Below are 72,089 nucleotides of genomic sequence, written 5' to 3' on the forward strand. Positions count from 1 at the left end.
GGGATCGCATGAAAACAACCTCGTTGTTCCCAATCCTACCTTCGTACCTAGCAAAGACATGGACGATAGTCATCCCTGTGCCGATTTTGCCGTGAAGGACTCTCCATCGACTTCGTTCGGTGCATACATAGACCTGAGCGATTCGGCATATACCTTCTTTAACGAGAGCCCGGAAAAGGGTTGGACTTGTCCACCTAAAATAAAAATAGGAATCACCCTCACCGACAACCTCTTGCGTTCTCATCTTAGTCTAGTGCAATTAAGGTATCTTAGGCACTTTGGGGTTGTTCCATCCAGTAAGGAACCGCCCGATCCGAATAGACTCCTTAGAAATAGACGAACTTAATAATCAGCCCCTCGAAACGGGGCCGTGTCCAGCCAACACGCCCCATGTCCACCAAAAGATTCCCTTCTGACTTTTACGTCAGAATACGGACAAACTGTGTCAGAATCCTATCTGCACACGGGGCCGTGTCCAGCAAACAAGGGGCCGTGTCCAGCGCGCTGTCGTTTTCTATAAATGAAGCCAAGAATTCTGCACATTTGGACCATCTAGGGACAGAGATTTGAAGGAATCTTCTCTCAACTATCCTAGGTATGTTCTAAAAGAAGTTTCCAACAACCCTCTTGTCCTTTCCTCTTTTATCCATTTCCTCTTCTTCATCTTTCTCAGAAAACCTCCATTAAAGTTTGAGAATTCAAGCTTTATGGCAAGAAATATTGAGTTTTGTTCAAGGAATCTTGTTAAAAACAAGTTGTATAACATTCTTTTAAGTTACTATTGATCAAAAGGCTTCACAAGTTAGAGAAAATGACTTAAAACTTCAAGATTCCTTGTTTAAAAATTCTGCAGAAAGGTGAACACGGGGCCGTGCTCAGTGAGCACGGGGCCGTGTCGAAGATACTGTTTCATTAAATAAGCTATTTTCGGTTTATTTTCACAGAATGTCAAGTGAAAATAGTGAAACATCGTCAGTGCATTCAAGAAACAGTAGAAATGGAAGAAGGCCTTCCATTAAAGCTACCCTTGTACACTACGTCATGGCACTACGGGAAACAATCGATGAAATGACTTCGGTAGAGGAGGTCCTAATAGACCGTATAAATTATCTTACGGTGGGGCTGGAAAATAGTTTTCAAGAAATTAACCTCTTGCACCAGAGGTTAAATATTCTTGTAACTCCTCCCATGGAACCCGTCCTCCCTCAAGAGGATTGGAACCTAGCGCTCGGAGTCAATAACCCTACCGGATGGGATGATATTCCAGCAGAACCTCCCCTTGGAAATCCGCAAGAGGTCCCGATGGAAGTCACACCTCCTCAAACCAATGCCAATGAGCCATCCTTTCTCCTCCCAAGGGAGATAGAGGAATGGCTCGCCGACATATGAGGAGTCCATAACCGGAGGAAGGAGTTCTATGAAGCCACATTCAACCGAGACTACTATCTTCTCGGAAATTTTGCTAATTAAAATAACTTGTAGGCTAGGGGCTCCTTGGGTTAAAACTTCTTGTGTTTACTTAACTACTAATATTTTAGGACTATGTAATTCTCTATGGATTTAATGAAATGATGGTTTTAAGGTTTGATGGTGTCGTAATAAATAAAACACACTCATGGTGGTCAAGGATGACAAGGGAAACGAGAAACATAACCCCATGCACGAAAACAGGGCACCCGACAACAATTTCTCCATTACAGTAAGTTCAGCACGGGCCGTGCCCAACCAACACGGCCCAGTGCTGAACGTCCTGCAGACAAATGCCCAGTTCAGGTAACTGGACACGGGCCGTGTTCACGGAACACACCCCCGTGTACAGGCTTCTGTTTCTTTTCTATAATTATTGTTACTGGCACCTGAACACGGGGCCGTGCCCGTTAACCACGGGGCCGTGTCCAGAATGCCAGTAACATAAAAGTTTTGCTTTTAACACCATTTTGCACATTCAATCAACCTAAAAATTTATTTTTGGGACACATTGAGGACAATGTGTAATTTAAGTGTGGGGGGGGGGGATGCTAAAACCTTGAATTTTGCAAGTCCTAATAACAAGCCTTACACAAAACTCTATTGGAACCGCTAATCACCCCAAAAAATTTTCAAAAAAAATTCATTTTTTTGACTTGTCTAAGTTTAAGTTGGGAATTCTAAGACTAACAAGGTCATATTTTTATAAGTTTACAACTGATAGCGTCGTGATAAAAAGAACCAACATAAGAAAATTATGAAACGGCATGACAAGCTTAGTTAAAATTCGATTATATATACTCGATCACATAAAAAACCCATTCCCACAAAAGTGATTTTTGAGCCTTTATTGAGCGTATAAATATACATCTTTACGCTAAATGCTCATTTTTCGTTTCTTGTGTGAATAGCCGCTTGGTTCTTACGACTCTAGAACTTGCCACGACAATTCATTCCCGGTCCTTACCAACTTAAACCCAAGTAAGTAAATGATGGAGACATTAGGACTAACCCTTTTTCTTTCAACACCATTATTTTTATTTTTCTTTTCACCTACCCAAAAATTCCCCCTAGTTAGCCCTTTCAGCCTAAACCTTTTCAATTCTTAACCCAAAACCCTTTTAACCCACCAAAAAAAAAAAAAAACAAAACAAAAACAAAAAAACAAAAAAAAAACCCCTTTTTATTTTTACCTTTTATTTTAGTAACAAGCTCGGTCTTCGTGTGACCAAAATATATATATATATATATATATATAATTTTTACAATGAAGTTAGAAATAAACAAACAAAGCTCCTCAAACAAAAGCTTGTTTGAATAAATACTTCATTGAAAATAAAAAATCACAAAAACAAAATGTTTTACGAAAACCGACGCTTTTTACGACTTTCGCCCTTTTCTACTAACCACTAACCCAACCACCCACCTTTAGCCCAAGCCTAACCCTTCACCCGAAAAGTCCTCTTGATATTTACAAAGGTATAAAGTTAAAAAGGAGGATGATTGATTGCTTGGCAAGCCTATGGTAGGAATAAGTTCCATGCCGTTCTCGAGTGATTCACTAAAAATACACATTCGGCCGAGTGTAAGTGATTTCTCCCGTGAGGTATGTGAACTTGTATATAAATGGAATTTTAGAAAGGTATGTTATGCCTTAATAAATAATTTACCTATTGAAAAATTTTCAATAAATCATGACGAATAGGATTGTAAATAAGTAAAAATAAAACCTAAACAATCTTGGAAAATCCCGACACTCTATGACAAGCCCAAAACCTTCTCTTCTACCCATTCTATTTGGGAGTGTAAGCCACATATTAAAGAGTTTTGCTTGAGGACAAGCAAAAATTTAAGTGTGGGGGTATTTGATGTGTGTAAAATGCAACATATAAATTACATCAAATGAGGCATAAAACTAACCTTTTTAAGTACTAATGTTGGAAAAAGTGTGTTTTTGTCTTCCTTTTGTATTTTCAGGATTAAATGAGCTCAAATTAACAAAATAAGCAAAAAGACAGCTAAATCTAACATAAATACAAGAAAAGGAACAAAAGTGGACTGCCCAACCCCTCGACAACATCCTCCCGAGCAAAACAAGGAAGACAGAAGGCTGAACACGCCCCTTGCTCAGCGAGCACGGGGCCGTGCCCAAGAAGCAGCAGAAAAGATAAACCTATAGAAGCTTCTATTGCTCACCACTGGCCCGTGCCCAGTGAACACGGGGGCGTGCCCAAAGTACTGCAGGCGCATTAATTGTAATTGCGAATTACAATTAATGAGGAGAGATAGTGTCAGACGGGCACGGGGCCGTGCCCAGGCCTCTGTTCAGCCTATAAATAGGAGTGCTTGGATTCATTGCAACTCATCCCTTGGCACACCACCTCTCTCACACTTCATCCACCACCCACCACTATCACAACACCATCATCCACCACCATCATCCACCACCATCATCCATTGTCCATCATAGAGTGTGTGAGTCGTCTCGGGATCCAAGATTGATCGTAAGAGTTCTTGACAATCAAGGCCATCTATGCCTAAGTCTCTTACATCACTTGGTGAAGACAAGTGCTTAGTATAATACTTTTTATTTTTAATCTTTTGCACTTCTTAGTTGGTTTTGTATTAATGACTTTAATAACTAGTTGCTTATGTTGAAGATGATTCTTCCTTACCGTTTGTCCGTGGTGTCTTGGCATTATTTTACTGTCTATATAAAATAAAAGATTTTCACCATTCATATCTCCACGGTCTATATGGAGGTATGTTGGCTACCTGGTCGGGGGTTAAGGGAACGGTTTGGTAAGGGTCTTGCCCTTGTTCAGCGTTTATAGGTCCTGCTAGGGACCTGGGTCAAATTTAGTAGGACCTCCTTCAATACCCACAGGTATTGGATGGCGGGGGTCCAAACTCTTTGATCCCCTCATAAGTTAACTACTATTAATACTATAACCCGGCTATTTAGGACTGTATTCCTGCTGACTCAGACTACTTAGTCGAGGGTAACGTCACCTCCAAAAGAGGGGCCTACCATAATTTGCATTAATAACTTAATTAATTATCTTTCAATAATCCGACCCTTTAGGATTGTATCCTTGCTGACTCAAACTACTGGGTTAAGGGTAACGTCGCCTTCAAAAAAGGGGCCTACTACAATAACTAAGATAATCTCTTAAATAAGTGCAAAAGTGCGAAAATAATCAAAGGTTATACTAACACACGAGTCGGATCCAAGTGATTCATCTTGTCTATCTGTTTTATTTTTATTTTATTTTTCAGCATTTAGTTAGTTTTATTTTCTTAGTTTAAAAATCTTTTTCTAACATTTTGATTTGATTAGACGTTGAGGATAAACCGGTACTAAAAGCTCTTGTGTCCTTGGACGACCTCGGTATCTTACCAACACTATACTACGTCCACGATGGGTGCACTTGCCCATATGTGTGTTTAGTGTTAGTAAATATCGTGTTTTATAAATTTAAAACTTGGCTAAAAAGTGTAAAAAGGGCTTAAAATATATATCTAAAATATATTACACTACACACGCATCATCAATTGTGCCGTCGGGTATGCGTTTGATTCGGAATACCCATTTGCAACCAATAGGAGTTTGGGTTGTGTGAGGTACAAGTTCCCATGTGTTGTTATGGATGAGAGCATTGTACTCCAGATCCATGGCGTGGCGCCAATCCGGATCTTTCAAGGCTTGAGTATAAGTTGATGGTTCAAGAGATACGAGTAGAGGATGAATGGTGGTGGAGTTAACGAAACTTGAGTTGTAGTATTTTGAATTGGGTTTGGGTTGTCTGTGAGTTCGTGGAGGATGGTTGTGGGGAGAGTCCGTATGGGAACTGGGTTGGTTTGTTTGGGATTCAGGTGAGATGGGCGTAGTAGATGGGTTGGAGCCGGTTGGTGGACTGGTCGGTTCATCGGGCTGAGGTAGTGGGCTGTTGTGTGGATCAATGGCGTCAGTGGGTAATGAGCCGTTTGGAGATACAAGTGGAGGGGAGGATGGTGTAGGTGGTTGTGTAGTTGGGCTTGGAGTATTGGAGTTGGGAGTTGGGCCATTGCTATGTAAAGAAGGGTGGGCTGGGCCGTGTATCGGAGGGGTGGCAGCGATTTGGGTTTCGGGTGTGGTGGGCGGTTGGGTAGAGTGTGGATGGTGTGTGGTTGGTTGAATGTTGGGAGGTTGTGGTTGAGAAGGGTGAGTGGTGTTAGGAGAGGGAGGCGTTGGTGAGGAAATTGGAGCCGAGGGTTGTGGTGGTAAGAAAGTGTCGAATGACACATGTTTAGGATTGGAATTGGTGGCTTGAGATGGAAAGATGTGCGGAACAAATTGGACATGGCGAGAGTGGTAGAGTTTGTGATTAAGGGGGTCATAGCATTTGAATGCCGACTTGGAGGATGAGTACCCTAGGAAGATGCACGCCATTGAACGTGAATGTAGTTCGGAAGTGGCGTATGCTCGTAACCATGGGTAGCAAAGGCAACCAAACGGTTTGAGTTTGGAATAACTGGGAGTGGTTTTGAACAACATATCATAGGGTGATTTGTTGTGAAGGGTGGGTGTAGGTAAGCGATTGATGAGATGAGTAGCGGTTTGAAAAACATGAGACCAAAAATGTTGTGGTAAGTGGGAGTAGTGGAGTAATGCGAGGTCGGTTTCAACAACGTGTCGGTGACGTCGTTCGGCAATACCGTTTTGTTCCGGTGTGTGAGGTGGTGTCGTGTAATGGGAGATACCCTGAGAGGCAAGATATGGTGAGAGACCCACATATTCACCCCCATTATTAGTGAATAACGCAACAATGTTGGTTTTTAAAAAATTTTCAACAAGAGATTTAAATTGTGGAAAAAGAATTTTGACATCAGATTTTCGTTTGATTGGGTATAACCAAATGTATTTGGAAAAATAGTCAACAAAAATGACATGGTATGCGCTAGACATATCATTAATTAGCTCTTGGGAGTCGGGATGAATGACATCTACGACTTAGACAAATGATTTAAGTAGGGGCAGAATCGGGTAAAAATCTTGCAAATTAATAATAATATGTGGAAATGAAGTCTTTGCAAGTATGCAAGAATGGAAGGGAAAGTTATGAACGAATACTCTAATACGTCTATGATTAGTAAGAAGTACCGGGTTGACTTTAAAGAGTCTAACTGCAAAAGTTGACTAATAAGTTAGAGATCTGAGAAAGAATGGTTATGTATTGAACCGTCATGAGTGGGTCAACCAACAGAAGAGACATGTTAGGTAATGGTCATGTATTGACCTGTTTAAACAGGTTGAACGTACTAATGTTTTGAAAAAGGAATCGAGAAAGAATATATATATAAATAAGGAGATACAATGAACATTATCTCTGAATAAAGTTGAATGTAACAGTGGAAATTATGATAGATTATACAAGATAGTAAGTATCGTTGGAAATACTAACTTGATGCTAGGCTTGTTGGCCATGTTCATTTGAACAAGACATTGTTGAAAGAACGCATTTAAGTGGAAGCTTAACAAAGGAACAAATACAATCAACCCAGGTATCGCATGACTCACAATGAGTATTGGGTTGGTTTGGGTCGGGTCGTAGGCAGTTGGATTATGCAATGGAAATGAGGTTAGTGAAACGTTTAGCTTGTGATTATAAGTAAGAATTGGTATATCGAATGTTTATGGTATGCGTATAATGATACGTCGACCTTTTTATGAATGTGAATGTAAATAGAAGGAACGTTAGTAATGGGATGATAGGGTTTGCTCGTGGTGAACAGAATAAAGTAATGTATGTGATATAATGATAAAATGAAATAAATCATAAAAAGTGAAAATGACACTAATAAGAGCTCTGGATAAGTTTCTGACCATTCATGTGTTTATGAAGGTAAAGTTTGCTTAATAGAACGATAAGAGTAAGAACGAGAAAGGTTTCGGGGACGAAACCTTCTTTAAGGGAGGTAGACTTGTAACACCCCAAAATCCGAATGTTTATAATCGTTAAACGTTCTCGTATGGTACATCAAGAAATGAATGACTATGTTATTTAACCAAGTTAACAAAATTGGCAAAAACAATTAAAGGAATGAAAGTTATGCCCATTTATAATTAATGACAACTTGAGGGGCTAAAGTGGGTTAAATTGAAAGTTGAATTAATAAAAAAATGTCACTCACAAACACACACACACGATCGTGTGTTCTAGAGAGAGCAGGAGCTCTCATGAAGCCAAACCCTAACTCCTTCTAATCCATCAAATTGGAAGGGTAAACGAAGCTCAAATTCAGAACCGAACACGAATTTGTGATCACCTATTCGAGGGGATCATAAGGTATGTCTTAAATTCTAGTTTGGTGATTATCCACGAAGTGGGTTATGTTGTAAATCGGGAATTGGAATGAAATTAAGCATGAGGATATGTTAGAATCATAATATAGAACATGGGTTATGCATTATTTAGGTTAATTTGATGTTTAAAGGTGAAACCCATTAGTTATGGTGAGAATGATGAGTTGAATCATCATCTATGTCTACTTCTTGTTGCATGTTGATTGTACTATGTGGGTATGATGAATTCTTGTTAAATGAATTGAAAGAAATATGGTGTTGATATCCTTGATGTTATGTATGAATGATAAATACTAATTAGTAAGAGGATTGGATGAACTATGTATGAGATTAGAAGAATATGCATAAATTAGTTGTACATTGTGCATTAAAAAGTGTACGCACACCAAGTGTTTGATGAAATGCCTAGTATAAGCTAGCATGTGAAATTAAACGTTAAATAATGGATGAACATGTGTAGAGTTTGATAATAACATGATTGATGATAATTAAACATGAGAAGATACATTGAAGAAGGATTTAGTAAGATGGGATAGTTGATGGTATGATTTGGGTTGAATTATGCATTAGGAGTTGCATTCTATGCTTGAATGATGAGGTGCATATCATGTGTTGGACTAGTGACTAAATGGTGATTTTGGATATGGATATGCACTAAATGGTTAGTTTGTGGACTTACTAGTAAAGAACAATGTCGAGATTATGTCAAATTCTAGCTTTAAATATGGTTATCAACTATAGAATCATGAATATGTTAGTATGTGTTGAATTGACGATACGTGTGCATATATGTAATTTGTTGATCATGTATTTATGTATGTGTGTGTGTCCTACACCATGATTATGAAATGTAAATGGTATCATTGGTATGGTCGACTAGGTTTAGATGAGTATATGATCATATGATAAAAGTATGTAAGTAAGATGGTTGACTTTCTGAAAGTCAACAATGTATGAATAGCACGACTAGGTCTTTGGATGCACTTACAAGGGTAGAGAGATCACGGGATACAAGTTAGATTATTTAATGTGCTATACATGATGGTGAATGAAATTAGCATGGATTAGAATAAGTAAAATTGCTAATGCGAGTCTTATGCATGCTAATAGTTATTTAACGAAAGTCAAGCAACCGTTTGGGTTGTAATTGAGTGCTAGTGTTGATGAATATATGTAATAACAATGTTTTGAATATGATGGCATGAATGGGTAGGAGTTTTCACTAGCATGGACCAAAGAATAGAAGACTAACGGGTCAAGCGGAGGCGAGGAAGCAATCATGAACACTAACGCTTAAGGTAAGTGACTCCCGACTCACTTCGTAGTATACATAAGAATTTTATTGTTTTTGAAGGAGGGGAAATTATGTATGATATACAATAAATGAAGGTATTACGATAAGTAATGATCTAGATAGTCGAAGATAGTTTGTGGGACCAAACGGGTCGAATAAATAAGTATGAGTGAGGAATTGGTAATAAAATGTGTAATGATTAAGGACCCGGGCAAGGGTTCTTAGGCTAATACGTAAGGAATTGTTTTACGGATGTTTAGGAACAAGTTTCAAGTGAAACGGATGCAAAACGAGCAAGTTATGCGAATTTTAGTGTGAATATGGGGTGCTGATCTGGGCACCACCGTAGCTTACGGTGCCACCGTAAGCTACAGTGGGAGCTGGAACCTTATTTCTGCCGTAAGGCAGTTTAAAGCTGCCGTAGGGTTTTGGGGGCCACCGTAAGCTACGGTAGCCACCGTATCTTACGGTGGAGGGCTGATGCAAATGTGTAGTTTATGCAGTTCCTTGTTTCTCCTTTGATTTCGGACTCCGTGAACTCATTCCAAGCCTCGTTAAGCATTTATAATGTTCCTCAACCCTACCAAACGGTTATGTAAGTTACGGGTGAGTATGGAACTCCTTCTTAAGACCCGAAACATACCCAAATGACACTTAAATTGCGTTTATGATGGGAGAGTAAGGTAGGGATGTGGGAGCGAGTATGCAGGGTAATGAACTAAGTATTGGATATGCATGTAAAGATTTAACTTTATTCCAATACGTTTAACAAATAAATAAGCAGGAATAAGAGTGAGTATGAATACGAAGGTTTGTATTTATGATACGGCAGTAATTCATGGGGAATTAGGTAAGAGGTATGTACGAGTTAAAAGGTATGGATGAATGTATTTATGTATTTATGTAAGCATATGTACGTGTGAGCATGGTTGCAAAAGTCGCTAGGCGCTCCCTAGTCGGTTGACCGGGGAGTTGAGAGTACTCGGTGTAGGCGGAGAGTACTCGGGGAGTACTCAGACATGTTAAATTACAAAGAAAATACTTTTTGAAGATTAAATATATGTCAAATAACATAAATTTATTAATATTTATAACAAAATATGTGAAAATGATATTCATTCCTTAATATGATAGGCATAGAAATTATGTTTTATTATTATTTAAGTCAAACTAGGCCCGAGTTGACCTAGTAGATCAAATTCTGGCCAAGGTTGACCGCGTTTGACCGACTCCGAGTAATTAGGCGGAGTCGAAGAAAGTCGCCTCGGCAGCCTACCTTGTAGCGACTACTCGGGGAGTACTCGGCCTTGGAAACCTTGTTTTACAACCATGCGTGTGAGTGAGGGTATACACATGAGTAGTTATGATTCATTTTATGTATGCATGCAAGTGTGTATGTACATCTGTACGCCAGTAGGTAAGTTCGCATGCTCGTATGTCTTCAATACGATTGAGTATTGACGCTAATGACAGTGTATCTTGAGAATGTAGAATAATGCAGGTAGAATGTTGAAGTCTCACAAGGGAGTGGATACTCAGATGGAAATGCCTAAATGGAAAGGATTACGGAGTGGAAAGTGAAAGTGTATGAATATTGTTATATTCATAATGTGTACTAACGTTTGAAATTGTATGGTAAGTGTAGGTTGTACGAGTCCCGAAGGATTACCGAGGCGTGGAAATCGAAGACCGAGTCACAAGTTAGATTGTACGGGAATGCTTGGATAGCTAATTTAGTAAACATAGTTTATGTTTTTATTTTGTAAATGGGTTCGATTGTTGTATTCATTGTAAATGTGTCACCTTAAGAATGAACTTCAAGTATGTTAAGACATTCATAATGAAAGAAATTTTATGGTACATATTTTCCGCTGTGTCTTTTCAGTTAAAGCGCGTTAGGGTGTTTCATCCAAGATGGGGCTGTAGCCGTTGGGTGAGGGGTGGTGTAGTTAACCACCGGGGTGTTGTTATTTTGAGGCGAGACATTGTGTTCTCGTAGGAAGTGAGTAAGTTTGCGACAATCTTTGGTGTCATGTCCGGGAATGTTACAATAGTAACAATAGGTGTTGTTGTTGCGAGACAGGCGAGTGTTGGTATTGGTAGTTCTAGATGGCCATTGGTTTCGGGTTGTGGGTGGATTTGGGTTGCGTGTTGGGCGATTGGCACAAGTAGTGGGTTGACGGTTGTGGATGATTGGTTTGGCCATGGTGAATCGAAAGAAAAAAAAGGAAGCGGACAGAAGGTGTCTGTCGAGTTTTGGATCGGAGATGGTTCAAGGGAGCTTTTAGGCTCTTGATACCATATAAACAATAAAAGTTTGTATTGAATCAAGATGTTATTCTCATTATTTACAAATCAATATATAGTGGTACAAGAATGAATACAATAATTACAAGAGCTTGATTCTAGGGAAAAAAATTATGCAATTGTTACAAATCTTCTAGGGAGAGAATTATGCAATGGTTACATATCTTCTAGGGAGAGAATTATGCAATGGTTACAAATCTTGTTGACTAAGAATAATTTGCAATTAATGGTGACTTAATTTGTGGTGTTGATACTAACATGTCACTATAGGTCCGGTTATTGGGTTTTTTTCGGGCCTAACCTACATTCTGCTCACCCCTGCTCTCAATCCCTCGAGCTTTTCATTAGAATTGTATGATTCTATGTCTTTTAGAAGTCGTAGATAAAAAAAATGTGTATCATATATTAGAATTAGCATTTACAATGGATTTTTTTTTATATTTATATGAGTTAGTTATATTATAAGAAATGATTGTAAGTGATTTTTGATGATTGTAACTTGTAAGTGAAGAAGAGAGAATATATAATAATTAAGATATAAAAAATATTATTTAATTAAAAACAAATGAGAGAAAAAGTACTTACTTTTTACGTAAATATATAGAAATAAATAAAGAAACGAAAACACTATCCTTTTTTTGTTTTTCCGTAAAGAGTCACATTCAATTCTAGAGCCCAAAAAGGTTGATCTAGCCACAATATCACTCTTTAGAACGTGGGTTATGGTGGGACGTGAGTTGGGGGAATAGTGTGACACGTGGAGTATGGGACACCTAAGACTAAAAGTCAATTTCAAAGGGGTAAGGTGGGGCGTGGCTGGGGTGGCGTGGAAAAAAAGCCAATTTCAAAGGGCTAGTGCTCTTGGCCAATGAGGTTCTGCAATGTTATGTGGGTAGCCCCGCCCAACGCTCGGGCTGAAACCCCCGCCCAAGGGGCCACGCCGAAACCAAAGCCCACCCAGAGTGATGACGTGAGCGTTTATACCTAACCCACGCCTCAACCCCTGCCCCATACCCCATAGTGTTAAGAATCTAATCTATAAACAATTGCTCTAACAAAATTACTTTTACAATCACTTTCTTCAACGTGTTTATATATTTTTCGACATAGTTCTTTTAACATTTTCACAAATGGGTAATAGTAATTTTTTGTTTTGTTTTTCAATTTTTTTTAATATACTACATATATACATTATATGAAAAAAAAAAAACAAAATAAATGTACTATTACACATGTATAATATATCATGTATTAGTATATTACACATGTGTAATACATCATTTTGGCCTTGCAAACTGCAAGCAATTTTCCTTACGGTCCGCAACGTGTTTTTTCATGCAGTTTTCTCATGATCTCTTACTATATATATGTGTGTGTAGGCCAATTATAGGAAGAAATCTCATATTAGTTAAAAAACTATGAAACCCAAATAAATGGACCTCTTTTTGCCACGTGTTACACTTTTTGCAGACGTGTTACGTGTAACCCACAGAGACTGGCACGTGTTACAGCTTTTGTGGACTTTCAACTTTTTAACTAAGTTAGTGATTTGAATGGAAATGACAACAAAAATGAAATCTTAGGAACCCGTATACAAAAATTTCATTTTTTGAACTGAAGTAGCAAAAGTGATCAAAATTCAGGGACAATTTTGGCATTTTACTCTAAGTTTTAATTTCCTTTCTTTATACTTGATATATACAACTTTAACCAACTTGATATTTTTACTAATTTGATTTTTCTCTGATTGTACATTCATTATTTATATTATGAGGACATGGTAAAAAAAATGAGTTGGAAAAGACGTGTAATTAAGGTTAAGGACTTTTTGATCGTTGATATTGATTTATATTGTTTCTTACCATAGGAGCTTTGTATCTAGATGTGTCATCTATCTTTTTTATACGTTTTCCCCAATTTCCCGATTTTGTTTTTTACAGTAGCTATGTATGTTTTAATTGGATTTTTTTTATGTGCGCCTTCGACTTTGAAATTGGGGATCTTAGCAGAAGCAATCACTCGATCCCATAGGATAGAGGTAAGGTTTCCTTATATTCCACCTTCTCAGATCCCACCCCACAAAGACATGAATTATTTGATTATGTGTGAGATTCTACTAGATATGATTGTTGTTGTTGATTATATATTGAGCGCTGACATTGTAACGAATTGAACTGATACCAACTAAGTTACTTGTCCGAAAATCCCACTAGTTGAATATTTCAATTTTGAGTAGAAGGCATGCCCTTGTGAGTCGATTGTGGTGCCACCCAGGGTTCGCAATTGGCTATATTGTGGAGCGTGGGTGCTATTGCTTCCCACTGTCCCCACACAGTCACATGGTTCGACGCAATACTTCATTTCTCGCTTGCTTAACAATTTTTCCATAGTTATTATTATTTTATTTATTGAAAAAAGAAACTTTACACTCATTATTGTGATTTCAATTAACAGTAAACAAACTAGCATGCTTAATTTGAAAGTTTTAAGGATAATTACGAAAATATTCTAACGGTTTCTTTTTGACCAATATATTTCTGTATATCTTTGTGAAGTTTACTGATACATGCACTTACTTTCTACCTAATCTTAATTTGTGACTATGCGGAAACACAAAGATAAATAGATAAATAATTTCATAAAAAATGATTAACTAAATCAGTAGCAAACTCAAGATTTTTTCTACTGGGTTTACTTTTTTAAGCACTTGAACTGTTATGAAGATGACGTTAGAACTTTCAGGTCAGGTCAGGTAAGGTCGGGTCAGGCCGAGTCAAGTTCTAATAATGAAAGTTCCAAATAAAAACGCTAAAAATCTAGAAAGCTTCACAAACTAATTTGAATCATGTTTCGTGTTTCAACAAGAATAAAATTTCCAGAAAATTTCAATATTAATGTGCTAATCCAACTTATGTAAACATCGTACGTTAAGGAATATTGTACGTTAACTCTCTCTCCTACACACACACACACACACACACACACACACACACATATATATATATATATATAGTGAAAGTGTAAAATACAATATCCCTTAACATACAATACGTACGATATTGTGAAATCGCATGTTGGTATTTTTGATGAAATCGCATGTTGGTTTTTTTTGTAGCAATTTCGCATGTTGGTTTTTCAGCACAAATCGCATGTTCAAAAGTAAATTCGCACCATATCGGACGGCTGATATGATTACGTACATATTGTACGATAAGGGCCATTGTACGTTAACCTAACCCTATATATATATATATATATATATATATATATATATATATATATATATATATATATATATGAGTGTTTAAACGAGAAAGCTAAATATCGCGAGAACCGTGAGAACGAATCAAAAAACCGCAAGAACTTTGTCAAAAACAATTCAAATTCAAAATTTCTTTTTACACTTATCATTATTATTCGAATACAATGTTATAAATTTCGTTTATACGTTTACATTTACGTGAATTCGTGAATAAAGAAAATTTACACATGTGTAAGTTTGCCATTTACACATGCGTAAATTTGTTATATTTACACATGCGTAAAAAATCTAATAAAAGTGATTTTGAGAGGAGAAATGAATTATTTGATGTTGTAAATTCTTTTTTTTTGATGTTGTATTTTTATTACAATGAGTGTTGTACATATATATATATATATATATATATATATATATATATATATATATATATATATATATATATATATATATATATATATATAGGTAGAGGATCCTGTAAAAAGTGCTCAAAGTGTAAGAAGTGTGAGAAGTGTATTATAACACTATATATAATACTATATAACACCATATAAACACCGTATAACAATATATAACACTATATAATACCATATAACACTATGTAACACTATATATCATTATATAACAAATATAACACTATAGGTTGTCTGATAGCATGTCTATGATAGATGTATAGTGTTATATTTGTTATATAATGATATATAGTGTTACATAGTGTTATATGGTATTATATGGTGTTACATATTGTTATACGGTGTTTATATGGTGTTATATAGTATTATATATAGTGTTATAATACACTTCTCACACTTCTTACACTTTGAGCACTTTTTACAGGATCCTTACCCTATATATATATATATATATATATATATATATATATATATATATATATAGCGGAGGGTTATCTTGAGAACGCTAAACATTGCAAGAACCTTGAAAACGAATAAAAAACCAATCAAAACCAATTTTTTTAATAAAACACTCATTGTAATAAAAATACAACATCAAAAAAAGAAGTTACAACATCAAATAATTCATTTCTCCTCTCAAAATCACTCTTATTAGATTTTTTACACATGTGTAAATATAATAAATTTACGCATGTGTAAATGGCAAACTTACACATGTGTAAAATTTCTTTTTTTACGAATTCACGTAAATTTGAACGTGTGAATTAAATTTCTAACATTATAATCGAATAATAATAATAAGTGTAAAAAAAATTTGAATTTGAATTGTTTTTGACCAAGTTCTCATAGTTTTTTCATTCGTTCTCACGGTTCTCACAATAGTTAGCGTTCTCATTTAAACCCTCCCCGATATATATATATATATATATATATATATATATATATATATATATATATATATATATATATATATATATATATATATATATATATATATATATATATATATATATATATATATATATATATATATATATATATATAGGACAAAGATCCGTTAGGAACCACCCCTTATTGCGAGAACCGCGAGAACCAGTGTGAACACTTGGCAAAATTGTAATTATGTGGTACTTATTATAAAACACGCGCCCCTCTGTTTCATAACTCTGTTCACGATCAGTAGTTAGGGTTTCATTCAACAGATCAGAACTTTGTATACATCGACGACGGTGGCCGACGACGTTCACATAACTCACCGGAGTTCACGACGGTGGCATCCGGTCACGGTGTTTCCAGCGGCATTCACAACGACAACCCACCATTTACACCCTCTACATGGCAGCCTCTGATTCATCAAGTGTCAATTATCACACATCTGATGTTCCTCCTCATACATTTTATGATAATCCTCCTCATATCTTCATGGCATCATCTGATTCATCAAGTGTCGATTCTCACACATATGATGTTCCTCCTCATACATTCTCTGGTAATCCTCCTCATATACATCTGATGCTGTTCTAAATTGTGATCTGGTTTGTGTCCTAGGGTTAAATTTGAGTTCTACTTTTCGTGTGTATGCGTTAGGAACAAGCTATGAATTGGTCATGATCTAAGTTGTTCTTATGAGTTTCCATGAGTGTAAGGTAGGTAAAAGTAAAGTAGAATGAAATAGGAGCCAGTTGAAGCTTGCTTGGGTAGCCGATTTCGTATGGTGATCTGCCAGTATTTGTGTTAACCGAGGTTTTTAAGAACGTACTGATAGTTAGGTATGGAGAAGACTGTTATATAATCTTTTAGTTCTACATCTGCAAGTAGTCTTGTGGTATTCTAGCAGAGACGATGAGTTCATGGACTTAATAAGATTGTTGTCGATATATTTTTTCGTTTTGTAGCTTTTAGCTAATTGCATATGGTGATCTTCCTGGATTTGTGTTTACCACGGTTTTAAACTTTTAAGTATCTACTGAAAAATAACTATTGAAAAGACTATTCTATAATCTTTTAGTTCTTCATCTGTAAGTAATTTTGTGGTATTCTGGCGTATAAGATGAGATCATGTACTGGTTAAGATCTTTGTCGATATATCTTTTTAATTTGCATGTTGTAGATACTCTGTAAATATTATATTAAATGATATGCACATATGCATTATATTTACTGTAAATGATCTTGTATTAAATTATATGCACATGTGCATTATATTGATTGTAAATGATATTGTATTAAATTATATGCACATGTGCATTATGTTGAAAATTAGAATATATCATTGATGTATGTATTCTGAACAAGTGCCTTATAGATAACTATCCAATTATGTACAGAATGGCAGCAAACAAAGGGTCTTGGGTGGCGGATAACTACAAAAAAATAGGGGAGTTGACTATGTGGGATTGCAAATGGAATAACTAGTCGACAACCGGGGATTCATGGGTGGAGTTTATGCAGCTTTTGGCACTGCTGAGAGACACCAGAATGAAGACGGGTCAATATGGGTGGGGTTGGCACTCGGAAAAATAAGTCGACTTTTACAGATAAACCTATACTACTGGACTTGGGTTTGGTTAAGTTGAATTTGTCCAAGAATATGTATTCTAGTCCACTTGATTTTGCCTCCGATGTTCGGTTGGTGTTTGAGAATGCGATGCTTTATAACCCCAAGACGGATGAGGTTCATGGAATGGCTCATCAGCTGCTGTCCTATTTCGAGATGCTTTTTAGACCGATTCAGGCGAAATTGCCTACTAATCAGCGTGTGAATTGGTTTCTGCTGTAGATGAATTCGATGGAAGTTCGTGTGACGATATACAGACGCCTGATAGATCCAAGAAGCCGAAATTTAGTGACCCGGTTGCTCCTGTTTTAAACAAGCAAAATCACTCGACTGCATCTAAACCGATCATCCCACCTGTTGTTCAGCCGCCAAAGCGGACGCCATGCCAATGCAGGCTGCAGAACCATAACCAGAACAGATCAAATCGTCATCAACTATAACACAAGGAACTGTGCCGAAGCTGCCCAAGCCCAGAGCCAAGGATCTGAACAAGAGGGACATGAACATGGAAGATAAACATAAATTGGGGTTAGGGCTGCAAAGTATGCCACCAGATAAGATACGACATTTGTTGCAGATCGTATGTAAGAGGAACGATCAGTTGGCGCAAGAGGGTGATGAAATAGAGCTTGACATAGAGGCTTTGGACACAGAAATGCTCTGGGAGCTCGATCGGTTTGTCACCAACTGGAAGAAAATAGTGAGCAAGACGAAAAGGCAAGCACTTTTAGTAAACATCGCAACGGTCGACATTGATGATGTAAGCTTTTCAATTGTTGGAAATCTGGAAGACTTTCTTGTTTTTTAATTTGAATGGTTGTGTTGAATTCAGGTTGAGGGAATGGAGAAAAACAATAAGGAATCAGGGGAAGAAGATGTCGATATTGGCGATGAGATGCTGGAGAGCAGCTTCCCACATGTGGAGATTGAGAAAGATGATGGTGGTGGTCAGGGTCAAGCTGCAGGTCATGGAAATGAGAATGCAAACAGCAGCTCCAACGTACCATAATAATGGACATGTGCATACATGTTTTATGTTTAACTTAACATGGTTATTTGATACGGAATAAAAATATGCACACGCGCAATATACGTGTTATAATAATGCTAATGTGCACCCATACACATTTTTTAATAACAAACTAGCACGCTTTGATACGTATATACATTGCTTTAATATACATAATACATCCTTTGATATACATAATACATCGACATATGCTTACTAATTTTGAATAATGCACATGTGCATCCATACATAATTTATCCTATACAACTACTGTCAACCAAATATACACACAGCACATCAGTTAGCCGCTTACTACTGCCCAAAAAAAAAAAAAAAAAACACTACGTGTTTCATGTCCTTGAATCATTCACATATAACATCCATAACATCATATTATCTGTTACTTTTCCCAGTTGTTGAGCACACCCCATCATTCCTATTGCTTCAACGCCTCTTCTTCTAACATCTGCTTAACTGTTTCATCTGTCAATCCATGTATTTTGTTCCATCGATGATCTACAATGAGCATGTGTATCAACATTAATTTATGATCGACATATAAGATATGCACACATGCATCATTATATACATGTGAATAAACATTAAATACCTTAATAACCTATGTTGACAAACTATGCACACGTGCATATTAACCTATTATAACAATCTATGCACATGTGCATAACTATATATCACACAACTATACCTTATTAACATAATCCAATATGAAATACACGTTCTCATAACTGTATAACACACCAAAAAAACACCTACATAAAACTAAATACCGATTACAAATCATTGATGCATAGGTGAGATTCCTATTCGAAGTCATATGCATCAACATCATCTACCTTGTCAAATTATTATTGCAAACTATGCACACGTGCATATTAACCTATTATAACAATTTATGCACATGCGCATAACTATATAGATCACAAATTTAGTTTATTATCCTGTTATGTTTAATCATATTATGTCAAGCTATGCACATGTGCATAAGTATGTATCACACAATTATACCTAATCAACATGTTCTGTGTAATCCTGTTCTGTCAGAACATATGCACATGTGCATATCTATATAGATCACAACATTACCTTATTATCCTATGCACATGTGCATAACTATGTATCACACAATTATACATAATCAACATGTTCTGTGTAAGCCTGTTCTGTCAGAAAATATGCACATGTGCATATCTATGTAGATCACAACGTTACCTTATTATCCTGTTCCGTGTAAACATATCTATCAAAATATGCATATGTGCATAACTATAGCTATGCACATGCGCATAACTATAGCTATGCACATGTGCATAACTATAGCTATGCACATATGCATTAACATGACATAACTTATCAACAGTTACACTCTGTGTTGCATCTAATGGTTCTTCAATCAATCATTGTCTACATTAAACTCAAGATTCGGTCTCTTTTAGCCTATTAACTTGGCTCTCTGTTGCTCCGCCTAGTCATCTTATGCTTGACATGGCCCTTGTTCTTAGGTTGACCCTTTTTCTTTCCAGCTTTGCACTTCTTATCTAACTGTTGACTTTTAAATTTTGACTTCTCAGGTTGCATACGCTTTGGAGGCCTACCACGACGTTTGTGCTTGGGTTTATCGTCAAGCGGTACCTTTTCTAGCTGCTGATCTTGCTGGTATCCAATCGGATCCTGCACTTCTATTGAACTTGGAGCAGCAGTTGGTTCATCAGCAGGAAACTCGGGAATCAACTTCTTACCTGACTGTTGACCCTTAGCTTTTGACTTCTCAGATTCCATAGGCTTCAGACGCCTACCACGATGCTTGTACATGTGTTTATCATCAATCGGTAGCTTTTCTGTCTGCTAATCTTGCTGAGAACTAATCGAGTCCTGCGCTTCTGTTGAACTTGGAGTAGTGGTCGGTTCATCATCAGAAAACTGAGTAATCAACTTATTAGGTGACTGTTGACTTTTGACTTTTGATATCTCAGATTCCATATGATTCGGATGCATACCACGACGTTTGTATTTCCGTTCATCAACAAGCGGTAGCATTTCTGGCTGCTGATCTTGCTGAAAACTAATCGGATCCTGCACTTCTGTTGCACTTGGAGCAGCGGTCGTTTCATCATCAGGAAACCGGTAAATCACCTTCGAAGACGTTGGCTTTAAGAATTCTATCATCGGCTTATCCAAACTTGTACTTCTTGATATCTGTAGTGGTTCGATATCAACCGCGCTCTTCACTTCGATAATCTCCATTGCCTGTTGTTTTTCGTTCAACAAATATTCAACAATGTCGGGCTTATCTTTTGACATATTTGCATAACCTAGAGAGTCTGTTAACTCTGAGCTACCTCCTAATGCATCTTTCTTTAAAACCGTCTTCAACTGTGATCTAGTCCAAATCCCGTTTTCCATTTCCGTGTAATACGGGATTCGAACCAGGAGATTCTTCAAGCTGCAAAAGCTCGGGATTCTTCTTCGTTTGAGTTTGCTCTAAGTTAACGTAACCAGAATTATCACGGTCTGACACTTGACCCGCCTCATTTTGTTCTTGAATTTGTATGTCACCCAAGTTAACTTCTACTATCTGGTTCTGCTCAGGTGATACGTCATCAATTACTTCATTATTTTGTTCCAGATTTGCTTCACCCAATAGCTGAAGTTCAGTATCCTCACATGTTATTGCACACTATGCACATGTGCATATTGACTTATTATTACAATCTATGCACATGTGCATAATCACATATTACATAAGAATTACCTTAATATCCAATTCTGTTAAACCTATGATGACAAAATATGCACATGTGCATAGCTATATATCACACAATACAAAACGAATTTTGAATCGACAAAATTATCTATCATATTATTACAATCTATGCACATGTGCATAATCACATATTACACAAGAATTACCTTAACGTAACCAGAATTATCACGGTCGATTAATTTGAAAATATCTATATTACAAATCCGTCAACGGTTCGGTTGGCGGCGGTGATTCCGACGGCGACTAATTCCGGCGATACCGTCGTAGTGACACACTCATTGAATCATCTATTCTTATAATAACTGGATGAATTTTGGGAACTAACCTCGATTATATGATGAAATATGAAATATCTGGTGGTAAAATTTCAAATCTAAGATAAAATCTCAATCCAGATGCTTCAATATGGTGAACTGATGATGGTGAAGTGATGATGTATTCGAGATGATGATGAAATCGATTGTAATCGACGAATTCTTGATAGATACGGTTTGAGAAATGCTGAGATACTTTGATGTAATGAGAGTGGACGTGAAAAATTGTATTAAATGTAATTTAACTTTTGTTTGAAGTCCGGTAGTAAACGGAAGCAGGTAAGAGGGTTTTTTAAAGTTATTTGGTATTTACAAAATTGCCCCATGTTCACATTGGTTCTCGCGGTTCTCGCAATAAGGGTGGTTCTCGCATGAACCTTACCCTATATATATATATATATATATATATATATATATATATATATATATATATATGTAGGGGAGGGTTTAAATGAGAACGCTAACTATTGTGAGAATCGTGCGAACAAATGAAAAAACCGCGAGAATTTGGTCAAAAACAATTCAAATTCATAATTTTTTTCTACACTTATCATTATTATTCGAATACAATGTTAAAATTTACTTTACATGTTTAAATTTACGTTTCGTAAATAAAGAAAATTTACACATGTGTAAGTTTGCCATTTACACATGTGTAAATTAACAAATTTACACATGTGTAAAAAATCTAAAAAGAGTGTTTTTGAAAGGAGAAATGAATTATTTGATGCTGTAAATTCGCTTTTTGATGTTGTATCTTAATTACAATGAGGTTTGTATTAAAAAGTTGGTTTTGATTGGTTTTTTCATTCGTTCTCACGGTTCTCGCAATATTTAACGTTCTCAAGATAACCCTCCCATATATATATATATATATATATATATATATATATATATATATATATGATAAATTGAAAACCCACTTGTGTTGAATAAACCCTGAAAACCCATTAATAACCATTGATCATAGTTAATATATGGTTGGGATTGATTTTGAACATTTAGTTGCTTTTGTTTCCTTTTTTCTCTAATTTTTATTTCATTTGATGTACGTTAAGGGTAATAAGGAAACATTAATACAATCTCTTACAAAGAGACAGAAGTCTGCATGGTGTAAGAACAATCACATCACTCTACATTATTTTCAAAACTTCAAAAAACAAAATATACACTCACTCTCTTCCAAGTCTTCATCAACCCTTCTTCATCTAACCTAAATCTCCTAATATATTCAACATTGCTTGTCGGAGAAAATCAACGATCACTAGATACAGCAAAAGTCTAAGGGAAAAAAATGTACAAAAATCTCAAGGAAAATGTACAAAAATCTCAGGGAAAAAAAATGTAACATGGTAAAAACAAAACCAAAAAATCCATAACATAGAAAATTCTCAGATTCAACATAGCAAAAGTCTACAAAAATCTCAGGGAAAAAATGTAACATGGTAAAAATAAAACCAGAAAATCCATAACATAGAAAATTCTCAGATTCAACCAAACGTCAACAAGTACATACTACCGAAAATGTCACTAACATACTAACAAGGATAATCCAACTAAGTACCACCTATTTCTTAATCTCAACAAACAATGGCAAAAACCTCAACAAACAATGCTAACTAGTGTGTTAGCGCTAGAAGAGTTGACCTTGAAGCTTGAGTTAGAGCTTTCACATCTTGATGTAGTCTTTATTAGACAACACATTGGGATATCACGGAAGTAGGCAGGTATCCATTGGTCCCTAATTGAGTACATATCATTCAACCAGTCGTGATCTTGTAACCCATATTCCTCCATCAAAAGTTACCAACGCGTCTCAAATGTAGATGGCTTCACGTGATCTTGTAAGACTCAGTGGTTTCATTGAATAGCAAGCCAGCACCGAATGTCACACATTGTTTATGATTATCAACCCCACTGAAAGGAACAAAAATCATGCTGTATCTGCGCGACGAAGAAAATAAACAAAAGTTAATAATATGTTAAAGGGAAAAAAAGTGCCAGTTTGCAAAACCCCTTCCATCTCTTGGTTTGCCCCTTACGAATAGAAAACCCAGAATACACAGCATAGTCCTTGTACATACTGAAAACGTCCTTCCACGTTTCATATACACAACCAACAACAGGCTTTAAAACAATAGGAACATTAGGACACCACATTCTAGTGCCATTGGGTGTGTGGTGAACATAAATTTCCTCGTCCGCATGAATACCTACAAAAAAAGGTATTGTTTAATAAATTTTAACACGTATAAGTTAAAAAAAATTACTTGAACATGATACCTAACAAACTGATGCATTTTACTGTATTCTCAATATAAGTTTAACACGTTTTCCTAAAATGCAAACAAAACATGGTGGTACATTTTTTTGATCTCACCAAAAAGTATAGATGCTGGTGTATTTTTTTTATGTAATCTTGAATGTTCTCCCCTTTCAAAAAATATAAAAACTTAATACAAGTGTAACCACATGTTTTTCCCTTCTACAAAATATAAAATATTGTTTCATAAAAATAAAAAATAGAAATGGTTACACTTGTTTTTACCTTCTACAAGTTTACCACATTTTCAACCAAACTAACCAACACATCATCTGTTTTTTTTCCTCCTCTACCAACAAAAAAACAAAAAACAAAAAAATAATAATAATAACAAACTACAAACATTAAAACTAGGGGTGTTACAATAACCTTATAGAAAAATATTCATGGTTTCACACAAATAATGACCTGTGGATAGCAGCTGTGTAAAAGTACAATTTTGAACACCATCCTCATCATCATTTGTGCCATTTTGATTCAGAACTGAGGCTACACATAAAAAATACAAAAAAAAAAAATCAAGAAGAATCCAATGAAAATCTAAACAAGAAAACCTTAATTTACACAACTACTCGTATGCATTTAAAGCTGTACATTTAATAAAACTGAAAAAAAAAAGTATCACTCACCTGGAAACTCTGAAGAAATGGGTTCAGGATCTTCAACAACTCTACTCACCCAATGGATCTTCATCTTCATTAAATGCAAAATCAGGTAAAAGATTATGTGGGACAACATTTAAGGGTAAAACCGGATGATCATTGAGTGTCCCCGTACCACCAGCAACAGTCCGAGGTTGTTGGCGGGGATAAATGAGATGTGAGTATGGTTTCTTTCTTTCACTCCAATTTCTGGCGGGGATAAATGAGATGTGAGATATGGAGGAGCCTATGGATATCTAATAAAACAAATGAGAAGATATGTGAGAGAGCTGAGAGACTATACAAGTATAATGATATTAAATGTGAGAAAGATGAAAAGATGAAAAGATGAAAAGAAGAAAAGTCTGCGTGTGCAGACTTACACATCTCATACACTCAATAGGTTAAAAGAAAATGACAATTATGCCCTTGTCTCCTCTCAATCTAATATCAAACGTGGATCGATCCTAGCCACATGTGAGAGTTTTCTGGGTTTTCTCAACTAGAATGGGTTTTCTCATTATAATTAGCCTATATATATATATATATATATATATATATATATATATAACCGCTAAAATAAGAACCACCTCCAGTTGTAAGAACCGTGAGAACTACTTGATCCGGGGCGAGGTGGACCAAAATTTTTTTCATAAACGTAGATGCGTGTATTATAAACACATTTGTAAAAAAAATTCAAAAAAAAATGTCGTGTGTGTAGTTTTGAGCACCACAAGTTTGGGTTTACAGGTACCGTAATTTTACGGTACCCGTAAACCCAAACTTTTGGTGCTCAAAACTACACACACGACCTTTTTTTTTGAACTTTTTTTACAAATGTGTTTATAATACACGCATCTACATTTATGAAAAAAATTTTGGTCCACCTCGCCCCGTACGGTGTAGTTCTCACGGTTCTTACAACTAGAGGTGGTTCTCATTTTAGCGGTCCCCTATATAGAAATATATATATATATATATATATATATATATATATATATATATAGGGTGGGGTTCCGCTACAAAGTCAATTTTTCCTACAAAGTGTACAAAGTCTTAAAACACTACAATTTCAGCCATCAAACACACTCAAAACCTACAAATAACATAGTGAAGATCACTAAAACACAATATCCAAACCCTAACATTCCTTAAAAACTTCAAACACACCATCATACAACTATGAATATAAAACACAGTATGATAATCAACATAAAACACACTAATGTTAGTCATTCGATATTTAAAGCTTTATCATTCAAAACACAACACAAAACCCACAAATATGGTGTTTTAGTAACCTCCACTATGTTATTTATGGGTTTTGAGTGTGTTTTATGGTCGACATTATGTTGTTTTATGACTTTGTACAATTTGTAGGAAAAATGGACTTTGTAGCCAACTCCTACCCTATATATATATATATATATATATATATATAGTGGAGAGTTCAAATGAGAAGAAATTTTTTGTAAGAATAAAAAAGAATAAATTTGAACCAATAAGAATGTTTCATTTTACTTCATTTAATTTTTGTATTTAATATTAGTGTTAGGGTATATTGGTAAACTTAGATGGATCATTAATTGATAGTCTTCATTTTTAATAGTGATGTGCACAAAATGCAACATATAAATTACATAAATTGTGGCATAAAACTAACCCTTTTTTAGTACTAATGTTGGAAAAAGTATGTTTTTGTCTTCCTTTTGTATTTTCAGGATTAAATGAGCTCAAATAAACGAAAGAAGCAAAAAGGCAGCTAAATCTAACACAAATACAAGAAAAGGAACAAACGTGGCATGCCCGACCCCCCCCCCAGCATCTTCCCAAGCAAAACAAGAGATTAGAAGGCTGAACACACCCCGTGCTCAGTGAGCACGGGGGCGTGCCCAAGTGTCAGCAGAAAAGACAAAGTTGTAGAAGCTTCCATCGCCCACCACGGGGCCGTGCTCAGCGGACACGGGGCCGTGCTCAGCGGACACGGGGCCGTAGTCAACTATAAGATTCGCAGAATCCAGGCAAATCTTGATAGTACAGATATGCTTCTACACACGGGGTCGTGCTCAGCGGACACGGGGGCGTGGTCAACTAATCCAGACAAACTGCAATTAATGAAGAAAGAGAGGGGGATGGACACGGGGACGTGCCCAACGGACACGGGGCCGTGCCCGAGCTTCTATTCAGCCTATAAATAGGAGTGCTTGGTTCACTTACAACTCATCCCTTGGCACACCACATCTCTCACACTTCACCCACCACCCACCACCATCCACCACCATCATCCATTGTCTATCATAGAGTGTGTGAGTCGTCTCGCGATCCAAGATTGATCGTAAGAGTTCTTGACAATCAAAGGTCATGTTTGCCTAAGCCTCTTACATCACTTGGTAAAGACAAATGTTTAGTGTAATACTTTTTATTTTTAATCTTTTCACACTTTTTATTTGGTTATGTATTAATGACTTTAATAACTAGTTTCTTATGTTAAAGGTGATTCTTCCTTATCGTTTGTCTGTGGTGTCTTGGCATTATTTTACTGTCTATATAAAATAAAAGATTTTCACCATTCATATCTCCACGGTCTATATGGAGATATGTTGGCTACCTGGTCGGGGGTTAAGGGAACGGTTTGATAAGAGTCTTGCCATTGTTCAGTGTTTAGATCCTGCAAAGGACCTGGGTCAAATTTAGTAGGACCTCCTTCAATACCCACCGGTATTGGATGGCGGGGGTCCAAACTCTTTGATCCCCTCATAAGTTAAACTACTATTAAAACTTTAACCCGGCTACTTAGGACTGTATCCCTGCTGACTTAGACTACTTAGCCGAGGGTAACGTCACCTTCAAAAGAGTGGCCTACCACATTATGCATTAATAACTTAACTAATTATCTTTCAATAATCCAACCCTTTAGGATTGTATCCTTGCTGACTCAAACTACTGGGTTGAGGGTAACGCCACCTTCAAAAGAGGGGCCTACTACAATAACTAAAATAATCTCTTAAAATGTGCAAAAGTGCGGAAATAATCAAAGGTTACACTACACACGAGTCGGATCCAAGTGATTCATCTTGTCTATCTGTTTTTACTTTTATTTTATTTTTCAGCATTTTAGTTAGTTTTATTTTTCTCGTTAAAAACCTTTTTCTAACTTTTTGATTTGATTAGACGTTGAGGATAAACCGGTACTAAAAGCTCTTGTGTCCTTGGACGACCTCGGTATCTTACCAACACTATACTACGTCCACGATGGGTGCACTTGCCCATATGTGTGTTTAGTGTTAGTAAATATCGTGTTTTATAAATTTAAAACTTGGCTAAAAAGTGTATAAAAGGGCTTAAAATATACACCTAATATATATAGCACTACATACGCATCAAGTTTTTGGCGCCGTTGCCGGGGACACGAGGATTTTAAGTAAGTTAGGAATCAACGACCTAATCGTTTTTTCTAAATTTTTCTTTTATTTTTAGGATTTTCGTAATTTTTCAGCTTCTGTAGAACTCTGCACGGGCCGTGCCCGCTGAACACGCCCCGTGCCCGCTAAACACGCCCCGTGCCCAATCATTGGAACTAGCAATCCTGTTTTAAGTCAGACAGTTAGCTGAACACGGGGCCGTGCCCACTCAACACGCCCACGTGCCCAAGATTCAGTTACTGAAAACAGAACCATAAGATCCCGACGGTTGGTAATTTCTGACACAAACATGAGTGATACTGATACTTTTTATTTTCGGCACTCTTATGGTACGTGGTGTCAAATATGTGGAGGCTCTCATAAAGAATTAAAATGTTATTTTCTAAATTATAAGCCCCATTATATAGACCCATTGTTTTCCTGTAGCCTTAAGAGGGGCGAAAGTAAAAATAATCCCTATCTCTCCCTTGAATGCGCTCAACCGGATATTCTAGGAGAAATGCTTCTTGATGAACTATTTCAATTAGAAGATCTAATTCTTAATTGGTTAAAAGAACTTAGGATGGATTTTATTGATTCATCTCAAGACGACACCAAAGAAGAATTGTTGAGATCGCATTCAAACAACTCCGATGTTCCCAATATTACCTCCAACTCAAGCGAGGACTTGATCGATAGTTGTCCCTGTGCCGATTGTGCCGTGAAGGACTCTCCATCGACTTCATTGGGTGCATACATAGACCTGAGCGATTCGGCGTACACCTTCTTTAACGAGAGCCCGGGAAAGGGTTGGACTTGTCCACCTACATTTAGCATAGGAATCACCCTCACCGACAACCTCTTGCGTTCTCGTCTTAATCTGGAGCAATTAAGGTATCTTAGGCACTTTGGGGTTGTCCCATCAAGTAAGGAGCTGCCCGATCAATATAAATTCCTTAGAAACTAGAAAATCCTTAAGACAGCTTCTAGACACGGGGCCGTGTCCAGGTCAACACGCCCCCGTGTCCACTAAAAGATTCTTTTCTGATTTTCATCAAAATATGGACAAAATGTGTCAGGATTCTGTCTGCACACGGAGCCGTGTCCAGCCAACACAGGGCCGTGTACAGCGTGCTGTCGTTTTCTATAAATACAGCAAGATTCCTGCTCATTTGGACCACTCCAAAGACAAAGATCTGCTGAAATCTTCACTCATACCATCCTAGGTATGTTCTAAAGAAGGTTCTCAACAACCATCTTGTCTTTTCCACTTTTGTTCATTACCTTCTTCTTCAATTTTCACTCAATACCTCCATTAAAGCTTGAATCTCCATGATTCCAAGCTTTATTGTGATGTTTATAAGGTTATTATTCAAGGGATCTTGTTTAAAATAAGTTTTACAAATTTGTTTTAAATTATTCATGCTTAAAAACAATTTACAAGTGGAAAAATAATTTAAAACTCCAAGGTTCCTTGCTCTAAAAAACCTGCAGACTACTGGACACGGGGCCGTGTTCATTGAACACGGGGCCGTGTCCGAGGTACTGATCCATAGAAAAATTTAAACTCTTGTCGGTCTGTTTCTCAGAATGGCGAGCCGAACTAGCGGAACATCTTCATCACAATCAAGAAACAACCGACAGGGAAGGAGATCATCAACGGTGGAGGACTCTCTTGTGAACTATGTTTACGCTTTAAAAGAAGCTATTGATGAAATGACGGGGGTGGAAGAAGCGCTGGTCGACCGTATTAATCACTTAACAGTGGGACTAGAAGGGTGTCTCCGAGAGGTCAACCTTTTTACACCAAAGGTTGAACATTCTCGCCTCTCTTCCTTTGGTACCGGTCATTACCCAAAGGGCATGGAATGTGGTGCCCGAAGTCATCATACCAGCCGAATGGTACACCGTGCACCCAAGGCCTCCTCGTGATATACTACAAGGAACCCCAGTTGGTGCCGCTCCCCCTTCACGAGATGTTGAGGAGAATGAAGCCGCCTTCTTCCTCCCAAGGGAAATAGAAGAATGGCTTTAACAACATCTAGGAACACCCCTCGGCCGGAGTTCTACCAAACTTTTAGATACCGGAATATTATTCTCGGAATTTTTGTTCTTAATGTAAAAGTAAAGCTCCTTAGAATGATTTTATGCACCACTTGACCTATCTAGTTTAACTCCTATCTTTCTTTTTCTTCTTCTTTATTTTTAATTTTCTAGGATTATGTAATTCTCTCTATAACTTTAATGAAATGATGGTTTTAGTTAATTTGGTGTTTGGATGATATTGTTAAAACACACTCAGGATGGTGAAGAATAATAAGGGAAACTTGCACCAGCGCCCCATGCACGAAAACAGGGCCATCCGACAAATTTTCTTCGTTACAGCAAGTTCAGCACGGGCCGTGTCCGCCCGACACGGCCCCGTCTGCACAATCTGCAGAAAATACCCAGTTCAGGTAACTGGACACGGGGCGTGCTCACTGAACACGCCCCCGTGTCTAGGCTTCTGTTTCTTTTTACAAACTTTTGTTACTGGCACTTGAACACGGGGCCGTGCCCGGTCACCACGGGGCCGTGTCCAGAGTACCAGTAACGGGAAATTTGCTTTTTTCACACCTTTTCACACATTCAATCAACCTAAAAACTTATTTTTGGGACACATTAAAGACAATGTGTAATTAAAGTGTGGAGGGGATGCTAAAACTTTGAATCTTGCAAGTCCTAATTAACAAGCCTTACACAAAACTCTATTGGAACCACTAATCACCCCAATTTTTTTTTCAAAAATTTTCATTTTTTTTACTTGTCTAAGTTATAGTTGGGAATTTCAAAATTACAAAAAGGTTATATTTTTACAAATTTACAACCGATAGCGTCGTGATAAAAAGAACCAACATAAGAAAATTATGAAACGACATGACAAACTTAGTTAAAATTTGATTATATATACTTGATCACATAAAAACACATTTCCACAAAAGTGAGTTTTGAGCCTTTATTGAGCATACAAATACATATCTTTAAATTAAATGCTCATTTTTCGTTTCTTGTGTGAACAGCCGCTTGGTTCTTACAACTCTAGAAGTTGCCACGACGATACATTCCCGGTCCTTACCAACTTAAACCCGAGTAAGAAAATGATAGAGGCATTAGGACTAACCCTTTTTATTTCTACACCATTATTTTTCTTTTTTTTACCACCTACCCAAAATCCCCCTAGTTAGCCCCTTTGAGCCTAAACCTTCTCGTTTCTTAACCCAATTCAAACACCCTTTTACCCACCTAAACCCTTTTCCTTTTAAACCCTTTATTTTAGTAACAAAGCTCGACTTTTCTTATAACTTGAAAATAATATATATATATATATGAAGATGAAGCCAAAAAAAATAAACAAACGAGTTTATCAAAAATAACTTTGTTTGAAATGCTTCACCAAAATAAAAAGTTTTGAAAAATATCAAGTCTTAAGAAAACCGACGCTTTTTACGCTTTTCGCCCCTTTACTAACCACTAACCAAACCACCCACCTTTAGCCCAAGCCTAACCCTTCACCCAAAAAGTCCTCTTGATATTTACAAAGGTCTATAGTTAAAAAGGAGGAGGATTGATTGCTTGGCAAGCCTATGGTAGGAATAAGTTCCGTGCCGCTCTCGAGTGATTCACTAAAAATACACCTTCGGCCGAGTGTTGAGTGATCCCCCGTGAGGTATGTGAACTTGCATATAAATGGAATTTTAAAAAGGCATGTTATGCCCTAATAAGTAATTTATCCTATAAAACGTTTTTAATAAAAAATTATGACGAATAGGATTGTAAATAAATAAAAATAAAACTTAATAACGAATCTTGGAAATCCCGACACTCTATGACAAGCCCAAAAACCTTCTCTTCTACCCATTCCATTTGGGAGTGTAAAGCCACATTATAAAGAGTTTTGCTTGAGGACAAGCAAAGATTCAAGTGTGGGGGTATTTGATGTGCACAAAATGCAACATATAAATTACATCAATTGTGCCATAAAACTAACCCTTTTTTAGTACTAATGTTGGAAAAAGTATGTTTTTGTCTTCCTTTTGTATTTTCAGGATTAAATGAGCTCAAATAAACGAAAGAAGCAAAAAGGCAGCTAAATCTAACACAAACACAAGAAAAGGAACAAACGTGGCATGCCCAACCCCCCGGCAGCACATTATGGGCAAAACAAGAGAACAGAAGACTGAACACGCCTCGTGCTCAGTGAGCACGGGGGCGTGCCCAAGTGTCAACAGAAAAGAGAAAGTTGTAGAAGCTTCCATCGCCCACCACGGGGCCGTGCTCAGCGGACACGGGGCCGTGGTCAACTATAAGATTCGCAGAATCCAAGAAAATCTTGATAGTATAGATATGCTTCTGCACACGGGGTCGTGCTCAGCGGACACGGGGGCGTGGTCAACTAATGCAGACAAACTGCAATTAATGAAGAAAGAGAGGAGGACGGAGACGGGGCCGTGCCCGAGCTTCTGTTTAGCCTATAAATAGGAGTGCTTGGTTCACTTGCAACTCATCCCTTGGCACACCACATCTCTCACACTTCACCCAACACCCATCACCATCCACCACCATCATCCATTGTCCATCATAGAGTGTGTGAGTCGTCTCAGGATCCAAGATTGATCGTAAGAGTTCTTGACAATCAAAGGCCATGTTTTCCTAAGCCTCTTACATCACTTGGTGAAGACAAGTGTTTAGTGTAATACTTTTTATTTTTAATCTTTTCGCACTTTTTATTTGGTTATGTATTAATGACTTTAATAACTAGTTTCTTATGTTGAAGGTGATTCTTCCTTATCGTTTGTCCATGGTGTCTTGGCATTATTTTACTGTCTATATAAAATAAAGTATTTTCACCATTCATATCTCCATGGTCTATATGGAGATATGTTGGCTACCTGGTCGGGGGTTAAGGGAACGGTTTGGTAAGAGACTTGCCATTGTTCAGTCTATAGATCCTGCAAAGGACCTGGGTCAAATTTAGTAGGACATCCTTCAATACCCACCAGTATTGGATGGCGGGGGTCCAAACTCTTTGATCCCCTCATAAGTTAAACTACTATTAAAACTTTAACCCGGCTACTTAGGAGTGTATCCCTGTTGACTTAGACTACTTAGCCGAGGGTAACGTCACCTTCAGAAGAGGGGCCTACCACATTATGCATTAATAACTTAATTAATTATCTTTCAATAATCCGACCCTTTAGGATTGTATCCTTGCTGACTCAAACTACTGGGTTGAGGGTAACGTCACCTTCAAAAGAGGGGCCTACTACAATAACTAAGATAATCTCTTAAAATGTGCAAAAGTGCGGAAATAATCAAAGGTTACACTACACACGAGTCGGATCCAAATGATTCATTTTGTCTATCTGTTTTTACTTTTATTTTACTTTTCAGCATTTTAGTTAGTTTTATTTTTCTCGTTAAAAATTTTTTTCTAACTTTTTGATTTGATTAGACGTTGAGGATAAACTGGTACTAAAAGCTCTTGTGTCCTTGGATGACCTCGGTATCTTACCAACACTATACTACGTCCACGATGGGTGCATTTGCCCATATGTGTGTTTAGTGTTAGTAAATATCGTGTTTTATAAATTTAAAACTTGGCTAAAAAGTGTAAAAAGGGCTTAAAATATACACCTAATATATATAGCACTACACACGCATCAATAGCTAACTACATTAAATTTGTAACTTATTTAAAAAAAACATATTTTTTAAAAAAAGAAAAAATATATAATTTAAAGTGCAGCATAAATTACGAGGTGGTAGAATGAATTACGAGTTGTGTAGGATAATTTTCAATATGTGTAGGATAAATTTCGAAACATGTAGGATAAATTTTGATGTAAGCAAAAATTTAAGTGTGGATGGTTATAGTGTTTAACTAATTAATTAGTCAAAGATAATAATAAATGATTTGAAAGAAAAACTATTTAATGTTTTACATTTGTACCATTTGTTCTTTTTCTTCTTAATTTAATTTTCTTTTCAAATGAACCTTCCCCTATATATATATAGATGTAAAGTGTATTCAAAGTAGTGTACGAAAACACCTTATTTCATGTTGATACATATAGATGCACATGTGCATTTCTAATATTGGTAATGTAAAAAGTATTGTATTACACATGATAGTGTAAATGAAAGTGCAATTGTCTAATATTTGTAATGAATTACGGAATTTGTCAAAGAAATGACAAAAATGCACATGTACATGTTTGTGTATTATGGATGGATGATAGATGAAAGAGAAAGTAGTGTATCAACACACCTTATTTCATGTTGATACATATAGATGCACATGTGCATTTCTTATTTTGTTATCGTAAAAAGTAGTGTATTACACGTAGTAGTGTAAATGAAAGTGCAATTGTCTAATATTTGTAATGAATTACGGAATTTGTCAATGAAATGATACAAATGCACATGTGCATGGATAACTGTGACTCGAAATTTTTTATTTTTTTTGAATTTTTTTTTATAAACGAAATATAGCGATTTTTCCAAAAAAAATAAAAAAAAAATTTTTGGGTGTTTTTATTTTTATTTTTTTTTAGGTATTACTGTTTGTGTTCACACTGGTTCTCGCGGTTCTCGCAATAATCCTTTTCCTATATATATATATATATATATATATATATATATATATATATATATATATATATATATATATATATATATATATATATACTTATAGGGTCAGGATTTAGAGAGAACGACTAAAAGTGTGAGAACGGTGACAAGATTAGGAACCGTCAGATCAAAACAATCTATGGACTACATGACGCCGTGGCATTTTCGTAAATAACATCACTTTTATTAGTGTGGCTCGCTTCCATAGGGGCAAAAAGGTAAATGTCCATATACAAAACACATCAAAGCCTGACTGAAACATATATACTTCCTAGAAAAAGCTCCCCAAAACCAACGTAAAACGTGAAAACCCTAGAAAACGCGAAACAACAAAAAGTATGGCATCGAAAGATCAAACCAGATCCAGAGGAAAAAAACATAGTGAGTTAACTTTGATTTACATTGTGCTAGTTTATGCTGCTTTTGGCGTTCTAATTTTAACAAAAATTTGCAGTTTCTACAAGGGGGGAAGGGGAAGAGTCATCTGCTCCAAAACGCCAAAAAACGAACGAGCAATGAAAGAAGACAAGAAGAGGACATTTTACACAAATGTTACTTTTCGTGATGTAAAAACACACTTTCATACTTTGTTGCCACAACGCCAAAATATGTATCGTTTGTTACTAAAGGCCACAACACATGAATCCTGTCATAGCTTTGTTACTAAACGCCAAAAAATGTATGGATTCTGTTATAAACGCCATTTAACTATTATTGAGTTGTTCAACATCTATAATCTCTTATTGATTTATAAAACGCCATAAATGTATCATAGTTATGTTAAATTATACTATTAAAACGCCATAAAATAAAACGCCATGAAATCATTTTTTATAGGCGAAGAGAGGTTAAGATTGAGAATAAATGTGCATACTAGAAAGGCCCAAAACGCCAAAAAGAGAAAGGCATTAAGTCAGAATGTGGAGGTTGAGGAAGAACCATACCATGAGTTTAGTGGGGCTAGGATCTTGTCAAGATTAAAACCTACAAAATTGACTGGTTGGTTTATGAATCTAAACGAAAACCAAAGAAAGACAGTACACCAAATGGGTTTTGGTGCTACACTAAAGTTGAAAATAGACATCGTACCCACAATGCTTGCGTACTGGTTGGTTGAAAATTATAATGAAAAGACAAACACCCTAAACGTTGGCAACCATACCATACATATAAATGAAGAATTGGTAAACTCTTTAATAGGTATACCAAATGGAAGGGTGCCCGTGAACATGAAAAAAAGACCAACAGCTAAAGACCACGTGGTGGCTGAGTGGAAAGCACAGTTCCGAGGGGCTGAGTGGAAAGCACAGTTAGGAGGGTTGGGCTGGGTTAACAGACCAAGTGTGAGAATATACTCTAATAACGTTTTGCCTATGATGCTTGGCTTTGGGAGAAACTTCTGCCTAAATTTCCTTGTAGCATTCTTCACTATAATGGGGCATGCAACTGACAATGCAGTCGTCAACAAACAATTCTTGCACAATGTTACACCAGACATTCAAATAAACCAAATGAACTGGTGTAGTTATATCATCCAATGCTTGCAACACGCCAAAACCGCATGGGCTCCCAAAAAGCATTACACAGGGCCACTGATCATACTTGCGGTAAGAATAAAATTTCACTATTCATTTGTGGGTCATTAAAACGCCAAAAAATATATGTCATTTGAAAATCTATTTTGTTACAGCTTGCCTTGGTGAACGATGCTTGCAATTTGAAAAAATGGGACCGAAAAGAAGGATACCTAATTGAGTGGGTTACAACAGAAACTCTTGACTTATTTGAGAGTGCAATGGCAAAACACCTTGTGGGCAATGAAGTAAAAAGGAAAACAGTCTAAAAAGGTAAAGGAAGCAAGCCCCAAAAAACAAGAAAAATGCATATTGTTGTTCATGATGAAGATGATGGTGATGATGTTGAGAATGAAGATGAAGATGATGTTCACAAGGTCGATGAGCATGATGAATTTGATGATGATAATGGTTTTGATCATGATGATCATTATAACTATGAGGTGCAAAACTCCATGCCCTTCAATGATGATAAAGAGGCTTCACTTCAAAGGATGGTGAATGAGGATATAGAAAGCCGGGAAAGGATGTTTGAAGTTTCTGCATCAGGAAACCATGCTCTTATCAGAGAAGTAACACAGTATGACAACATTTTTGCTGATGAAGAAGAACAAAACAAAGAACCTGGAGAGGTATGTTGTTCAAATAATAAATTTAAAAAAAAACAAAAAACACCATGATAAACAAAATCCTTTTATTTAATATAACAGGAAATGGATGATAAATTGGATGGAGCATACAAAGAATTAGAAGACTGTTACAATAAAATGAGCACATTGTTAAAACAGTCAAAGACTGAATACCCAAACAGCCTCCTAGTACACATTAAATACTCAGAATATATGACATTGTTGGAGAACATCTCAAAATTTGTTGATGAAAACGCCAAAGAAATGCCAGCTGAAACAGAAGAAGATACACAAGAAACTGAGGATGAAAATGAGGTGGTACTAGGAGATGAAAATGAACAAGAAGGGGAAAAGGAGATGGCTGAAAAAGATAACGCCATTAAAGAGCAAACAGTTCATGAAAACGCCAAAGAATTTGAAAATGAAGAACAAGGAGAGGAAGGATGTGAAAATGAAGAAGAAAGGGAGAAGAAGATGGCTGGAATTGAAAACGCTATTGAAGTGGAAACAGTTGATGAAAACGCCATGCAAGTGGAAATAGTTCATGAAAACGCCATTGAAGATGAAAATGAAGGAAAAGGAAAAGAAGAAGGAGAAGGAAAAGGAAAAGGGGAAGGAGAAGAAGAAGAGGAAGGGGAGTGGGAAGGGAATGGTGAAGGGGATAGAGAAAGAGAAGGAAAAGGAGAAAGAGAAGGGGAAGGAGAAAGGCAAGGAGAAGGGGATACAAGGGATGTGGCAATAGAACAAAACGCCAAACCCTCGACTGCTACAACAGCCCCCATATATGATGATGAAGAGGATACTATATCATCAGATGAAGATGTAAATGAAAACGATATTGAGAGGTGGAGTTGTGATTTCAAGACACTTGAATATCACATTTCAAGATACAATGGGGAAAAAATAACAAAGAGGAATATTGCTGAGATTTTGGGGCTGCCAGGACAAGATCTAAAACAAATGATTGATATTAAAGAAGGTCTTGATAATTCAAAGATGGTGGATGAAGCAATTAAAGCAATAAAAAACATCTGCAACCTGCTGAAGAGACCCAAAAAATGCATGTATTTGATAAGACACCAAACATCGCCACGACAGAAACAAAAGACAGTCAGGCATTCAACACTGAAAAAGAAAAAAACTGAGGGGAAGATGGTGAACAAAAGTGTTGACCAAGAAGGGGAAGTGTTTGATAAAACGCCATATGAACAGCCACCAACTACATCTGGGAAAAACCTCTTGAAAAGTTTTGAAGAGGAAGAGACACCCAATAAACCCCAGGATGAAAAAGCAATCAACACATCACCACCAAAAACGCCAAACATGTCAGATGTGCAGGAGAAAAGTGATGAGGACAACACTCCAGACATCACAAAGCTGATGCAAGAAAATAAAATTTTAAACTCTGAAGAGCTGTCTGGTGATTAAAAAGCTGATAAAGATGACGAAGAAGATAAAAATATATAAAAAAAAAAGAATGTGGCTGAAGAGGAGAAGAGAGATAAAAAATTGAGCAAGGCATGTTTGTCACCTTATCTAAGGAGGCAAGTGGTAATACATGAAAAAAGGACAAACCCTGAAAATAACCTTTCCACATACATCTTCACTGGAATCGGCGATTATGAGTATGTACACTTCTCTCAAAATAAAACGCCAGACTTTCGATTCATAACGTTTACTTGAGAATATGCATGCAAAAACAATCTAAACGCCATGTATTATAATAGAATGAGTTTGTATAACTAAAACGCCAAATGATGTTTTTTTAGAACTGAGTTGTTCAAGATAGGAGAATAGCTCAAAATAAAACGCCAAACTATCCATTCATAACGTTTACTTGAGAATATGCATGCAAAAACAATCAAAACGCCATACATTATAATAGAATGAGTTTGTATAACTAAAACGCCAAATGATGTTTTTTTAGAACTGAGCTGTTCAAGATGGGAGAAAAGTTTCTCATGAGGGTGATATGTGAGAGCATGAAACCAGGATTTCAAGAACACGTCTCAATTATTCTAGGTCTTTTTTCATATAATCCTGAACAGTTGTAAAGAAATCTGTTCTATATAGAACTTGAGGGGCACATATCCTGAGCTATGAAGAAAGATACAAGGCTCATGAATCACCCTCAAGGTTATTCTGCACAGAAATACTGCTGGTAACTCTTTTGTTATATATATTTGATAAAATTATAATAGGACATTGTTTTGTTGTTTAATTATGTGGTACTCAATATTACAGAATACTCCGGCATACTACGAAACGACAACAGAAGATGCACGAAACAATGAATTCAACAGAAACATGGAAACTGTTCTGAAAAACACACGTTTCAAAGGAGACAAGAAACAGAAAACCATCAAGGATTATGAACTGGTCTTCGTGCCAATAATCTAGGAAAGACATTTCTATGTTGTCTGTTTCAACATGAAACACAAAAGAGTTGATGTATTGGACAACAGCGGTGTAGGGGATAACGTCAGCATCAAAAAAGTATGAAGGATGGGTGGAAAAATTGGTAAGTATCTTAAAAGCTTTGAATATAGGAACTATGTTGACAAAACGCCAAACTAATATATGCAAAAAAATGTGAAAACTACAGCACGGAGCTTTTGCAAACTACTTGCGTATTAAAAATCACCCAAAGCATAAGATCATGAGCAAGGCGAAGGTTGTCAGACAAAAGATAGATTGGAGGACAAAGTCTAACGTCATCGACTGTGGGATTTTCGCAATGAGGCATATGGAAACATACATGCGGGATATAGCTAGTTGGAAAAGTGGTTTGGCAACAGAAGATGCCCCAAATCAACTCCAACAAAAACAGCTAAATGAACTAAGGGTAAAATACATTGGAAAAATCCTGTTTCATAGCGAAAATGAAAACATAAACCTACTGACAAGTTGTCTAAATACATTCATGGCTTATGGGGAGAAAGAATACGTAAGTTGTTTGACAAAGCAGACGAGAGAATAGCAAAACGAATGTCAGAATATGTAGATTAGCTAAACGCCATGTATTTTAATGTTGACTATCGTGTTTTACTCTTTACATTATTACATCTACATGTTTGGTTGTGTGATCTACTACCGTATTTGGGCAAATCAAAGAAAACGCCATGATTATAAAAATTAACAAAAAGTAACCATTTAAAACATAAACAACATTAAAAAAAGGGTTAAAAAAACTAAATTAAGACAAGTAGAAAACGCAAAAAGGCCAAATCTATAGGAAATCAATAAAACGCCATTAAAACATAAATGTCATTCGTAAAAAAATACTTTTTAAAAAAAACGCCATGAAAAAACAAGCATAAAGATGAAAACGCCATTAAAACACAAACGCCATTCGTAAAAAATACACTTTAAAAAAAAGCCATGTAAACTAGCTTAAAGATGAAAACGCCATATATATTTAATTATTTTTGGGCAAAGGAATCATAACGCCATTGTTTAGCGGGAAGTGGACAATGACAATCGTACCCTGGCATAACAATTAGCGTTCCCGGCCACGTGTTGGGCCAGGATCCGTTCTCACCGTTTTCACACTTTTCACCGTTCTCTCCTGATCCCGATTCTATATATATATATATATATAGGGTGTGGGAGTTGGCTACAAAGTCCATTTTTTCTTCAAAGTGTAAAAAGTCATAAAACACTGTAATGTCAACCATAAAACACACCCAAAACCCACAAATAACAAAGTGAAGATTACTAAAACGTCATATTTGTGGGTTTTATATCGTGTTTTGGATGATAAGGCTTTAATTATCGAATGACTAACGTTAGTGTGTTTTATGTAGATTATTATGTTGTGTTTTTTATACATAGTTCTACGATGGTGTGTTTGAAGTTTTTATGAAATGTTAGGGTTTGGATATTGTGTTTTAGTGATCTTCACTCTGTTATTTGTGGGTTTTGAGTGTGTTTTATGGCTGAAATTATGGTGTTTTATGACTTTGTACACTTTGTAGAAAAAATGGACTTTGTAGCCGAACCTCACCCTATATATATATATATATATATATATATATATATTTAATAAAGCATAGAACTTATACGTCTCGGTTAACTATCAACCCAGACGTACCGATATAACAAATTATTACACTTAATTTACACTTTAAAAATATTAACGTTTTAAACTCGAAAGCTTTATCGTGCATGGCCATGCTTCAACCTTCCAAAAAATGTTTCTAGAGAGATAGCGGTTTAATAGTGTTCGGTTCTTCGCGTGCTTGGTCGTCCATCTGGTTCCCGCCTTTGTGAAAGCCTATTATAAACACCAAAAACAATTAGTGTTTAAGTTAAACGGTCAAACACATTTAAAAGTAAACGAGAAAACATCTTTTTTGAAATAGAGTACCCCCACACATCCCTTAGGTGTACACCAGCTCCCTCGCGTGGCGCGATGGAGCAATTTTTTAGTTTTGTTGAGTGGACAACTTTATAGTAAACTTTTAATTCAATGACTTAAGACTTTCATCCCATACTTATTTATTAAGCTCACGTTGATTTTTCTAACAATTATTCATTTATAACTAGGTCTATACTTTCGTGCGCCGCGCACGAGATTGCTAAGAAGAAAAAAAAATGTAGAAAAAAACATTAAACGATAACCGAAAGAAAATCAACCAAAAAAAATTATGGTAACGATATTGTTCGTATGAAACCCGTTGTCAGAGATAAGCAGATGGTACTGGGTGCTGGTACCGAATTTCCTAAACCGAAAGATCTTAAGTACCAATTCGGTACCGACTTTTGGCGTTCTTGGTAGCGGTTTGCTACCGGTTTTTCCCTTTATATACCAGTACTGTAACCGGTATTTTCAGTACCAGTACCGATTTGGTATCGGTTGACACCGAGCCCATCCCTACCCTTGAAACTAAAAAAAAAGAAATCATTAAAAGTTGAAGAAAATTAACAAAAAAAACGTTGTACGATACCATTGTCTGTACGGTACCAGTGATCAGGGATGAACAAATGGTACTAGGTAGCAGCACCGAATTCCCGAACTAAAAGATTTGCAATATCAACTCGGTACCGACTTTTGGCGTTTTCTGTACAGGCTGGTGCCGGTTTTTACCTTCATATATTGATACGATACCGAACAGAATCATACCGCTATTTTCGATACCGGTTAACACCAAGCTTATCCCAACTTGTGATACTAAATAAATCATTAAATTAAAGTTATAAGTAAAGAAAAGAATTATTATTATTATTATATTAATATATTATTATTATAATATATTAAAATCATTATTCATTTTAATTGGTTTATTAATATACACTAAGGTTTAATAATATATAGTAATAATATATAATAATAGTAATTTTTTAGGTGTTACATAAGTGTCATACTTTTTCAAAACTTTAGGCTTTTATATATACACATATTTGATTTATATATGTTTTAATTTGTATTGTTTACCTGTATATTTAAGTTATATCCTTTGAGATATAAATAAGGGTGAAAAACATTACATTACATTTATATTTTTAAGATTGAAAGAATATAAGTGGCTGTTTGTTTATTTTTCAATGGAGCTCTTAATTATTTAAACATCTTATTGGTTCAACATTTGATAGTTTACATACAAGATTTAAGGTATAAAGTTTAAACATGTGTCACTTATTATTATATTAAAAAAGCATAAAGGAGAATAACTAGTTTACCAACCTATAAATCTATATAGATTCATTTGAATTTCAATGCCGCTTTCTAATCATTATTGCTTTATCTATCTATATATCGACTTTGACATATATGGACTTTTGACATTGCTTTTGACGGTATGAATAATGTCACAAGTGTTTGTCATATAAAAGTATGCATCCAATTCTTTTATTTTTTATAACAACAATCTTTCACACCTTGATAATATTCAAAAATAAAAATTATGACTTTTGAATACTAAAAGTGATATGTGATCAAAGTATCCATCTAAACAATATATTTTGGGGCATCCATATGCAAAGCGATTGTTTTATAACACTTTTGTGACGTCTCACGATAGTCTATCAACACTAGAGAATTAGAACGAAAATAACGTTTCTACAACTCAAATTATATACAATGCATGCCATAAAATTACTAAGAAAGTAGGAAGAACTCCAATATAGGTTTTTATATTACTTTTTCTATTGATGTTCATGTTACTGTTTTCTAAAAATAAATTTTCATATGAATTAGAAGATTTGTTATTCGTTTATCCATATCATGAAAGATATGACCTGGATTTCCATATGTGTAGATCAGTGGCGAAGCTTGAGATTTCCGACAGGGGGTTGAAAACGTATATACTCAGAAATTTCTATAGAACATGGGGGTCGAAAACGTTTATACCTAAAAATTTCTATACGAAAGTTACATACATAACACTACTGAGCGAAAAGTTCGAGTGCCCCCCCCCCCCCCTAACGGCCCCTTCTTACCTTCGCCCCTTGTGTAGACTATATGTCATGTACAAGATCGACCTACACTTATAATATATCTTTTTCTTCTAGTTGTTGTGCATATAACTTCAACCAAAAAGAAGTTTTGCATGGTCGTTTGCTTTTCTGAATAAATAATAGAAGGCTAACTATACTTGGGAATTAAAATGTCTACAGTTAACACTAGCAATATGATTGAGATTCCCTTTGTGTTAGTTAATTAAATTTCCGACGTGAACATACATAGTCACACAGAAAAATACATGCAACTTCCATCACTGTTAATATAAATATCACAATTTGTTTTATATTTCACACCAAATGTTTTTTTCGACCAACAAATATGTGTTTACTTTTATCTTGTTGGATTACCCCCCAAAATAAAAGCAATAATAAATTACACTCCCATAATTAGGCTATTCATAATGTTCGCACCTCGTAGCTAGCTCAGATTTAACTCGAAAAAAGCTCGTTTGATATGTCTCGATTTGAAAGTAAGCCGAGTTGGCTCGACTTGGTTAGAAAGTGAGTCTAGCTTGGCTCGGCTCGTAACGAGCCAGATTGGAGTGTAATATATATATATATATATATATATATATATATATATTTACATTATAACGTATTACAAAAAACTAACTATTACTCACATGTAGGGTTGTAAACGAACCGAACGTTCAGCGAACAGTTCGTGAATCGTTCGGCGGGAAGTTCGTTTATGTTCGTTCGTTTAATAAACGAACGAACATGAACAAGAAATTTTGTTTGATTATTTAAATGAACGAACATGAACATGGGTCTCGTTCGTTCAATTTTGTTCGTGAACGTTCGGTAAGGTGTTCGTGAACATTCGTTCATTTGCGTTCGTTTATGTTCGCATATTTGTATTTTAATTAAAGATTTTTGTACTTTCATATATTTTATCTATACTTTTTATATTATGAAACTTTTATTTATTTTATTACCCTAACAATTAAAATAGGAAATCCTATTTCACATTGTTTATGCACCATTTCCATTTCATTTCTCATTATTTACATCGACGAATACGATCGACCTTTGTTCCATAATAAGGGATTCATGTTCCAGTGCTACTCTCTGGGCCATCCACCTTTATCCTTCATCGCGTTCGCCAAATATATTTGTGTTAGTTTGTGTTTGTGAACCTTCGTGAACACGCTCATTTTCTTAACAAACGAACACGAACATAAAATCTCGTTCGATATGTGTTCATGAACCGTTCGAGAACACATTTATTTCCTTAACGAACGAACACGAACAAGGCCTCGTTCGTGTTCGTTCGATTCGTTTACTGCTCTACTCACATGTATTTTGGAGTGTAATTTGATATCTATGACATATTTGAAGGTTGATTCCCATGGTAATATTGTATGTTGTTGAAATTTAAAAGTTGTTAAGTAAATTACGGTTTTGATACATATGGTTTATAGCAAAGGCGAAGGTTAGTTGGTGCCCGGGGGTGCACCCGCCCACCCTAATGTTTCGGTTAGAAGTGTATAGGTTCCGATTTTTCGTCCAGAAATTTTAAAAATTATATAGGATCGCCTCCCTCAATTATTTTCCTAAATATTTATACAATATATAAGTTAAAGTAAAGTTTGTTACCACTTTGTATATCCTAAATATTTATACAATATATAAATTAAAGTAAAGTTTGTTACCACTTTTTATATAAGTGATGGGTAGTTTTATAAATATATTTTAACTCTTATTTGTTTAACCCTAGATTACCCACCACACAATAAAATCGCAAGTTTCTATGTGTAAGAACGGGTCCTTTGAATGAATGAATTTTTTTAGTTTTATTTGGAACTATTATTATTTGACCTGACCTGAATCGATAGCCGACCCGACACGAAACATAACGATAGGTAAAAAAATCTGGGACTCAGCACTTTACGCCCCCTCGGAACTTTTGGTCAAGCTCCGCCACTGGTTTATAGACCATTGCAATATTTTACATATTTGAAATGTGTTGCAATTTTAACACCAATGTTTCTATTTTATTGCAATTTTACTTCATCCTACCAAGTCCATCCATATTTTAGTTAAAACTAAGTCACATGATAGTCATGTGTAAGGACAAACTCGTAAATAACCAAAAATTGAAAGAAACAATATTCTTTAACTCCTATATACTATTGTATTTAGTATTTTGTTTAAAATATTGAAGTAACAAAGATTAATAATCCCAAAAATCACTTAGTACAGTGCCATCCAAATAAAATTTCTTCCGTTTGATCGCGTTGATATACATATCGAAAGAAAAACTTGAATATTGATTGCTGAATAAACTGCTTAATAACTAAACCCACATTATGAACTATGTCCCTAGATTTGTTTTTTGCCTTGATGTAAGTTTTTAATCTTGACTGGATACTTGAGCTGAAAAGATGCAATTTCATAGCATCTTGCTATGTTTCGTTTTATCTTTTTAGATTGGATGAATAAAGTTTCGTTAATGTTGTTCAAAAAAAAAAAAAAAAACTAAACTCACGTTAATATTAAGTTTTTTTTGAACAACATTATCTATATATTAATAAACCAATCTTGTGAATAGTACTAGGGCATTTTGGTAATTTCATTGTACAGTTGCATTATAACCCCAAGACACGTACACCCTATCGTCACTTTTTCATCCTCTCCACCCTAATCTCATCTAAGAAACCCTCACACCAACTCACCATCACCGTTCCACCATCCATCTCCGGCTCCACCAAATCCGGCCACCAGACACCTCCCCACACTCCTTTAACCCTTTCCCCCACATCAATTTCGACAAAACCCCCACTTCCCAACAGAGACTGTCATCATCTCCGGTCGCACCACCATCGTTAAACGGTGGATACGGCGTGTCAAAGTGTTTTCATAGAGAGAGAAACACGCCAAGCCGAACCAACTCAGTTTAAAACCAAACCGAGTCTGAACTTAGATTTTTAGCTCGATTTCAAATCCGAGCCAGCTCGGCTTATAATTGAGCCAAATCCGAGCTTGCCCTGGCTCGGTTCGGCTCGGCTCATAAAGAGCGCTACCTATAATGATAGCTATATGCCCCGTAATAAAAGCTTAATGAATTAAAAAAACAATCATTTTCTTGTCTTTCCTCGAAGGATTATTTTTTTTTCCGAATCTTTAATATAATTACATATGCACAAATATTCCCTCTAGTAACAAATAAAAAGGTACATGTAGTTTTATATCTAACATAAACTTTGGAATTGCACGACCATAAAAAGGTACATGTAGTTTTATCTAACTTAAACTTTGGAATTGCACGACCATAACAAAGAGTGTGGACATGCAAAGTTGAAAAAACAGTGGTGTTCTCTAAATTTTCCATTAGATAAATCTATGGGTTGTATTAGTTAAATTGTGTAGTCACAACATGCAACAGCTAAATTAAGTTTTGAAAAAACAAAGTTGTTCTCAAACATCAACATAATTTATCGTGCTTCAAACAATTATGAGGATTTGTTTTCAATAAAGATCGAATAGAACTTAGGCTTTAAAGCAGCCTCCAATTGTAGCTGTTAACATCATAAAGCCTATGCCAAACACCTTGTGGTGCAGCGGCATGTGAAGATTGTCTTGAGTTTGATTCTTAAAGGAGCAAAAATGCTTCCCAGGTTGGAGACAGGGGTTTTCCCGGATTATTCGGGTTTCCTCTGGAACTGGGGTCAACCTCGAGCGTCAAATTAATAATGGACGGTTGCAATTCCGTCTGAGGTTGAAGGTATATCAAGAGGCAGTGCCGCTGAGCCCAAAAATTCACGTTAAAAATAAAGAACATCATAAAGACTATGGTTTACCTTGTGCTTCTGAATTTTGTTGGGGACTTAGAACAAAACATGATTAATCTGAGAATAATGGGTGACATTCTCAGAAAAGATATGTTAAGATATGAATTACGAGTGTATTAGACCATGTGTAGTGGTTAAGAAAAATAATGCCTCCACTATGGGGCATTATTCGACACGTGCCAGTCCAGTCAGCATGAGGCGTTATTGCAAAAGTGGTGTAGTGGGAATAATGCCCAAATAATGCCCCTTCCAATCATTAAACAAAAAAAAAAAAAAAAAAAAGGCAACCTAAATGATTATTGGCTAGTCAAACCCATAGTCAAACCCATATTCTATGAAAAGATATGTTAAGATATGGCTTACAAGTGTATTAGGATTTCCCTTTTGATATTCTATAAGCTAGCTATAAAGTAAATAATTAAATGTTTTTTTTTTCTTTTCTAATCATGTGTGATCAATTATTATTCTATTAAAGTATAAAGAACCTTAACACTATCCTTTCCTGTGCACTTTTGATATTGCTTTTGACATATAACATATGTACGAATCAAATCATAACTACTTGTCATAGAAAACCAAGCACACATATGCTCTAAATAATTAGGGTTTTGTAAATTATTCATGTCGTATCAAACTTTTTTAAAGTTGAGACGATCGTTGCAATCAAAATCATTGAATTCTTGGTTACCATATTTATATGGTAATACAACGTAAATATGCATTTTCTACGATCCACGTAATTTTGTAATTTTCGTTGTAAGTCGCTTTTGCAACAAAATTCAAGTTAAGCTACGGAATTTATGATTTTTGCTATGAATTTTTTTATTGGGCATTTGCTACATATTTTGCTACGGATTTCATTAGATTTAAACCGCTTTCCGTTATTATTGTTTTGTTTGTTTTTTAACATTTTATTTACTGATTTTGTGACTTAACTAATTTAATTATTTTGTGAATATGTACCTTCCAATTGTACTGCGAGTTCTATTATCTTATTCTCTAAAGTTTTATTTTCTCATATTCATATGATTTTTGCTCTGGATTTTTCTAACTTAATTAAAATATCTATTTCTTGATTTTCTATGACTTCTATTAAATTATTTTTAGTTATTTTTTCAAATTACTTTCAGCTTTTCTTTGAGTTTTATCAAATTTTATTTTAAATATATATTGTATAGAGTTTGCTCGGATTTCATTTGCGATGGCATATCGTTATCTAAGATGTAACAAATTATTTAAGTAGATGGTGCATCGCAAATTTGTGACGGATTTTTATGTGTTTGTGTTGTAGTGTAAATTTTACGCTTACATTTAATATAAAAAATTATCATTTATTAAGTAAAAAAGTATGATTTTTTAAATCTCCAATTTACCATTTACCGGGCATGAATAATAATTTATGAGCAATGTGAATGCTACGATGTTAAAATTCAAAAATAGATGATACTGAATTCATATGTAACAAGGTTACAAGTTAATGAGAGGAAGAGCCGGCCATAATGGTCAACATTTTCTGTTATCTAGAAATCTAGAAAAAAAATATTCTTCTATGTCAATCTCCTATCTCCATCTCCATCATTAAACTTTTGGTCCAGCATAATTAGATTTTGACTATATTGTGAATGAATGTTAGTTTGTAGACTATACTATATATGGTCCCATATATAAAGTTCTTATAACTTATTTTTCAAATAGAATCATTACAAAGAGATAAAACTAGAAAATCAAACACGATATCTCCTTATGCATTTTTTCAATATGTTATAACTTCAAAGGAGCATGTTATATGTTCATAATGATTCTTTTTATAACATGAAATCAAGCCGACACAAAAACATTAGATTTTAGGTTTACATTCAAATTTCGAGGGTGTTTAGGATTGCTTATTTAACTCTAAGATTGTTTTTTTTTAATCAAAAGTGCTTGTTAACTTACTACATTTTTAAAATGAATTTTTAAAAAAATTGTTTGATTAAATTTTGTGGTGGAAAATAGTAAATGACTAAAAAAAGATATGGTAAATTTGTATGTTTAGTTGCTATTTTAAAGGATTAGGTTAGATTTATAATTTTATGTTTAAAAAGTCAAAAGCCATTTAAAAGCCAGAATTTTGTGACTTTTGAAAAACAATTTTTTCTTCCTTCTCAAAAAATCAAACAAAAAACACTTTTGTCAATTCCAAACACTTTTTAACTTATTTGTTTTTCGAAAAATCTAATAAGTCATCTTAAAACTCAATCCCAAACTTGGTACACATTTTTAAAGTCCAATTCGATTTCATCTTTAAATATATCAAAAACAAATATTTTTTTAATGCAAGTAGTTTAATTTAACAAAATAGTTCTTTTAGTAAAAAAAAAAAGTTGTATACCGACTAAGTGTCTCCTTACATTAATTTAACAAAATAGTTCTTTTAGTAAAAAAAGTTATATACCGACTAAGTGTCTCCTTATAGGCTATTACATGTTTGTATTCAAGCATGTCATGTTTGATTTTAAATTGGTCTCTCATGGTGATCATATGTTGAAGAACGGGAAGCCGAAAAGAATTTGGCCGGTTTGAAAGAGAGATTTGCTTTCTAGATGTGTTAATGAATCTACAAGACTACAACACTTTGGATTTTGATATATCAGGGTTCGAAGAAAATACATATGTATTTTTTTAATTGGTGGATATTTTTATAAGTCAATTATAATTGGAGAAAATTATATGATTTCTCTTTTTGCTTATTTATCATTGATAGAAGTCAAACACTAAAAAAAAGTCCTACATAGCTACCGAGAAAATGATGCCTAAAATAAGCGGCAAATTTCCATCACATGCCTTTTTACATATGTCAGCAAAGACTTTAAGTGTCGGTAATACCGGTCGATATCATTGATTTAAATTCTAGGGCCGTAATAATGTTTGGTTAAACCATAACTAGTGGCTTAACGAATGAAAAGCAGTTCTAAACAAATATGGCGGCAAGGTAAATAGTAACACAAACAGTTGGTTATATAATAGTTTCAAACAAAATTTACAATCAACAACGATAACATTTAATGTAGTTAACATCACATTCTAATCTATTTCTTCGAGTTCTTGTTTTGTTTCATAACGTGTGTAGAATTCATCAATTGCAACATGCAGCTCAAACTGGGCCTGACGAATACTCGCAACTTTCTCAGTCAACTTCGCTATTTTTTCAGTGATGCGTTAATTATAGGCGATGACTTCGTCTACCATTTTTTTAGAAGCGATGAAGGAATTGCATTTCACTTGCACATGACAATCTGCACACTGAAACATATCAAAAATTTAAAATACAGTTTATAGAAAGCTTGATATTTTTGGTTTAACCTAACATTAGCCTTAGAAAACGTAGGTGATCGTGCTGCAAATAAAACATTTGTCATGATATAACGATAACCTTCGACCCTTTTTTCATTATTGCCCCGGAGTGAAATTCATCGCAACGTTTTTTTCTTGTGAGTAAGAATGTTATGTCTAAAGGAGGTTACCGTGTAAAAGCATAAGGCACTCGAAAAAAGATAGTTATTGTGGATGTACTCATAAACGCAATTTACGCAACTCTTTGGGATTGAATACACCCCGCAAGTGCAAACACATATCAAGGTAAAAAAATAAAAATAAAACATGGTAACATGTGTCTCTCTATGGCATAAAATAAAAACCTAGCAACACGTCTAAAAAGCAAGCCCTATAACAGTGTATCTCCATGGCCTAGAACAAAAACCTAGAAAACGCGTCTCAACGACGTTAATGGCGTCTAATAACTATTTAAATCGTCAAAAATTTTTAATAGATAGTATAATATAATATCATTGAAGTACTTTCATGTAGCATACATGTTAGACCCTAATACGTTTTAACCAAAAGTCGTAGCGGAAATGCGGACCTCAAAATTTCTTTCATTATAAATGTTCTAACATACTTGAAAACCATTTAAAACGAATCCTTTAAGAGAATTACATCATTCATCTTTAATTAATATACCAAATATAACATGTGAAAACAAACTAAGTGACCACCCTTCCGTACAATCCATGTACTATAACTCGATATTCGCCCGCTTGTTCTTCTTGATAAATGGTAATGATCCATGTAACCTGTTGTCACCATAAACAACTAACACATCAGTATATGGTGACATTATACTTAACATATAGGTAAAGGACCATATTGCATTCTAACGACGCAAGATATCTTGTTCGATCATCCTTCCAAACTCATCCGCTACTTCCCGGCATCAACTCACTTGGACCCAACGTTATTATACCTGCACCTTTTCATTTCATTCTCAACGATAGCATGATTAGCAACGTGTACCCTTAAACATATTGAAAAGCCACAACTTCACATAAACACATTCTATTAATCTACATCCATCAGATTACAGCGCATGCGTACACGTTCATATATCCGGGCACATACTTACGTTTCCCATACACATGTATACACCTATAAGTTCGTACTACATACACTCACTATAAATTCTTATTTATATACACATATACAATCACATTCATTTAATTTCTTTCAAACACCATACTTTGTCAGGCACACCATTTTCTGTATATTAACATGTTTATGTACTAGTTCCGTCCATTCACACGTGTATTACATCCGAGTACAATCATTCCTATGAGAATCCGTCACATACATAATGAAATCTACATTTACACGCACCAACATACATAATACATCTTCGTGCAAGCTCTCGTACGGGTTTCGTCGTTACTTGTACCCCACAGAACTTTATATTAGGATTGGGGTACCCTTAGGAAGCTTAACAGGGCCTTGGAAACAAAGAAAAACATGAAAAACTAGTTTCCAGCATCGGACCTGCTTAGACAACAACTTAAGGCGTCAGCGGAAAAGGGGCATGGCGTCGGCGACAGCCTACAGGGGCTTCAGCGACGCGATCTGCAGGTCCGACGCTGAATTTCTTTCTTTTTAGTGTTTTGACCCCTTTTCGCGCACCCTGAGTGTAACTGTTGGATCTGAGTTTCCTTTTGATTGTATTTTTGTTTGTAAAATAAGATGGAAATGAATGAGTGTGCAGCGGAAATTAAGATGAACACAAACTTTGTATACAATCAAATGAGAGTAATACTTTTAATCAAACATCTTTACACAAAGAACCGAATGATTGAATTTATTTCAAACACGATTACAATGATGATGCATGAATGCAAACTCCCCCTCAGCCCGAGCTCAGTAGTTTGTTCGTGCAAAGAAGACGAATGATGTGAAGAGCTAATAGAACAGTACAAAGTACTGTACTATTTATAAGCACTTGCAAACTACTGAGCATCTTTAGCTGACGTCACCATGAAAGTGACATCTAACCTCCTAACAAACTCTAACCTCTGATCTATACAGACACTGCTTGTGTTAACTACTGCTATTACATTCTATTACAAACAGACTTTAGAACTACTGCTGCAACCTTCTACTGCTGTGAACCCAGCAGCACTTATCCGGATCAGCAGTGCTTGACTCAAGGCAGTAGATTGAATCAGCAGGACTTGAGTCTTCATCAGATCTTTAATTGAGCAGCAGTTATTGGTCAGCAGTTAGTAAGATCAGCAGATAGGAGGTCATCAGTTGTTGTAATCACTTTCAAGGGGAGAGATATGTATATCAGCATTTGCTTATTCTGAATCCACTGAGCTGATCCAGTTTTGGCTTTACATTATCTGTTCCTCTGATAGGGTTCAATGCCAACAATCTCCCCCTGGAACAGATAATGCCAAAACTCTTCATTATTGTGGATATTTTATTGCCTCATCAACAGCTCCCTTATCTGGCCTTTAAATTGCAATTCAAAGTTAAGGGCATCTGTATCTTCATCATCACTGCTAAGTGGAAGATCAAGGAGATCCTGCAAATCTTCAAGACTCAGGCCAAGAGCTTGTTCCCTTGATATTATCTTCACTTCTCCACCAGACCTGAGCAAAGTCAATACGCGGGTCTGTTTGTCAGTTGCCCACTTTTGTATTTTTGAGCCTGGTGGGTTTCTTGGGAGATGCTTATTTGCAGAAGTATTTGGAGAGGCTGGCCGGTTCATCACTGGCTGAGCAGTGGGAGCAGAATTTTCTTGTTCAAGTTCTTCTTTCAATGTTCTTAACACGCCTTCTTTTAAAACTATATTGCCCGAAAGAATATCTTGAACTGTCTCAGCTCCTAACTGGCTTTGTCTCCTCCTTTTGTAAGAGGAAGTACCAGCTGGAGCAGTGGATCTCCTGATTTGCAGCTTTGATGGTCCTTTTGAAACCGCTGCTTCAGGGTAGTCAGGTTTTTGAGGGATTTTAGGATCTTTCTTCCTTAATTCCTCCAACCTTTTGTAGGTTGACCTGACCAAATCTTCCTTCCATCTAGCAACTTGTCTTTTGGTTCCGAATTCAGCAACCACCAATTCTTCTTTCATTCTTTTTAGTTCCAACTGCTTTTCAGGTACATTCTTTTTAAACCTTGCCCAATCAGGAGGAGTGTGAGTGACTTTCCTTTTTATCATATCTTGTATTCTTTTTTCTTCAGCTTCAAGCTTAGGAATAGTCCACTCTTTATACATGTGTCTCTCTCCTTTGTATTTCTTGTAAAACATGATGCTTTCAATGTAGTCTTTCTTCAGAGTTTCAGCAGCTGTTTCAGAAATTTGTTGACTAACATTCTTTGCAAAACGTTCTAGGGAATTGACTTGTGTAAGCAGATATTGGTAGTATCTTGAAACTTCTTTGTCATATTTCCCTTGTGAGTTTCTTTGTGAGATATCCTCTGCTTGTTTGGCCTTTATCTTCAAATATTCATCAATGTTTTTAGGCCATGGATATCCTTTGATTGAGGGCAAACTCCTTTTGGCAGGGTCATCCTCAGTATAGAAGGATTTTATCTCTTCTCTGACAGCTTCAAGTTCAAGAGGAAATTGAACACCTGCAGGAGGTAAAGGTTTGTGCATTGGAACAGAAGAAAGTGGAACTGGTTTTGGTATATTGACAAGAGCTAAAGGTTTTGAAGATGTTTGGGGTGGTGAAGTGACATCATCTTTAGGAGTTAGCCTCCTCCTCTTTATTTGAGGAGGGACTGATGATGTTTTGGATGGAAAGGTGGTTGTAGTAGCAGTGGTTTGTGATAGACTAACAGCTGTTGAAACAACTGGTGTTCCAACCACTGTTATCTTTACAGCAGATGTTTTAACATCTGCTGTCTTCTGCCTTTTGACAGGAGGTGATTGTGATTTTGGTGGTGATGGTGGTAAAGCAGTGGATGAAGTGTGTGTTGAGGTGAGGGCAGATGTTGAAACTACTGAGGTACCAACAGCAGTTGATACAACAGAAGTTACAACACCTGTTTTGGGAGGTGGTTTTTGAACAGACTTTGAACGCCTGACCGGAATGGATTTGGGTAGCCTTACTTTTCTAGTAGGCTTCTTCTTTTCATCAAAAAGATTTTCATCATCTCTTGACTCTGAAGTACCCTGATCCGGATAATCCACCTTGGCTTTCTTTTTGGCCTCTCTATCCCTTTTTACACAAGCAAGTGCTTCTGCAAGTGCATTTGTAGTCTCATCAATTTTCTTACTACCATCTGGCAAAGGGATCTGCTTGGTCATATTTGAATTTTCTGGTGCAAGGTAAAGACCATCAGTTATTCCCTTTCTTCTCCATTCTTGAATTTTCTTCCCCTTTTTTAGCATTATCTTCAGGGAGTTGATCAATGAAGAATACTGGTGGGGGAGCAGTGCCAGTGGTGTGCAGGATCTGAGTTTTGAGAGCCTTTAGATCAGCCTGAGTGTCTTTGACCTAGACTCCATAGCATTTCTCAGCTTTTGAACATGTTTTTCATGTTGCTGATCTGCCAGTTGTGCTTGATGATGGAGATAAGGTTGAAAGAGATTCCAGAGCTCATTTGTAGCAGGTGCTTGTTGTAGAGCAAGTGCTTGAGGTGGAACAGCAGTGGATTGTACCTTTGGTACCTGTAACAACTGCTGGAGCATAGTTTTGAGCTCTGCAACAGAGTTATCAAGTTTCTCAACACGATTCGTCAATTTCTGGTACTTTAAATCATTACCCAATTTAATGGGATCATCTGATTTCCCACTAACTGTGGTTTTATCAATGGCAGATGTAGGGAATTTATTCCAATCACTAACCACTGATGCCCCTTTTTCTTGGTACTGGGGTCTTCTTCCTTCAACACTTGACAACCTTTTGATGATGCCAGTTGGATATATAAATCCACTGGTGGTTGGCAGAGGTGCTATGTAAGGAATTGCCTCCAAGGAAGTCTTATTAATGAAACCACTGCCCAACTGTAAACCTGTAGGTTCAACAGTTGTAGTGGCTGCTTCACTTGGATTACCACAAAGAGTTACTTGTAACTCAATGGGTGTAACCTCCTCAGGCGTTGTTGGTGGGTTAGCAATGGATGATACAGCAGGCTCAGTCATTTGTTGAGGTATATTCTCATTGATAGGTGATTGAGAAGGACTGGATAGTGCCTGGTTCAAGTCAATTGCATCCAACAGTAGTTGTGTTTTTGGTGGAATTGAGGGTGTGATGGTGGGTTTAGAAGGCGGAGTTGCTCCGGGCAGTGAGCTGTGGATGATGGAGACAAGTGTATCCAGAGCATCATGATGTGGTGGCCCTTTGTGTACAACCTGTCCTTTTTGTGAAGAAGCAGGAGGAGTTATGGTTATGGGTTGAGATATTTGTACCAACTGCTGTGAGGAAGAAGCAGCAGTGGTTTCTAGTGACATTTGTGTTGTCACAGGCATTAACTCTGGTATCTCATCTGCCAGAGTTGCCTTTTTGATTGGTTTGGAGGGTTTTTGATTTTTCTTTTTGGATGGCCTTTTTGGTTTGGTAGTTGTGGGTTTCAAAACAGTTGTTCTGCTGCTTTGATCACCTAGAGCAGTAGGCTCAGCAGCAGATACCTGAGGAGCAGTGGTAGCTGCTAAAGTCTGCTCAGGTACCCCTGCTTGTGTTTTGCAAGGTGCTAACATACGTGAAAATGTTTCAGATGTTAGACAGTTTATTGCAGTTATTTCACCTTGGTTTATTAGAGGCAAATCATCCTTACTGAATTTCTTTTGAAAATAATAGCTTAAAAACCTTGGAAACAGTAAAAATGATTTGCTTTCAACATTATTAACCAAATCTTTAAAGATTTCCCGAGAATAGTTATAATTTTCTTCTTGAAGAATTGCATATCCCAGATTTTGAATCGTTATAGGGATCTCATTGAAAGAAGTTGGTTTTTTTTGAAACACATACTAGGAGGGTATGAAATAAAAATCTTGGTGCAGGAGGAAAATAACCTTTTTCTAAAGTTAATTTTGTCATCATTGTGGCTTCATACCCTCTTTCAATGAAGTCAATGTGCAACTCGTTTTTGGTGAAGGAAGTTTTACCTGCCTGATCATCGAGTTGAAAGACTTCGGAGATGGATTGTGGTGTAATGTGGACAGCTTTACCCTTTATGGAAGATTTGATTGCAGTGACAATGTCTCCTTGTTTTTCAAGGGTTGCATTCTTCCAAAACTCCCTTTGGGTTGTCAAGTAGACGGGTGCGTCGGCTGTGAGCAAAGTTTTGTACTTTGATTTTGCCATGATGGTGATAATGGAATCGAAAACATCTGTGGTTCCTGGTTTTGTGAGAAGACCCAGAAGATTGTGAGATTTTTTGAATGGAAGTTCAGTGGTAGTTGCCTTTTGATAGGCTGTTTTCGATGATTTTGATGAGGGTTTTTTGCAGATGACTTCGATTTTGTCATTTTTGAAACGATTGATCGAAGAAATTTTGTGAGAGATGGAAAGAAAAACTGCTTTGAGAAGAGAATTTTTATGAATTCAATTCGACAGTAAAACCCTGTTTGGATGGTGAGTGGGGAGTTTTATAGGAGAGATAGTGAATGCTGACGTGGCAGCCGTTACAAAAAGTCTGACTGCTATGTATTGCCCACGTGACAACCACTGGTGAAAATGAAGGACAGTACTTTTGGTGAAAGCAACGGATGAAAGCAGTGGAAAGGGGGCAGTGGATGATTTTTACTATCAGTGGATAGCATATCAGTGGATAAGACACTGCTTTTGAACAACAGTGGTTATCAAGGAATGAGAGAACAAAGGTTGCCTTTCAGCAATGGGCAGACTTTTTGAAGTAGAGCAGACTTTTGAACAATCAGTGGTTATGGCAGACTTTTAAGGATTCTAATGAAATTTTCATTTTAAGCTATTTTTAAGGATGGATTTTTGATTTTCTGAAAACATTTTGTTGCTTTTATTCATAGAAAAACAAGATGTTGCTTGTTATTCCATGTTCAGCATCCCAATCCTAGAGACCAGACTTTCAAAAGTGGCTGTATCAAGTGCTTTTGTGAGCACATCTGCCAGCTGGTCTTTAGTTGGGACATGATGCAGAGAAATGAAACCTTTTTCATAGCAATCCCTCACAAAGTTATGTCTGATGTCGATGTGTTTGGTGGTAGAATGGGAAACTGGATTTTTGATGATATTTTCTGCTGCCTGGCTATCCAGCATAAGTGGTGTCTTTAAGGCAGTGATACCAAAATCCAGTAACTGATTTTGAAGCCACAGGAGTTGGGCTGTACAGCTTGCAGCAGCAATGTATTCAGCCTCAGCAGTGGATGTTGAAACTGCTGCTTGTTTTTTGCTTTGCCAAGAAACTAGGCAATCACCTAGAAACTGGCACCCTCCTGAAGTGGACTTCCTTGTTGTGTGACAACCAGCAAAGTCACTGTCTGAAAAACCTGAAAGCTTGATATTCCCATTAGCTGGATACCAGGTACCAAGTGTGGGAGCACCTTTTATGTATCTGAGAATCCTCTTTACAGCAATGAGATTAGATTTTCTGGGAGCTGATTGACTTCTTGCACAGACACATGTTGCAAACATGATGTCTGTTCTGGATGCAGTTAGGTACAATAAAGACCCAATCATGCTCCTATAAAGTGTTTGGTCAATCAGCTCATCCTTTTCATCAGACATGACCAGCTTATTTGTGGCCATGGGTGTGCTACATGGTTTACAATCATTCATATCAAATTTGGTTAAAAGTTCTTTAGCATATTTGCTTTGATGAATGAAAGTTCCATTTTGCATTTGCTGTACTTGGAGACCAAGAAAGCATTGCAGCTCACCCATTGCACTCATTTCAAACTCAGCTGTCATGAGTTCTCTAAACTCTTCACACATTTTAGTACATGTGCTTCCAAAAATAATGTCATCCACATAAATTTGGACGATCATTAAATCTTTCCCTCTCCATTTAAGAAACAGTGTTTTATCAATGGTACCTCTTTTGAAACCATTTGAGAGAAGAAAGTTGGAAAGAGTTTCATACCAGGCTCTAGGTGCTTGTTTCAGGCCATACAAGGCTTTGTTTAGCCTGTAGACATGATCAGGATAAAATGGATCCTCAAAGCCAGGAGGTTGACATACATATACCTCTTCTTGCAATGTACCATAGAGGAAAGCACTTTTGATATCCATCTGAAACACCTTCATGTTGTGGTTGACAGCAAAGGCCAGGAATAGTCTGATAGCTTCCAATCTTGCAACAGGGGCGAATGTTTTATCATAATCAATCCCCTCTTCCTGTCTGTAACCTTGAACCACAAGCCTGGCTTTGTTCTTGACAATAATGCCCCTTTCATCTGTTTTGTTCTTGAAGACCCACTTTGTGCCAATGGGACTGACCTCTTTTGGCAGTGGTACAAGCTCCCATACTTGTTGTCTCTTGAACTGTTGGAGCTCCTCTTGCATGGCTTCTACCCAGCTATTGTCTTTTAGTGCCTCTTGGTACTTGACTGGCTGATGGAGTGATAGAAAACCAGCCAAAAAACAAATGTTTTGGGTTTGGCTTCTTGTGAGCACCCCTTCATTGATGTTGCCAATGATTTGATCAGGTGGATGAGATCTCAAGAAGATTAAATCTCCTTGATATGGTATGATGGCATTTGTTGGTGAAGGCTGCAAATGTGTATCATCTGAGCTAACCACTGCTGGTGACTTTGATGACCCAGCAGTGGCTTCAAAACGTGGTGGAATGGGTGGTAATGGAGTGGACCACTGCTGACTTTTATCCACTGTTTGAGGACTTTTGTCAGCAGTAGTTGAGGATGTGGAAGCAGTGGTAGATGGGCTATTTTGATCAACAACTGTTGATGTAGCAGTGGTTGAGCTTTCACAGATGTTTTGAACAACTGATGCTTTCCCTTTGGTGGCAGACCTTTGAGGGATGATGACTTCATACCCATAGTCTGGTGTTGTATCCTCTGATGGACCTGCACTGTTAGTCTTGACAGCAGTATTTTCAAATGTGAATTTTTCAAGATCAAACAGATCAGCAGGATTTGCTGGGATTTTCATTGATGAAAGTTCATTGAACTTTACATCCAAAGTCTCCTCCACTACCTTGGTCCGTGCATTGAACACTTTGTAGGCCTTGGCAGTGGTTGAGTATCCCAGAAAATAACCACAATCAATTTTGGCTGCAAATTTTGAAATGGAATCTTTTAAGTTCAAAATAAAGCATGGGCAGCCAAATACCTTGAAGTATGAGATCAGTGGTTTGATTTTATACAGAATTTCATAGGCAGTCTTTTTGTGCCTGGGGTTGATTAAAACTCTGTTCTGGACATAGTAAGCAGTGTTTACTGCCTCTGCCCAGAAATTTAATGGCAAACCTGAATCTGCAAGCATGGTTCTGGCAGCCTCAATCAAAGTTCTGTTCTTTCTCTCAACAACCCCATTTTGCTCTGGTGTTCTAGGGATGCTGTACTGCCTTACAATCCCTTTCTTCACACAGAAGGCATCCAACTCCCTATTTTTAAATTCTGTGTCATTGTCACTCCTAAAGCTTTTCACTGGAAGGTCAAATTGCTTTTCAACCTGTGTCACAAAGTCTTGCAATATGCATGCAGTTTCATCTTTAGAGTGCAAAAAGAAAGTCCATGTAAACCTAGAAAAGTCATCAACTATAACTAAACAGTATCTTTTCTTTTTGAGGCTCATGACTTGAACTGGGCCAAACAAATCCATGTGCAGCATTTGCAAGCACTGGGTTGTTTTGGACTCCTCAATGGACTTGTAGGAACTTTTATGCTGTTTTCCTTTTAAACAGGAAATGCAATGTTCAGGACATGAAAACAATTTTTGTGGAAGGCCTCTCACCAAACCATTTTTTGAAATTTCTGTTATTGTCTTAAGATTTGTGTGTCCCAGTCTTTTGTGCCAAAGTTCTGTCTCTTTGTTAGAGGCAGCTGAGAACAGTCAGGCATCAGCTCTGGGACACTCTTTAGACATGTCAACAACATAAACATTGCCACTTCTTTGAGCAACAAGTTTTGTTTGACCATTTTTAATTATTGCTTCAATCTTTTTGACCATTTCTGGTCCAACAATCCTACAACAATCTTTTGTGAAGAATGACCCAAACCCTTTGTCATTCATTTGAGACACACTCAGAAGGTTGAATTTTAGATTGTCTATTAGATTGACATTTTCAAATTTTACATTGCCAGATTGCACTGTGCCAGACCCCAAAACTTTCCCTTTACTATTATTTCCAAAGGATATATCACCCCCACCATGGATTTTAAAGTCTTTGAGGAGGGCTTTACATCCTGTCATGTGCCTGGAGCCTCCACTATCTACATACCATAGACTATCAAAGCATGTAGAAGCTCCCTGCACATGAAGTAAAAGGATTAGTTCATTAAGGACTCCAAAGCCAACAGGGCTTTGGATGGGGTCTCAACAGTGTCTGGTATGGATGCAGTGTGATGGGCAGTGGTTAAGTCAGGGGTTTGGACAGTTTTAGTACTGTTTCTTGCTAACCACTGTTGGAGGTCTTAGAGGGCTTTTTGTAGACCTCATAAACGTGTGGAATCCTTTGGTAAGACTGTTTTTCCTTGCCCTTTCTGAATTGATTGGCAGGAGGTGCATCAGTAACCTGAACATCTCTTTTGACAGATGTTTGGTTCAGCTGTTTTGTGACAGCTGTTTGAACTGGCACAAACAGTGGTTGTTTCTTTGTGAACTTGACAGATGGTGAAGGTGCTGATGAACTCAAGGATGTTTTAGCCATGTACTCATTCTTCTTTTCATTGAAGTTTTTGAGGTACACACATGCCTGAGTTTTATGGTTTGTTTTACCACAAACACTGCAACTTTCAGCAGAAGTAGTGACACTTGTTTTGGTTAAGTCATAAGCTTTTAAATGGAAACAATCTTTTGTTAGATGGTTTCTCTTCTCACAGAATTCACAAAACAAGTTATCAATTTTCTCTTTCTTCTTCCTCTTTTCAGACTCCTTTGTAGCAGAGGTTTTGACCACTGCTGGAATATCCTTAAGAGGAATGACTTTAGCTTTTGGAGCCTTAACACCATCAGTTGATGTAAAGTCCATTGGCTTGAAGTTTTCAAGGATATCACACTCATCAGACCATCTTGGTTTAAATTGATGATTTTCAATCTCCTCAAATGCAGAGGGACCCATTGGTCTGTCAAGTGTGATTTTGTTACGAAGTTTGTCAGTGATTTTCACTTCTTGGCCATCCTTGTTTGTTGGGATGAACTCAGTAGTTACATCAGTGGTTGAAACAGATTTTTCAAAAGCAGTGTTTTCATCATCACGTTTTCTATAACCAACCCCAAATTTTACATTGCTTTTTATCTGTTTCTCAAACATAACCTCATACCCTTTGCATGATTCCACCCATTTTTCACAAGTGATCTGGGTGGATTCTAACTCCTTTTTGCAAACTTGGTATTTTTCTACCATAGTTTGGAGTTGAGTTTTGGTTATGCTTTGCTCTTCTTTCAAACTGCTAATCTCTTTTTCTTTTTCAATCAACTTGTTTTTAAGTTCTTTTAAAGATCTTTCAAATTTGACTTCATCAGTTAAGATTTTGTTCCTAAGGTTTTCATTCACCTCTTTGATGTTAGCAAAAGCAATAATGCAATTGTCAGAACATAGTTTTTCTAGAACTTGAGGTGATACCTTGGCAGCAGCCATCATTGCACAATCACATTTAGGATTTTCTTCCTCATCAGCTCTCTCTTCTTCCTCACCAGCCTTTTCATCTTTCTTGTCTTCTTCTGACCATAGATCTGTCATTGGTTCAGTCAGGGTACCTGAACTTTCTCCCAGCAGTACTTCATCAGTCACAGCAGTAACCACTGCTTCAGTCACCTCTTCCACTGTTTCAACCTTCAGCTGTTCCTCCTCAGATTCAACCTCCTCCTGTATTGACTCTAATGCCATCAAACAAAATTCATTGTGAGAAGAATCATTTGAAGCATACAGTGCAAAATTTTCATCATTAAGATTTTCAGGCATACTGCTCCAGTCAACAAACTCTTGACTAAAGAAACTTTGTTGTTCTGGTTGTGTAACTACTGGAGCAGTAGTTTGAGGTGCAGATTGCACTTGTGCCTGGGGAGTAGGGGTTTGAACATATTGGATTTGTGGAGCAGCTGTTTGGACATAATGCACTGGCATAGGGGCAACAGCATAGTGAGCAGTGTTCACATGTGCTGCTGGGGCATATTGAGCATAGTGTACAGTGTTTTGATTTTGAGGTCTAGGATTTGAACTAGGGTGAGTGACCATGGGACCAGATGTTTGACTCCTACATTCCCTAGCAAAGTGTCCCAACCTGTTACACTTGTAACACTTGATTTTCGATTTATCCAACCCAACCCTTAGGTTCCCATGTAGACCTGGAAATTTTCTCCCAGTTCTCTTATAAAACTTGCTAGTTCTAACACTTAGCAAGGCCAGTTGGTGTAGGATGTCCATTTCCTCTAGGTCAGTGGGGTCGAAATGCTGTAAATCATTGAGTTCAAAGCTTAAATTGTCTGACATCTGGTTTTCATTTGCAGTGAATGCATAACCTGTAGAGTGAGGATCAGGGTTGTTAAAGTTTGCACCAGCAGTTATGTCAATGAAGATCATAACCCTGATCCTTACCACTACCACCAGATTCTTCTTGACCCAGAAGAGCAGTGTTACCCAATGAATAATCATCAACGGTTTTCCCTGACTCTTGTAACTTCCTTTTCTGGTTTAACTCCCTCTCAAAGGTCAGGAGTCGACCATGGAGTTGGGTCAAGGTCAGATCCTTGAACTCAGGTGCAGTTCTGGTGACAATAGCTATTGTGTCCCATTTTTCTGGCAGTGATCTGAGGAACCTGCTATTTTGAGTCGAGTTTGAAAACGTGACCTTAACAAGCCTCAGTTCACTGATGAGACAACTGAAACGCTCAAATTGTTGAGTCAGTGATTCACCTTTAACATGACAAAATGTTTCATACTGTTGGTTCAGGATTTCCCTATTGTTTTCTATGACCTCTTCGGTACCTCCAAACTGTTCCTTAAGTGCGTCCCACAACTCTTTGCCACTGTTACAATGTAAGAGTCCAGCATATATTTCGTTGGGGAGCGCTGATGCAACAATACTAAATGCTTTAGCATCCAGTTCAAATTTTTGATAATCCGTTTCAGTATAATTTTCAACAGGTTTAGGAACTTGTTTTTTAGCATCTTCAGCGCTTGGCACTGTAGGAACATGAGGACCAAAGATAACAGACTTCCAACAACCTGTGCTTTGTTGAGCGAGGATGTGACCCATCCTCCTCTGCCAGATGTTGTACTCATTTCTTTTTAGCATAGGTGGTTTAAAGAGCGAGCCAGTGTTGTTTTTATCGTCCTGAGATTGTGACGTCATTCTTGTTGTTTTTTACAGGTACTGAGAAATCAACAATAATGGTGATTAATCCTTACTCTGTTTTTCAACGACGAACAAACGATCAGTATCAACTGTTTTGAGCTGAACTATTTACGTCAAAATGATTGTTAAATCAAATTTGACTGTTCTAGTTCTGATACCAATTGTTGGATCTGAGTTTCCTTTTGATTGTATTTTTGTTTGTAAAATAAGATGGAAATGAATGAGTGTGCAGCGGAAATTAAGATGAACACAAACTTTGTATACAATCAAATGAGAGTAATACTTTTAATCAAACATCTTTACACAAAGAACCGAATGATTGAATTTATTTCAAACACGATTACAATGATGATGTATGAATGCAAACTCCCCCTCAGCCCGAGCTCAGTAGTTTGTTCGTGCAAAGAAGACGAATGATGTGAAGAGCTAATAGAACAGTACAAAGTACTGTATTATTTATAAGCACTTGCAAACTACTGAGCATCTTTAGCTGACGTCACCATGAAAGTGACATCTAACCTCCTAACAAACTCTAACCTCTGATCTATACAGACACTGCTTATGTTAACTACTGCTATTACATTCTATTACAAACAGACTTTAGAACTACTGCTGCAACCTTCTACTGCTGTGAACCCAGCAGCACTTATCCGGATCAGCAGTGCTTGACTCAAGGCAGTAGATTGAATCAGCAGGACTTGAGTCTTCATCAGATCTTTAATTGAGCAGCAGTTATTGGTCAGCAGTTAGTAAGATCAGCAGATAGGAGGTCATCAGTTGTTGTAATCACTTTCAAGGGGAGAGATATGTATATCAGCATCTGCTTATTCTGAATCCACTGAGCTGATCCAGTTTTGGCTTTACATTATCTGTTCCTCCGATAGGGTTCAATCCCAACAGTAACACCTCCTAAAAACGTGTTCAATTATGTAAAGACACGTGTCCTAAACTCTAAATATGTGAAAGATTGAGTTTGAAGGACTAAAGATGTCAAACGATGAAAATATGTATGCAAAGGGACTAAATGTGTCAACATTCCAAACTTGTGCCTCTGAATGACCACACGCGATGAATATATTCTTAAAAGAGTGATTATTCGAATATTAGAAGCCGTTTGTGGAAGTAAACGAGGGGTTAAACGTGTCAACATGTTAATTCTTACCTCTGAGTGGCCTTTTAACGAACCCGGGACTTCGTAATGTTCGATTATACTCTCAAGAATATATGATATAAATTTCACGAGGTTTCGACATCGTTATGTGTTATTTACACATATTCCCAAGAATTAGAGTTAAAAGCGTCAACAAGGCGAAACTTATGTTTTCGGTGATCGTTTAACAAAACTGGACCTGACGGTGTTTGGTTATACTCCCTAGATCATCAACAAACTAACTACAAGGGCTAGAAGTGCCTAAAACGAAAGATATTGAGCTTATAAAGGTGCAAGGACTGAACATGTCATGATTGAAACTTGTTTGGCTGGTCTTCTATAGGGTCGCGCCGCGCGACACCTTACCCTATATGCCGTCGCGCGATGCGACGGCCTCCTGTCGACAGAATGGTGATGCCAGGTGCTGGTTATCTCCTTCCTTGTGCTCCAAACCAAAACAATTCGAATCTATGGCCTTGCTAATGGTTTTTAAAACCACCTTGGACACCTGGAGCCATCATACAACACCCCTAAACACCTGTGATTATCTTGGGCAATCTCCATTCACTATAAATAGGTTCAATTGTGCAGTCATTTCACTTGCACATTCAAACATTTCACTATCAACTCTCTAGCTCAAGCATTTCTTGAGCATTCTGGAGGTTCCTGATCCAAAAGGAAGCTCATTTTAGTAGAAAAGATTGCTAGGACCCATTGTACGTGTCTTAGTCCCCTCTTTAGTTCAGTTTTCTTAATTAAAAACCGAAAAGTCAAAGTTATGTAAAATAGCTTTGACTCTCGGTTTAAACTCAAATGGTCCAGCCATTGTTCGAGGTGAATATGGCTATGTGACCATAATTAGGTAGGTGTTAATCCCTTAAAAGGGCACCTCCTAATTATCTCGTTTGCTTAGTTAATTGTCGGGTCAAACTATTTAATTAAAAAGTCAAACTGGTCAGAATTGTAAATAATAATCAAAACTAATAACACAGAGGTTATAAATTATATTTTATCACTCTAATAACTTGGTAATTATTATTATTAGAACATGTCTAAGCATGTTCAACCCGACAATTCTGAGTTTAGGGTCAGTTCGCAACCGAAAGTCGCAAAAGCTTGACTTTTGCTTTGACTTTCAATTCGGAACCGATTGAGCTTAATTCTTCTATGTTTTAAGCTTCCATTAGGACCATATTAAGTTGTAGTATAACCCTTTGAGGTTATATTACCTGGTCATTAGTATTCTGAATTATATGCTAATTTCCATTATTATGCTTATAAATGCCCGTTATGCCCTTATGTTATAAAAACGAGATTTTTGGAAATGTGAGAGGACAAAAAGCTTTATTACTGATATATACGTATGTCAAATAAATTTGACATCAGTTTCTGGTCTCAAACTAAAGTTATGCAAGATATCGTAAAATGAAAGTTTTTGTTAATTAAATTACATTTTTAGCATAAATCATGTTTAAACCCAAATTTTGGCACCAAACCCATTACCTACTGTTTTGATATTATTTTTAGAGATTTTTGGAATTTTTGGTCAGATTATAAACTGACCATATCATTGAGTTCTCGTATAATTCGATAAATTACGATAATACTCTTTTCATTCATAAAATGAGATTTACACATGATTAACATGCCAAACCTTTTCCTACTGATGTTATATGCTAAATAAAATATTTTAAACCTTAAAGGCTGATCAAAATCTCAGATTTCCATGAACACCTCAAATATCGTCAATTATCGACTTTTACGCAAATTAGGCGCATAGTATGGTTTAAAACTATATTTAACACCTAAGATTTGATACCTAATGATTTTATTAATGAATTTTAATATTTTAACAGTAAGTATAAGTCTTGAACTCAGACTTCAAATTTTGTCTTTAAAACATATGTGAAATGACCAAAATGCCCCTACGGTGCATAGTTGGGCCATAAATGGTAACCCTCACATATGTATGATATCTTACTGATGTAACTTAATAAAATATATATTTTTACCTATTAAATCTCTTTTATAAATATTAAAATGACCAAAATGCCCTTACGGGACTTAAATTGGTTTTAAATACTTTTTGGGCATATATGTTAATATCCTACTGATGTATTAACATATTTTAAACATAATAACATATGAGACCTGTATATAGTTCATTTGGTTACCCGTTATGCATTTATGCGTTTGGTTCGGTTTATGTAACTAGTTTACATAAATTAGCCGAAATGGGTTTAACCTTATCATTAAATCTTCAAAATCCAGAATGTGTTTAGTTTACCCATATTATACAAGTATCCAAACTTGTCGGGTCTAAATCACATTCCTTTCCGGTCTCCTCTTAATCTAGCATTTAGAACCGTATAGTATCTTTCAAACTAACCGGTCTAAGTCTTTGACTTAAATAAAGACCCGTTAGTATCCTAATAGGTTATTAAACCTTTCATACTGATTGAGTAGGTTCGGTAGAAGGTATTTACATAAGGCTTTAGGAAACATATGGTTGAGTTACATCCTTACGCATCTAGCTCAGGTAAATACTTTTAACTTATTTTACCTTATACGGGCTTGGGATACGGTATTATGATAATACCGCTTGGTCGGGTATGAAATCATTTAATCAGATTGTGATTAATAAATTTGCATAACCCGTTTTAATCTGTTTTGTTTGATAACATAAACATTGGGGGTTAATACTGTCACGACCCCCGTCCCAGTGGTACCCGGTCCAGGAGCCGCGGGACAGAAAACATGTGGTATTTATTATTTGAATTGACAGCGGAAGTTTAACAGGATCTCTTAAAACTTGAAAATGCCCAATTATTTTATTTCACAATTTGGGATAACCCCATAATTTACAGTAAAGGAAATTTCACGAGGAAATCCCTTGTTTTACAAAACATGTTTATTTATTTTACTGAGCCACTACTTCAAGCATGTTAGTGCTCTGTAGCACTTTCCTTGATTCACAGTAAGTCACCTGAAACATGTTTAAAAGATTTTATCAGCGGGAAAATACTGGCGAGTCACTCAAGTTAATAAAATGACACTTTAGTTATAAATTACAACATAAGAGCGATTACAGTGGCTACTATCTTATTTTTATCTGGCGCCGTGTCACACCCAGGTGACGATGGTCATACCACTATTGGGTCCTTTAACCCAAGTAGTGATGATTATCACTGTAACACCCCGTGTTTTCGAGAGTCAAAGTCAAAGTCAAAGTCAAGATTGAAGTCAAAGGGAGAAAAGATTGCTAATTACAATCTGTCTCTCCTTGCCCAATCCCTGTTTTGACTTCTTTGACTGTGGTTAGTCTAATTTATGTTTTACATTAGTTGTATTATGTGGAGTAATCAGTTAAATCGCAGTAATCGAAGTATATTTTATCAATACGAACCGCATTACGACTTTGAATAGTAGGAAGTAACAATGCGATAAAGTTAGTTAAACGATAATCGAACTACTCTAATCATCATCGAACTCCAAACTCGAATATCGCAATGATTGGTTATTATTATACGTGTGTGTGCCTTATGTGTTACTTGTGCCTGTTTACTTTATGTTATGTATGGTAATCAATCGAATCAATCGAAACGCAATCGAACTCAATCGCAATCGAATCGAAATCGCAAACCGAATAGGAAATAAGGATGATTATATATAGATATAGTATGATAATTAGTGGAGAAGAGACAGCGCAAGATATGAAATAGTTAGAATTAAAAGTAATTTGAATAGGAAACTCTATCGTATCGTCATCGGTCGCAATCGTAATCGAAATATCAAAAATCGTCGCACCGAACACTCGAATCAGGCAGCTGAACGATCAGGCTACCAGCCGATCGAACAGCCAGCCGATCGGACTGCTGTCCGATCGGACAGGCTGTCCGATCGAGCTGCCTGGCCGATCGGTCAGCTATTGCCTCTTTTGGCATCCTATAAATACCCCTATCATTGTCAAACTTTCTACTTTTGGAAACCTCTGTCCGACCAGCACGCTCAGCTCACCTTTTCTTCGATTTCTCTCAATCCCGGTAAGATTTCGTCCTAAATTTTGTACTTTCTTGATCTACACGCACTCCTACACCTTTCTATCTTTCAAATCTTAACTTTTAACCGTGAAATCATCAAGATTCAAGTGTTCTAGGATGATGTCATCATGGTGTTCTTGAAGAACTTCATGTTTTGGCCTCAATCCACCAAGAATAACTTGGATTTAGCCGATTTCCACATAAATAAACAAAGATCTCTCATATATCTAAACATACACATGGTAAAAAGGATTAAAAGATGGTTTTCCAACTTTCTTTCAACTCCTTTACACTCAATACCATTCAAACCGATAGAGACGGAGCTCAAGCCGACTTATTAATCACCATAGTAGCTGTGCGGTCCAAGATCCGGGTTGTATCCACGAGGTTCACCAATTTCGGGTTAAGCGTTAAACAACCGTCCCGAACAGTTCACTGACCGGTTTTGGGTGATTCCTGTCCGATCAGGAGAACCACGTAAAGACAAGCTTTCTGTTGTTGACTCGTCCTCAAAATACCTCAATAAAACGACAAACAATCAAGTGTTAGACGAACAGGCTGATCAGGTCAGGATGCTGACCGATCGGACTGCTGTCCGAACGGACAGCCAGCCAATCGGGCAGTCAGCCGATCGACTGGCCAGCCGATCGGCTAGCACATGGTCCCACACTTAGTCAGTTTATTTGAAGATTGAGTATTGAACGAACTGTTATTCGATCGGACTGCCGTCCGATTGGATTACTCTTCGGATCATGAGATACTTGACTTCAACACTTAATCGATTTTTCAACATGTTTGATGCACTAGGAGTGCCACCCGATCGAACAGCCGTCCGATCGGATGACACCCTGCTGAGAACTTGTTTTGCTGAGGTACCTAGCCGATCGGGTTGCCGGCCGATCGAACGACCGTCCGATCGACCGACCTGAAAGGTAAAGATACTTCAAGGTTTTCAAATGCTACAACAAAAACTTCAAAAGTCAAACCATCATACACAAACACATCCTACTCAAAGGATGAAACAATCCACTCGAACAGCCATCCGATCGGACTCCCGTCCGATCGGACAGCTGTCCGAACGGACTGTCAACCGAACGGTCAGTCGTCTGATCGGACTGCTTTCCGATCGACCAGCTGTCCGATCCTACAAAACTTGTTTCCGTTTTACGCGTTGCTTATCGTTATGCTATTGAACTATTCAGGCTAACCCTACTCTCAAGCGCTCCCTTCAATCCATCAACCGCTGTGAGTATACTCGAACCCTTTTTGCTTTCGCACTTTTGGGTGTTACATACGTTACTTATTCTAAATCACAAACGAACACACTATGCAATATTTAAATGCTAACCATTATCGCATGTATTACGTGACTAAATGAATGCTTGTTGTTATGTTTACACGTGGAATGCTGTCTACCTGCCTTAACGACGATAGTACTATAGTTTGGATCAGCACCCGTTCACATGGGGGGTTGTTAAGGACAATTACTTGCATGGATTACGGTGGTAATCATGTATTGCGAACTGCCTCGGGCAGTCAACCCACAATCATTGGTATTGATAGATCCATGTCGATAATAAATATGCTTCGTTTTCCTCTGTGTACGTGCTGGTTATGCATAAACTATTTCGAACTCTATATGCTATTATCAAACTTGTATGCTCACCTTTACACTATGTGTATTGACTTTTATTTTAACGTATGTGACAGGCAATTAGGATGCTTAGCTGCTAGGAAGGCGAGGCTAGAATAAGCGTCTAGAGCATAGTAGTCTGTAGATCTTGCAGCAAGAGTCTCTAGAAGCAGATAAATAATATTCATATTTAAATCTGAGTTGTCGGAACGGAAATATTTGCCTGGATTTTGTCTGTAATAATTTATTTACTGTTTGAGATACGGTATGGGACGTATTAATTAAATTGAATAGTAATGTTAATTGTTATGGAAACTTCTGGACAATCTGTTCCGCTCAGTGCCATGCCCCAATGATTCCGCCATCGGTTGGGGTGTGACAGATTGATATCAGAGCCATAACTAAAGGGAATTAGGCAAGACTCGACCTAGTCCGGGTCGACGTCTTAGAGACCTAGACTATAGTTAGGACCCAATAGACCGATTCGTGCATATCCCTAAATGGACTATGTATGAGCTTATTACTATTCTTTGCTATTCTCGCCTATGCTACACGACCACCGCACTCGAATTTTCAATGATGAGAAAGCGATTTAGTCAAGATTAGGTGAGAAAACCGCAAACTCTTGACTAAATTGCTTAATCAATGCTATTTTATCAACTTATCAATGATCTCTTCATTATTCTTTTTCAATAACGAACGCTTGTCTAACAGGGGAAATTATACCAAACAAGGAGTGAAATCCATATTTTGATGAATAATCTCTTCTATTTTATTAAAATCCAGTGGAAGTTGTCAAGCCAGGGGTGAAACCCTAACCTTGACAACTCGCCCATGTTTTATAAAACTCTCACCAAAGTCTCGACGGACTCCAACGATCTGAACTCACAATGTGACTAGAGGGATGTGCGCCGAATGCCCAAGAATCGAGGCAGAGGCCCTATCCTGAAGATCAAAATGTGTACGACAGATCCTTGAAGATAGTCGAATCGCTTTGGGTAGTCAATGTCTAATAGCCGCAGACAATCTACTTCTCGATTTTTTTACATGTTTTGATTCTGAGCCTGCAACTGCTGACTCTGATGACTCGTTGATTTATATGTTATATGTGTTTAACTGTTTATATGTTTAAAATTTTGAGATTTATTCGATTTTTGCACTCATTTCAATCGACACACACGACTCGCATTGCTATTCTACCTCAAAACGGTAATAAATCGTCGCTATTGATAGGAAACGTTGTACGCTATGATGCTC

Source organism: Helianthus annuus, chromosome 17 (genome assembly GCF_002127325.2).
Source record: "Helianthus annuus cultivar XRQ/B chromosome 17, HanXRQr2.0-SUNRISE, whole genome shotgun sequence".
Taxonomy (NCBI): Eukaryota; Viridiplantae; Streptophyta; class Magnoliopsida; order Asterales; family Asteraceae; genus Helianthus; species Helianthus annuus.